This window comes from Muntiacus reevesi, chromosome X, assembly GCF_963930625.1.
Source record: "Muntiacus reevesi chromosome X, mMunRee1.1, whole genome shotgun sequence".
Taxonomy (NCBI): Eukaryota; Metazoa; Chordata; class Mammalia; order Artiodactyla; family Cervidae; genus Muntiacus; species Muntiacus reevesi.
Window position 1 is genome coordinate 44,815,584 of NC_089271.1, and position 62,320 is coordinate 44,877,903.

Here is a 62,320-nt window from a genome sequence, read left to right on the forward strand (position 1 = left end):
AAATTTACTGAGGCTTCATTTGTGGCCCAAGATGTGGTCTATACTGGAGAATGTTCCATGTGCACTTGAGAAGTAAGTGTATTCTTCTGCATTTGGAGGGAAAGTCCTAAAGATATCAGTTAGGTCCATTTGGTCTAATGTTTAATTTAAGGTTTTTGTTTCCTTATTGTTTCTCTGTTTTGATGAGCTGATCTGTCCATTTGTGAAAATGAGGTGTTAAAGTGCCCAACTATTATTGTGCTGTTGTCGATTTCCTCTCTTATGCCTGTTCAGTACAGTTCAGTTGCTCAGTTGTGTCCAGCTGTTTGTGACACCATGGACTGGAGCACACCAGGCTTCCTTGTTCATCACCAATTCTTAGAGCTTGCTCAAACTCATATCCACTGAATCAGTGATGCCATCCAACCACCTCATCCTCTGTCGTCCCCTTCTCTTCCTGCCTTCAATCTTTCTCAGTATCAGTGTCTTTTCCAATGAGTCAGTTCTTTGCATCAGGAGACCAAAGTACAGCTTCAGCATCAGTCCTTCCAATGAATATTTAGGACTGGTTTTCTTTTTTTTTTTTTAATTTATTTTTTTATTTTTCAGTGGGTTTTGTCATACATTGATATGAATCAGTCATAGAGCTACACGAATTCCCTGGTTTTCTTTAGGATGTATTGGTTTGATCTCCTTGCAGTCCAAGGGACTCTTGGGAATCTCTGACACCACAGTTCAAAAGCATCAGTTCTTCAGTGCTCAGCTTTCTTAATATTCCAACTCTTACATCCATACATCACACTTGGAAAAAACATAGTTTGACTAGATGGACCTTTGTTGGGAAAGTAATGTCTCTGCTTTTTAATATGCTGTCTAGGTTGGTCATAGCTTTTCTTCCAAGGAGCAAGTATCTTTTAATTTCATGGCTGCAGTCACCATCTGCAGTGATTTTGAAACCCCCCAAATAAAGTCTGTCACTGTTTCCATCATTTCCCCATCTATTTGCCATGAAGTAATGGGACTGGATGCCATATTATTTTGTTGAATGTTGAGTTTTAAGCCAGTTTTTCCACTCTCCTCTTTCACTTTCATTGACAGGCTCTTTAGTTCCTCTTCACTTTTTGCCATAAGGGTGGTAACATCTGCATATCTGAGGTTATTGATATTTCTCCCAGTAATCTGATTCCAGATTGTGCTTCATCTAGCCCAGCATTTCACATGATGTACTATGTATATAAGTTAAATAAGCAGGGTGACAATATACAGCCTTGATGTACTCATTTCCCAGTTTAGAACCAGTCTGTTATTATATGTCCAGTTCTAACTATTGCTTCTTCACCTTCATACAGATTTATCAGGAGACAGGTAAGGTGGTCTAGTAATCCCATTTCTTGAAGAATATTCCACAGTGATCTACACAGTCAAAGACTTTGGCATAACCAATAAAGCAGAAGTAGATGTTTTTCTCGAATTCTGTCTTTTTCCAACGCAAGTTAGCAATTTGATCCCAGGTTCCTCTGCCTTTTCTAAATCCAGCCCCTCCCACCCCACACCTAGTCAGTCTCTCCCAATAGGAAACTTCCATAAGCCTCTATCCTCATCCATCAGAGGACAGACAGAATGAAAACTAGAATCACAGAAAACTAACCAAACCGTGTCTGCCTTATGTATTTAGATGCTCCTATGTTGGTTGCATAAATATTTATAATTGTTATGTCTTCTTCTTGGATTGATCCCTTGATCATTATGTAGTGTTCTTCTTTGGCTCTTATAATATTCTTTATTTTAAATTTGATTTTTTCTGAAATTACGTTTGCCACTCATTTCACTCAGTAAGAATTGGTTTTCTTTTGGCTTCCATTAGCATGGAATATCTTTGTCCATCCTTTTACTTTCAGTCTATATGTGTCTCTATGTCTGAAGTGGGTCTCCTGTAAGCAGCATATATATGGATCTTGTTTTTGTATCCATTCAGTCACTCTGTATCTTCTGGTTGGTGTATTTAATCCATTTACATTTAATGTAATTATTGATATATTAGACTTCCCTGGTGGCTCAGAAGGTAATTAAATCATCTGCCTACAATGGGGGAGACCCAGGTTCGATCTCTGGGTCAGGAGGATCCCCTGGAGAAGGAAATGGCAACCCACTCCAGTACTCTTTCTGGACAATCTCATGGATGGAAGATCCTGGTAGGCTACAGTTCATGCGGTTGCAAAGAGTCAGACACGACTTCACTTTCACTTTCTTTCATTGATGCATATGTTCTTATTGGCATTTCCTTGATTGTTTTGGGATTGTTTTTGTAGGTCTTTCCTTTCTCTTGTGTTTACTAACTATACAAATCCCTTTAGTATTTGCTGCATGGCTGGTTTGGTGGTGCTGAATTTTCTTAACTTCTCCTTGTCTGCAAAGCTTTTGATTTCTCCGTCAATTTTGAGCAAAATCTTTGCCAGGTATAGTAATCTTGGTTGTAGATTTTTCTTTTCCAGTACTTTAAATATATCCTGCCATTCCCTTCTGGTCTGCTGATTTTCTGCTGAAAGATCTGCTATTAATCATATGGGTTTTCCCTTGTAGGTTACTTGTTGCTTTTCCCTTGCTGCTTTTATATTCTTTCTTTGTGCTTAATCTCTGTTAGCTTGATTAATATGTGTCTTGTTGTGTTTCTTCTTGGGTTTATCCTTAAGGGTCTCTCTGTACTTCTTTGACTTGATTGACTGTGTCCTTTCCCATGTTCAATTTCAATTATATTTTCTTCAGGAATTTTCTCAGTGCCTCTTTTATTTTTTTCCTTCTTCTGGGACCCCTATAAACTCGAATGTTGGTGCATTTAATATTGTCTCAAAGGTCTCTAAGGCTATCCTCAATTCTTTCCCCTTTATTCTGTTCTTCAGCAGTTATTTCCAACATTCTATCCTCCAGCTTACTTATCCGTTTCTCTGGCTCAGTTATTCTGCTATTATAATCCACACAGTCACAGGCTTTAGCAAAGTCAATGAAGCAGATATTCTTACGGAACCCCCTCACTTTCTTCATGTTCCAGTGAATGTTGGCAATTTGATCGCTGGCTCCTCTGCCTCTTTGAAACCTACCTTGTATATCTGGAAGCTACCAGTTCATGTACTACTGAAGCCTAAGTAGAAGGATTTTGAGGATTACCTTGCTGCTGCTGCTGCTGCTGCTAAGTCACTTCAGTCGTGTCCGACTCTGTGCGACCCCACAGTCAGCAGTTCACCAGGCTCCCCTATCCCTGGGATTCTCCAGGCAAGAACACTGGAATGGGTTGCCATTTCCTTCTCCAATGCATGAAAGTGAAAAGTGAAAGTGAAATCACTCAGTCGTGTCTGACTCCCAGCGACCCCATGGACTGCAGCCTACCAGGCTCCTCAGTCCATGGGGTTTTCCAGGCAAGAGTACTGGAGTGGGGTGCCATTGCCTTCTCCAGGATAAACTTGCTAGTGTGTGAAATAATCACAATTGTATGGTAGTTTGAACATTCTTTGGCATTGCCCTTCTTTGGAATTGGGCAAAGACTGGATCTTTTCCAGTCTTGTGGCCACTGCTGTGTTTTCCAATTTTGCTGACATATTTAGTAAAGCACTTTAATAGAATTATCTATTAGGATTTTAAACAATTCAGCTAGAATTCTATCACCTCCATAGCTTTGTTTGTAGTAATGCTTCCTAAGGCCCCCTTGACTTCACAGTCCACAGTGTCTGGCTGTAGGTGAGTGACTACACCATCATGGTTATGTGGGTCATTAAAACCTTTTTTGTATAGTCCTTCTATATGTTTTTGCTACTTAATCTCTTCTGCTTCTGTTACGTTCTTTCCACTTCTGTCTTTTATCATGCCTATCCTTGAATGAAATGTCCCCTTGGTATCTCTAATTTTCTTGATGAGATCTCTAGTCTTTCCTACTCTATTTGCCTCTGTTTCTTTGTATTGTTAATTTAAGAAACCCTTCTCTTTCCTTGCCATTCTCTGGAACTCTGTATTCAGTTGGGTATATGTTTCCCTTTTCCCCTTCCCTTTCACATCTCTTCTTTCCTCAGCTATTTGTAAAGCTTCCTCAGACAACCACTTTGCCTTCTTGTATTTCTTTTTCTTTGGGATGGTTTTGGTCAATGCCTCCTATACAGTTATATGAATCTCCATCCATAGTTCTTCAGGTACTCTGTCTACGAGATCTAATCCCTTAACTTTATTCTTCATTTCTACTGTATAATCATAAGATATTTTATTTAGGTCATATCTGAATGGTTTTCCATACTTTTTGCAATTTCAGACTGAATTTGCAGTAAGGAGCTCATGATCTGGGCCCCAGTCAGCTCCAAGTCTCATTTTTACTGATAGTATAGAACTTCTCCATCTTTGACTGCAAAGAACATAATCAATATGATTTGGTATTGACAATCTGGTGATGTCCATGTGTAAAGTTGTCTCTTGGGTTGTTGGAAAAGGGTGTTTGCTATGATCAGTATGTTCTCTTACCACTGCTGTAGCTCAGCGGTAAAGAATCTGCCTGTCAAGTAGGAGACCTGGGTTCGATCCCTGGTTTGTGAAGATTCCCTGGAGAAGGGAATGGAAACCCACTCCAGTATTCATGCCTGGGAAATCCCATGGACAGAGGAGCCTGGTGGGCTACAACCATGTGTTCGCAAAGAATCAGACACGACTGAGCAATTTAGAACAGCATGTTTTCTTGGCAAAAGTCTGTTAGTCTCTGTGCTGCTTCATTTTCTTAGTAGAAACTTGAATGTTACTCTTTTCTTCCTACTGACTTTCTATTCTTTTCTTCCTCTTGACTTCCTACTTTTGTATTCCAATATCCTATGATGAAAAGGAAATCTTTTTTGGAGTTAGTTCTATAATGCATTGTAGGTCTTAATAGAACAGGTCAACATCAGCTTCTTTTGTATCAGTGGTTGGGGTCTAGCCTTGAATTACTGTGATATTGAATTGTTTGCTTTGGGAATTAACTTAGATCATTCTGTTGCACCCAACTACTTAATTTTGGACTCTTGTTGACTATGAGGGTTACTCAATTTCTTCTAAGGGTATCTTGTCCACAGTAGTAGATATAATAGCCATCTGAATTAAATTATCCCATTCCTGTCAGTTTTAATTCACTGATTCTTAAGATGACAGTTCACTCTTGTCATCTCCTGTTTGACTACATCCATTTTACCTTGATTCATGGACTTAACATTCAAGGTTCCTATGCAATACTGTTCTTTACAGCATTGGATTTTACTTTTACCACCAGATACATACATAACTGTCATTTCCACTTTGGCTCAGCTGCTTCATCCTTTCTGGAACTATTAGTAATTGCCCTTCCCTCTTCTCCAGTACCATACTGGACACTTTCCAACCTGGGGGGCTGATCTTCTGGTGTCATATATTTTTGCCTTTGCATACTATCTATGGGATTCTCCACACAAAACTAGTGGAGTGGTTTTCATTTCCTTCTCCAGTGGACCATATTTTGTCAGAGCTCTTCAATATAATTCATCTGGCCTGGGTTACCCTGTATGGCATGGTTCATAGCTTCATTGTGTTATGTTATATACTATGCAATATATATGAAAGTTCATTCTAATTCCAAGAAATGAAAGAAGGCCTGTGTAGCAAGACTATATTCATTTGGCAAGAAGTGATAACTGCAGATATAAGAAATTTGGACTTTATTCCAAGACTAAAAGGAAGAAACTGAAGGGGGTTGGACAATCAGCGATGAGAGAAGATTTATGCTTGAGTGAGTTAATTTTAGCTGCTTTGTTAAAGTAAATTGGGAGTCAGTGACACAGGTTAAGAATGTATGGTAGGAACCCAGCCTAAGGAAAACTGCATTGACTCAAGAACGTGGCATTAAACATGAAGAAGTGTGGACACTTCCTAGAAATAGTTATAATATTTAAGTAACAGAACACGATGATAGTGAAAGGGAGGGGGAATGGAAAGGAATTCCAGTAATTGTGGTGTACAGATTTTTGGCTTGGTCAACTTGGAGACCTAATGTATATAACAATAAATAAAATTAAAATATTTGAGTAGGACATGTTCATCTTGAATATGCTAAGATTGCAGTATTTGTTTGACATGTAGGCTTGGATAAATGACAGTGGTAAGGCAACACAAAATGTATTCATTCAAGTAATACATTATTCTAAAATAACTAAGTTGGTAAAAAGCTTTAGAATTATAGAAAAATTTAGATATATATTTTAGTTTAGTACAAGTTTAGCACAAATGTATTCTCAATATATATCATAGAATCATTCCATTACATCAGTATTGGCATTTATTCAGGCTCATGTGATAGAGCCTAAGATCTTTGCAGTTAATCTGACAAAGTTAAATGCATTTTGGTTTTAAATTTCTATTCTTTTACTCTTTATATTTGTACATATGATCATATTTATTTGTGAACATTTTTAGACATAAAGAACAAACTACTGACTTCAGGTACTTGTTAAAATCTGTATAGTAACTGACGTTAGAATTGGGAACTATTTTAAAGAATTAATGTATGTTAAAATTTAATGTTGAAAAGTATAAAATATTAAACAGTTATATATTTTAATATATTATTAAATGTTATATTTATAATATAAATATGTATAAATTTATAATATTCATTATAATATACATTTATATGCCAATATATTATATTTACAGTTATACATTATATCAGTTTTATAATACAGTATAACTGTATCATACAGTTATACAGTAAATATCATATGCAAAATAATTTGTTGCACATAAATTGATAAAAACAGAAGTTGATTAAACACTGGGATTTATATGAAATTCAATGAAATTTGATTAATTCAGCAGTCATCTATCTTGGGTAAAATTTAAGATCCTAAACACGTCTACTCTATTCATCTTTAACTGGAGCCTGGGAAAGCCCAGAATGCTACAATCTTCTAACACAAAGGAAATAAGTAATTATTAATCTGAATACTTAAAACAGGCGATCAACCATGTTTCTTTGGTTTATTTCTAAAGCAAACATCCTGAAATAATCCCTAGGATTAAAACAAAATGTAGATTATAGAATAGCCAGGTGTCCTGGCCATATATTCCAAGGTTATCAAGAGTAGTGTGAAAAGTTTTTCTGAAAACGCTTTAGTTAATAATATTTTATGTAATAACTTTATTTCAATATACCACTTAAACTTGTAAATAATTCTCTCTCATTGCATTTATACCAAAAAAATCACAATAAAAAATCCTCTGTTTTAAGAAATCTTCCCATTGTTACACAAAAGAATGATTTCACCAGAATCTTTGTTCATAACTTCAAGACCACATTTTCCTTAAATTTAATGAGGGATATGAAAATTTCAAGTGAAAAGTAACTTATATACATCTTATTAACATTATCTACAGACTGAGAGAAGACATACTTTTCAAATACTATATTGCATAAAAAAGGAAGAAAGGACTAGAAATATGTGTAAAAATATCAATAGTTTATAAAATTATTTCCATAAAATATGAATTGGAATTTTAAATGCATTAACAGACATACTCAGAAAAAATAGGGAAACTGTTTATTGCTATTCAGCACTTAACCAAAACTTTGGGCAAATTTTAACTGAAACACCAAATATCACAATTTCACAAATGATCTTGAAGATCAAATAATGCATCAAATTAATGAATAAAATAATTTTTTAAAAGGTAAAAGAACTGTGAAAAAAAGAGTTAATATTGACATGTGTCAAGACCAAATAATATCCTGCAACTTTACTATATTCATTGATTAGCTCTAGTAATTTTCTGGTAGAGTTTTTTTTTTTCTTTTTCATTTATTTTTATTAGTTGGAGGCTAATTACTTTACAATATTGTAGTGGTTTTTGCCATACATTGACATGAATCAGCCATGGATTTACATGTATTCCCCATCCCGATACCTCCTCCTACCTCCCTCTCTACCCGATCCCTCTGGGTCTAACCAGTGCACCAGGCCCGAACACTTGTCTCATGCTTCCAACCTGGGCTGGTGATCTGTTTCACCCTAGATAATATACATGTTTTGATGCTGTTCTCTCGAAACATCCCACCCTCGCCTTCTCCCAGAGTCCAAAAGTCTGTTCTGTACATCTGTGTCTCTTTTTCTGTTTTGCATATAGGGTTATCATTACCATCTTTCTAAATTCCATATATATGTGTTAGTATACTGTAATGGTCTTTATCTTTCCAGCTTACTTCACTCTGTATAATGGACTCCAGTTTCATCCATCTCATTAGAACTGATTCAAATGAATTCTTTTTAATGGCTGAGTAATATTCCATGGTGTATATGTACCACAGCTTCCTTATCCATTCGTCTGCTGATGGGCATCTAGGTTGCTTCCATATCCTGGTGATTATAAACAGTGCTGCGATGAACATTGGGGTGCACGTGTCTCTTTCAGATCTGGTTTCCTCAGTGTGTATGCCCAGAAGTGGGATTGCTGAGTCATATGGCAGTTCTATTTCCAGTTTTTTAAGAAATCTCCACACTGTTCTCCATAGTGGCTGTACTAGTTTGCATTCCCACCAACAGTGTAAGAGGGTTCCCTTTTCTCCACACCCTCTCCAGCATTTATTGCTTGTAGACTTTTGGATAGCAGCCATCCTGACTGGCGTGTAATGGTACCTTATTGTGGTTTTGGTTTGCATTTCTCTGATAATGAGTGATGTTGAGCATCTTTTCATGTGTTTGTTAGCCATCTGAATGTCTTCTTTGGAGAAACGTCTGTTTAGTTCTTTGGCCCATTTTTTTATTGGGTCATTTATTTTTCTGGAATTGAGCTGCAGGAGTTGCTTGTATAATTTTGAGATTAATCCTTTGTCTGTTGCTTCATTTGCTATTATTTTCTCCCAATCTGAGGGCTGTCTTTTCACCTTGCTTATAGTTTCCTTTGTTGTGCAAAAGCTTTTAAGTTTCATTAGGTCCCATTTGTTTAGTTTTGCTTTTATTTCCAATATTCTGGGAGGTGAGTCATGGAGGATCCTGCTGTGATTTATGTCAGAGAGTGTTTCGCCTATGTTCTGCTCTAGGAGTTTTATAGTTTCTGGTCTTACATTTAGATCTTTAATCCATTTTGAGTTTATTTTTGTGTATGGTGTTAGAAACTGTTCGAGTTTCATTCTTTTACAAGTGGTTGACCAGTTTTCCCAGCACCACTTGTTAAAGAGGTTGTCTTTTTCCATTGTATATCCTTGCCTCCTTTGTCAAAGATGAGGTGTCCATAGGTTCGTGGATTTATCTCTGGACTTTCTATTCTGTTCCATTGATCTATATTTCTGTCTTTGTGCCAGTACCATACAGTCTTGATGACTGTGGCTTTGTAGTATAGTCTGAAGTCAGGCAGGTTGATTCCTCCAGTTCCACTCTTCTTTCTCAAGATTGCTTTGGCTATTTGAGGTTTTTTATATTTCCATTCAAATTGTGGAATTGTTTGTTCTAGTTCTGTTAAAAAAACTTTCTAACACCATACACAAAATAAACTCAAAATGGATTAAAGATCTAAATGTAAGACCAGAAACTATAAAACTCCTAGAGCAGAACATAGGCGAAACACTCTCTGACATAAATCACTGCAGGATCCTCCATGACCCACCTCCCAGAATATTGGAAATAAAAGCAAAACTAAACAAATGGGACCTAATGAAACTTAAAAGCTTTTGCACAACAAAGGAAACTATAAGCAAGGTGAAAAGACAGCCCTCAGATTGGGAGAAAATAATAGCAAATGAAGCAACAGACAAAGGATTAATCTCAAAATTATACAAGCAACTCCTGCAGCTCAATTCCAGAAAAATAAATGACCCAATCAAAAAATGGGCCAAAGAACTAAACAGACATTTCTCCAAAGAAGACATTCAGATGGCTAACAAACACATGAAAAGATGCTCAACATCACTCATTATCAGAGAAATGCAAACCAAAACCACAATAAGGTACCATTACACGCCAGTCAGGATGGCTGCTATCCAAAAGTCTACAAGCAATAAATGCTGGAGAGGGTGTGGAGAAAAGGGAACCCTCTTACACTGTTGGTGGGAATGCAAACTAGTACAGCCGCTATGGAGAACAGTGTGGAGATTTCTTAAAAAACTGGAAATAGAACTGCCATATGACCCAGCAATCCCACTTCTGGGCATACACACTGAGGAAACCAGATCTGAAAGAGACATGTGCACCCCAATGTTTTTCGCAGCACTGTTTATAATCGCCAGGACATGGAAGCAACCTAGATGCCCATCAGCAGGCGAATGGATAAGGAAGCTGTGGTACATATACACCATGGAATATTACTCAGCCATTAAAAAGAATTCATTTGAATCAGTTCTAATGAGATGGATGAAACTGGAGCCCATTATACAGAGTGAAGTAAGCTGGAAAGATAAAGACCATTACAGTATACTAACACATATATATGGAATTTAGAAAGATGGTAATGATAACCCTATATGCAAAACAGAAAAAGAGACACAGATGTACAGAACAGACTTTTGGACTCTGGGAGAAGGCGAGGGTGGGATGTTTCGAGAGAACAGCATCAAAACATGTATATTATCTAGGGTGAAACAGATCACCAGCCCAGGTTGGAAGCATGAGACAAGTGTTCGGGCCTGGTGCACTGGGAAGACCCAGAGGGATCAGGTAGAGAGGGAGGTGGGAGGAGGTATCGGGATGGGGAATACATGTAAATCCATGGCTGATTCATGTCAATGTATGGCAAAAACCACTACAATATTGTAAAGTAATTAGCCTCCAACTAATAAAAATAAATGAAAGAAAAAGACCAAATAATATATTGTAATAGGAGAAAAAAAGACTTTAGAGTCATTCAGACTCATGCAAATCTGTACACAGAAATCTATATGTATGCATACACATGTGTACATATAGGGCTTCTCTTGTGGCTCAGCTGGTAAAGAATCCACCTACAATTTCGGAGACTTGAGTTCAATCCTTAGGTTCAGAAGATTTCTTGGAGAAGGAAATGGGAGCCCACTCCTGTACTCTTGCCTGGGAAATCCCATGGACAGAGGAACCTGGTGGGCCATAGTCCATGGGGTTGCAAAGAGTCGGACATGACTGAAGCAACTGAACACGCATGCAGTAATTGACAAAATGAACACTGCATAACAATGATGTCAGGATAGTGTTTTTAATAAATAAGTCGAATAAACTAGATAACCAAATGGAAAAAAATTAATTTTTTGCAGGTTATCTTATGCCATTTTTGAAAATTAATTCCAGGTAGAATATGGTTAGAAATGTGAAAAGAAAAATGCGACAGAATTTTTCATAATCTTGGGATACGCAACAGTGTTTTTAAAGACAAAAAGCAGAAATCAAAAAGAAAAACATTGTAAAAATGACCTATATTATAATTAAAACTTCTCTTCATCTAGAGATATAATTTAAAAGAGGAAAAAGAGGATACTATCTTTCCCATATAACCAACCAATAAGTGCTCTTGTCCTGCATATATAAAGAAATTCTAAAAATCAGTAGTAAAAAAAAGTCAAAACACTCAATTAAATAAGCACAAGAACAAGAAGAGAACAGGCACTTTCAAAAGAAGATACCCAAGTATCCAATAAAATATTTCAAGTTCATTAGTCATCAGAGAAATGCAAGTTTAAAAACAAAATGGTAGGTGGCTTCAAGATGGCAGAGGAATAAGACAGGGAGACCAACTTCTCTCCCACAAATACATCAAAAGATCATCTCTATGTGGAACAACTCCCACAGAACAACCTCTGAATCCTGGCAGGGGACCACAGACATGCAGAAAGGCAAACCAATCTCCTTGGAATGAGGTAGAACAAAAGATAAAGACAAAAAAGGGAGACAAAGTATTTCAAAACAGGGATCATTGTCTTTGGGGTGGGGAGCCCTGAAGGAGAAGAAACTTCCAAACAAAAGGAAACCCCCTCACAGGTGGGGTCAGGAGGGAGCTTAGGAACATGAGAGGGAAGCATAATGAGACAAAATGGAGAAAATTCAACACAGAGATCTTGTCAAATAGCAATTTCCAGCTGAGAAGCAGCACACATGCTTGTGTCTACCTGCAGCAAATGGAGACGGTGCAGAGTTTTGGGCTGCAGGGGTCAGTCCTCAGAGACAGGACTGGGGTTGAATGTCATGAAGCTACTCTGAGGGGGTTAATGTTACACAGCACAGGCAGAACAGGGAAAACCCTGTTACCTCCAGAGAAATAAAAGTTTACTCCCATGGGACGGCTCTAATGCCACACTCTAACTCCTGATGTGCTCATAGAACAAAGGACTGTGTGGGCAAGCCAGCTATAGTCTTTGGCTCCAGAGGAAGAGAAGGAGGTGCATAACTGCCAGAGGTGGGAGGCAAGGGGCTGCTACAGTCAAGGCCCCAGACATCACATCTACTGCCAAGACATGAGCAGTTTCATGCTGCTACCCATAGCTTCCTGGGATCCTGAGCAGGTTGAATCTGCCAAGGGTGTCACAACACGAGACAAACACCCCTGAGGAAGTATGTGGCCAATCTAAGACTGTGGCAACACCTCTGCATGGCCCAGCTGGAAGCTCAAGTGGCTTGGTTTTGTCAAGAGTTCCACAAACCAGGACAAATTACCCTGGGAGGTGCATGGCACACCTCAGGCTGTGGCAATCCCCTTATGTGATCCAGGCTTAGTGAGTGCTCTCCACTGGCCAGCAGCATTTGTATTATCCCTCTTTCTTCACAGCAAAACTGAGCAAGGGAGCCTAAATAAGCAGGCACTTTCATCCCCCTCCCCCACCCTGTCAGGTTGGAGATCAGACACTGGAGAGAGACTTGCAAGGAGAGGCAGGTAAAAATCAAAGTGCAAGCTTGAGCAAAAGAAAGAAGGGGGAACCACCCCAGAAGTTGCAGGTGCAGCAGATCAAAATCCCACAATTAATCTGAGACTGTGCACTTTAGTGGAAACTGTAGACTTTGAGAACAACTATAAGCTGGAGCAAATGCAGATCCAAGTCTAAACTAACACCACATTGCCCACAACAGTTCCAGAGACCTTTGTAGATATCCTGGAGGACTTTCTGATAGGCAAATTGACTGAAAGAGGAAAATGGAGGAGCCACACGTACATTCCTCTCACTACCACCTTAATACTTCCTGTCCCCCAAATTTTCTTCCTTTTATTTTTCTTAATTTTACTTTTAAAAAAATCCCCCTTTTTCATACTATACTAGTCATTTTAATTAATTAATTTAAATTGGAGGCTAATTACTTTATAATATCCTGGTGGGTTTTGCCATACATAGATATGAATCAGTAATGGATGTACATGTGTTCCCCCATCCTGAACTCCCTTCCCACCTCCTTCCCCACTCATCCCTCTGGGTTGTCCCAGAGCACTGGTTTAGAGTGCCATGCTTCATACATTGAACTTGCCCTGGTCATTTATTTAACATATGTTAATATACATGTTTCAATGTTATTCTGTCAAGTCATCCTACCCTCTCCTCCAACATAGACCAAAAGTCTTTCCTTTATATCTGTGTATCTTTTGCTGTCATGCATATAGGATCATCATTACTATCTTTCTAAATTCCATATATATGCATTGATATACTATATTGGTGTTTCTCTTTCTGACTTACTTCACTCTGTATAATAAGCTCCAGTTTCATTCATCTCATTAGAACTAAATCAAATGCATTCCTTTTTGTAGTTGAGCAATATTCCATTGTGTATAGTACAACAAATTCCTTATACATTCTTCTCCCGATGGACATCTAGGTTTCTTCTATGACCTAGCTATTATAAACAGTGCTGTGAAGAACATTGGGGTACATGTGTCTCTTTCAGTTCTGGTTTTCCTCAGTGTGTATGTCCAGCAGTGGAATTGCTGGGTCATATGGCAGTTCAATTTCCAGTTTTTAAAAGAATCTCCACACTGTGGCTGTATTGATTTGCATTCCCACCAACAATATAAGAGGGTTCCCTTTTCTCCACACCCTTTCCAACATATATTGTTTGTAGACTTTTTGATGGCAGCCATCTGACTGGCGTGAGATGGTACCTCATTGTGGTTTTGATATGCATTTCTCTAATAATGAGTATGCCAGAGCCTTTGACTGTGTAGATCACAATCAACTGTGGAAAATTCTTCAGGAAATGGGAATACCAGACCACCTGACCTGCCTCTTAAGAAACCTGTATGCAGGTCAGGAAGCAACAGTTAAAACTGGACATGGAACAACAGACTGGTTCCAAATAGGAAAAGGAGTACGTCAAGGCTGTATATTGTCATCCTGCTTATTTAACTTATATACAGAGTACATCATGAGAAATGCTGGTCTGAAGAAGCACAAGCTGAAATCAAGTTTGCTGGGAGAAATATCAATAACCTCAGATATGCAGATGGCACCACCCTTATGGCAGAAAGTGAAGAAGAACTAAAAACCCTCTTGATGAAAGTGAAAGAGGAGAGTGAAAAGGTTGGCTTAAAGCTCAACATTCAGAAAAGCTCAATATTCAGATCATGGCATCTGGTGATGGGGAAACAGTGAAAACAGTGTCAGACTTTATTTTTTTGAGCTCCAAAATCACTGCAGATCGTGACTGCAGCCATGAAATTAAAAGATGCTTACTCCTTGGAAGGAAAGTTATGACCAACCTAGATAGCATATTAAAACGCAGAGACAATACTTTGCCAACAAAGGTCCGTCTAGTCAAGGCTATGTTTTTTCCAGTGGTCATATATGGATGTGAGAATTGGATTGTGAAGAAAGCTGAGTTCCGAAGAACTGATGCTTTTGAATTGTGGTGTTGGAGAAGACTCTTGAGAGTCCCTTGGACTACAAGAAGATCCAACCAGTCCATTCTAAAGGAGATCAGTCCTGGGTGTTCATTGGAAAGACCGATGCTGAAGCTGAAACTCCAGTACTTTGGCCACCTCATGCGACGAGTTGAGTCATTGGAAAAGACCCTGATGCTGGGAGGGATTGGGGGCAGGAGGAGAAGGGGACGACAGGCAATGAGATGGCTGGATGGCATCACCGACTCGTTGGACATGAGTTTGGGTGGACTCCGGAAGTTGGTGATGGACAGGGAGGCCTGGCATGCTGTGGTTCATGGGGTTGCAAAGAGTCAGACACGACTGAGTGACTGATCTGAACTGAACTGATTCATATAACTGATTCATATAACTGTGAAATCCCCTCACATCTCCTTCCATCATCCCACCCCTCTAAGTTGATACAGATCCCCTGTTTGACTTTCTTGAGTCATACAGCAAATCCCTGTTGGCTGTCTATTTTACATATGGTAATGTAAATTTTCATATTATTCTTCCCATACATCTCACCCTCTCCTCCCTTCTCCCCATATCTATAAGTCTATTCTCTATGTCTTTTTCCCCATTGTTGCCCTGTAAATAAATTTTTCAGTACCATTTTTCTAGATACTATATATTTGTTTTAGAATACAGTATTTATCTTTCTATTTCTGACTTACTTCACTCTGTACAATAGGTTCTAGGTTCATCCACCTCAACAGAACTGACTCAAATGCATTTGTTTTTATGGCTGAGTAATATTCCATTGTGTACATATATCAAAACGTCTTTATCCACTCATCTGTCAATGGTCATATAGGTTTCTTCCGTATCCTAGCTATTTTAAATAGTGCTACAATGAACAATGTGATACATCTGTCTCAATTTTGGTTTCCTCGGGGTACATGCCTAGGAGTGGGATTGCTGGGTTATATAGTAGTTTTATTCTTAGTTTTTTAAGTAATCTCTATACCATCTTCCATAGTCACTGTATCAATTTACATTCCCACAAACAGTGCAAGTGTGTTCCCTTTTCTCCACAACTTCTGCAGCATTTATTGCTTGCAGACATTTTGATGAATGCCATTCTGAATGGTGTGAGGTGATATCTCATTGTAGTTTTTATTTGCATTTCTCTAATAATGAGCAATGTTGAGCATGTTTTCATATGTTTGTTAGTCATCTGAATGTCTTCTTTGGAAATATGTCTGTTTAGGTCTTTTTCCCAATTTTTGATTGGGCTTTTTTTTTTTTTTTTTTTTTTTCCTGGTATTGTGTTGTATGAGCTGCTTGTATATTTTGGAAATTAAACCTTTGTCAGTTGTTTCATTTGCTATTATTTTCTCCCATTCTGAAAGTTTTCTTTTCACCTTGCTCATAGTTTCCTTTGCTGTGCAAAAGATAAGTATAATCAAGTCCCACTTCTTTTTATTTCCGTTAGTTTAGGAGGTTCGTCAGAGAGGATCTTTCTTTGATTTATGTCATAGAGTGTTTTGCCATTGTTTTCCTCTAAGACTTATAGTTTCTGATATTTCATTTAAGTCTTTAATCCATTTTGAGTTTATCTTTGTGTATGGTGTTAGTAAGTTCTAGTTTTATTCCTTTACATGTAGCTGTCCAGTTTTCCCAGCACCATTTATGGAAGAGGCTACCTTTGCCCCATTGTATATTCTTGCTTCCTTTGTCAAAAATAAGGTACCCATAGGTGCATGGGTTTATTTCTGGGCTTTCTATCATATTCCATTGGTCTATATTTCTGTTTTTGTGCCAGTACTATACTGTCTTGATGACTGTAGTTTTGTAGTATAATCTGAAGTCAGGAAGCTTTATTCCTCCAGGTCTATTCTTGTTTCTTAAGACTGCTTTGGCTATTTGGGGACTTTTGTGCCTTTAAATTTATTTTTTTATCACCAAGATCAACAAAATTTATTAATGATAACTGACATTGACCAAATTCTTACTATATGTTTTCTAAGGCTGTCCTCATTTTATTTTCATTTTTTAAATTTATTGTCAATGTATGGCAAAACCACTACAATATTGTAAATAGTCTCCAATTAAAATAAATAAATAAATTGATCTTTCAATTTATTAATATGTTGTAGCACATTGATTTATTTGAGTATATTGAAAACTCCTTGCATCCCTGGAATAAAGCCAACTTGAACATAGTGTATGAGCTTTTTGATGTGTTGCTGAATTCTGTTTGCTAAAATTTTGTTGAGGATTTTTGCATCTATGTTCATCAATGATATTGGCCTGTAGTTTTCTTTTATTTGTCTTATCTTTGGTTTTGGTATCAGGGTGATGGTGATCTTGCTGAACGAGTGTGGAAGGGTTCTTTCCTCGACAATTTTTTCAGAGTTTCAGAAGGATAGCTATGAGCTCTTCTCTAAATGTTTGATACAATTCTCCTGTGAAGCCATCTTCACAGGGTGTGGGGTTTTGTTTTTTGGGAGATTTTTTAGCACAGCTTCGATTTCAGTGCTTGTAACTGGGTTGTTCATAATTTCTATTTCTTCCTTCTATTTCTTCCTAAATCCCAGTCTTGGAAGATTGAACTTTTCTAGCAATCTGTCCATTTCTTCCAGGTTATATATTTTATTGCCATATAGTTGTTCATAATAATCTCTCATAATCCTTTGTATTTCTGCATTGTCTGTTGTAATATCTCCTTTTTCATCTCTAATTTTGTTGATTTGGTTCTTCTTTCTTTTTTTCTTGATAAGTCTGGTTAAAGGTTTGTTCATTTTGTTTATCATGTCAAAGAATCTGCTTTTAGTTTTATTAATCTTTACTAGTGTTTCTTTCATGTCTTTTTCATTTATTTCCACTCAGATCTTTATGATTTCTTTCCTTCTACTAATTTTAAGTTTTTTGTTGTTGTTGTTCTTCTTTTTCCAGTTGCCTTAGGTGTAAAATTAGGTTGTCTATTCGATGTTTTTCTTGTTTCTTGAGGTAGGATTGTATTGCAAAAAATTCCCTCTTAGAACTGCTTTTGCAGCATCCCATAGGTTTTGAGTTGTCGTGTTCTCATTTTCATTTGTTTCTAGAATTTTTTTTATTTCCCTTTTGATTTTTTCAGTAATCTGTTGGTTATTTAGAAACGTGCTGTTTAATCTCTATATGTTTGTGTTTCTTACAGTTTTTTTCCCCGTAATCGATATCTAATTTCATAGTGTTGTGATCAGAGAAGATCCTTGATATGATTTCAATTGTCTTAATTTCACTGAGGCTTGATTTGTGACCCAAGATGTGGTCTATGCTGGAGAATGTTCCATGTGCACTTGAGAAGAAGGTGTATTCTGCATTTGGGTGGAATGCCCTGAAGGTATCAATGAGATCCATCTCATCTAATGTATCATGTAAGACTTGTGTTTCCTTATTAATTTTATGTTTTGGTGATCTCTCCATTGGTGTGAGTGGTGCTACTGTCAATTCCTCCTTTTATATCTGTTAGTGTTTGTCTTATGTACTGAGGTGCTTGCTCCTATGTTGGGTGCATAGATATTTACAATTGTTATGTCTTCCTCTTTGATTGATCCCTTGGTCATTATGTAGTGTCCTTCCTTATCTAGTGTAATCTTCTTTAATTTAATGTCTATTTTGTCTGATATGAGGATTGCTACTCCAGCTTTCCCTTGCTTCCCATTTTTATGGACTATATTTTTCCATCCCCTCACTTTTAGTCTATATGTGTCTTGAGGTCTGAAGTGGGTTTCTTGTAGCCAGCATATGTATGGGTCTTGTTTTTGTATCCATTCAGCAAGTCTGTGTCTTTTGGTTGGAGCGGTTAATCCATTTACATTTAAAGTAATTATTGATATATATTTTCATATTGCCATTTTCTAATTCTTTGGGGTTGATTTTGTAGATCTTTTTTCTCCTATTGTATTTCTTGACTATAGAAGTCCATTTAACACTTGTTGTAAGGCTGATTTGGTGGTACTGAATTCTCTTAAAATTTCCTTGTCTGAAAAACTTTTTATTTCTCCATCAGTTTTGAATGAGATCCATGCCGGGTAAAGTAATATTGGTTTTAGATTTTTTCCTTTCAGGACTTTAATTATATCCTGTCATTCCCTTCTGGCCTGAGGAGTTTGTGCTGAAAGATCAGCTGTTAAGTGTATGGGGTTTCCTTTGTATGTTACTTTTTGATCCTCCCTTGTTGCTTGTAATAATATTTCTTTGTGTTTAGTCTTTGTTAGTTTTTTCTTAGTCTTTTTAAAAAATTATTTTAATTGGAGGCTAATTTCTTTACAATATTGTGGTGGGATTTGCAATAAGTTCACATGAATCAGCCATGGGTATACAGGTGTTCCCCATCCTGACCCTCCCTCCCCCCACCCCCATCTCATCCCTCAGGGTCATCCCAGTGTACCAGCCCTGAGCACCCTGTCTCATGCATCGAACCTGGACTGGCAATCTATTTCACATATGATAATATACATGTGTCAATGCTATTCTCTCATATCATCCCACCCTTGTTTTTTCCCACAGAGTCCAAAAGTCTGTGTTTACATCTCTGTCTCTTTTGCTGTCTTGCATATAGGGTCATCATTACCATGTTTCTAAATTCCATATATATGTGTCAATATACTGTATTGGTGTTTTTCTTTCTGATTTACTTGACTCTGTATAATAGGCTCCAGTTTCATCCATCTCATTAGCACTGATTCAAATGCATTCTTTTTAATATCTGAGTAATATTCCATTGTGTATATGTACCACAGTTTTCTTATCCATTCGTCTGCCTATGGACATCTAGGTTGCTTCCATGTCCTGGCTATTGTAAAGAGTGCTGCGATGAACACCGCTTTTTGGTATTTGCTATCAATTCCCTACCTTTAAGAATCCAATCTTCAGTACCCATTTTTACTTAGGAGTGTGATTACTGGCTTGACTGCTCTCTCCCCTTTTGACTCTCCTTTTTCTACCCCAGGTCATCTCTATCTCCTCCCTCCACCTTCTCTTTTCTACTTAGCTCTGTACATCTCTTTCAGTGTTCCAGGCTTTGGAGAACACTTAGTGAACTGATCACAGGCTAGACTGGTCTTTCTCCATTTGACTCCCCTTCCTCTCCTCTAGGTCACCTCTAACTCTTTCCACCCTCTTCTCTTCTCTATGGGACTCTGTGAATATCTCTGAGTGTTCCAGACTGTGGAGGACAAATAAGGAATTGATTGATGGCTAGATGGCTCTCTCCCCTTTTGGTTCCCCTTCTTCTCCTCCTGGTCACATCTATCTAATCTATCTACCTCTTCCCTCTTGTCTTCTTCATGCAACTCTCTGAACCTCTCTGGGTGTCCCACATTGTGGAGAATCTTTTCACCATTAACCTGGGTGTTTTATCATCAGTGCTGTACAGATGGAGAAGTCTTGAGGCTACTGTAAGAATAAGACTTAAAGCCAGAGGCAGGAGGCTTAAATCCAAAACTTGAGAACACCAGAAAACTCCTGACTCCAGGGAACATTAATCGACAAGAGCTCATCCAAAAGCCTCCATACCTACACCGACACCAAGTTCCACCCAAGAGCCAACAAGTTTCAGAGAAAGATATACCAAGCGAATTCTCCAACAATGCAGGAACATAACCATAAACACAAAAATACAAGCAGCTAAAAGTCACACCAAAGCCATAGACACCTCAAAACTCATTATTGGACACTTCATTGCACTTCAGAGAGAAGAGATCCAGCTCCACCCAATGGAACATTGACACAAGTTTCCCTAACCAGAAACCTTGACAAGCCACCCGTCCAACCCCACACACAGGGAAGAACCTCCACAATAGAGAGGAACTGCAAAATTCCAGCATACAGAAAGTCCACCCCAAAGACAGCAATCTAAACAACACGAAAAGGCAGATAAAAACTCAGCAGGTAAAGAAACATGATAAAAGCCCACCAAACCAAACAAAAGAGGAGGAGATAGGGAGTATACCTGAAAAATAATTCAGAATAATGATAGTGAAAATGATCCAAAATCTTGAAAACAAAATGGAGTTACAAATAAATAGTCTGGAGACAAGGGCTGAAAAGATGCAAGAAAAGATTAACAAGGTCCTAGAAGAAATAAAAAAGAGTCAATCAATAATGAATAATGCCATAACTGAGATCAGAGCACTCTGGAGGAAACCAACAATAGATAACTGAGGCAGAAGATAGAATAAGTGAGGTAGAAGATAAAATGTTGGGAAAAAATAAAGCAGAGAGGAAAAAAGAAAAAAAGAATTAAAAGAAATGAGGACAACCTCAGAGACCTTTGGGACAATGTTAAATGCCCCAACGCTCGAATCACAGGGGTCCCAGAAGAAGACAAAAGGAAAGGCCATGAGAAAATATTTGAGGAGAGAATAGTTGAAAACTTCCCTAAAATGGGGAATGAAATAGTCACCCAAGTCCAAGAAACCAAGAGAGTCCCAAACAGGATAAACCCAAGGTGAAACACCCCATGACATATATTAATCAAATTAACAAAAATCAAACACAAAGAAAAAATATTAAAAGCAGCAAGGGAAAAACAACAAATAACCCACAAGGGGATCTCCATAAGGATAACAGTTGATCTTTCAATAGAAACTCTTCAAGCCAGTAGGGAATGGCAGGACATACTTAAAGTGATGGAAAAGAAAAACCTACAACTGAGATTACTGTACCCAGCAAGGATCTCATTCAAATATGAAGGAGAAATCAAAAGCTTTACAGACAAGCAAAAGCTCAGAGAATTCAGAACCAGCAAACCAGCTCTTCAACAAATGCTAAAGGATCTTCTCTAGACAGGAAACACAGAAAAAGTTTATAAACTCGAACCCAAAACAACAAAGTAAATGGCAACAGGATCATACTTTGCAATGTTACCTTAAATGTAAATGGTTTGAATGCCCTAACCGAAAGACAAAGACTGGCTGAATGCATACAAAAACAAGACCCCATATATGCTGTCTACAAGAGACCCACCTTAAAACTAGGGACACATGCCGACTGAAAATGAAGGACTGGAAAAAGATATTTCACACAAATGGAGACCAAAAGAAAGCAAGAGTAGCAATACTTATATCAGATAAACAGACTTTGAAATGAAGGCCATGAAAAGAGAAAAAGAAGGACACTACATAATGATCAAAGGATCAATCCAAGAAGAAGATATAGCAATTATAAATATATACGCACCCAACATAGGAGCACCACAGTATGTAAGGCTAATGCTAACAACTATGAAAGGCGAAATTAACAGCAACACAATAATAGTGGGAGACTTTTATACCCCACTCACACCTACGGATAGATCAACTAAACAGAAAATTAGCAAGGAAACACAAATATTAAATGATACAATAGACCAGTTAGACCTAATTGATATCTCTAGTACATTTCACCCTAAAACAATGAATTTCACCTTTTCTCAAGTGCACGTGAAACATTCTTCAGCATAGATCACATCCTGGGCCATAAATCTAGCCTTGGTAAATTAAAAAAAAAAAAAAAAAAAGAAATCATCACAAGCTTGTTTATGATCACAATGTGGTAAGATTAGATGTCAACTACAGGAAAAAAAAAACTTTTAAAAATACAAAATATGGAGGCTAAACAACACACTTCTGATTAACCAACGAATCACAGAATAAATAAAAAGAGAAACCAAAATATGCATAGAAACGAATGAAAATGAAAACACAACCATCCAAAACCTATGGGATTCAGTAAAAGCAGTGATAAGGGGAACGTTCCTAGCAATACAAGTCTACCTCAAGAAACAGGAGAGAAATCAAATAAATAACCTAACTCTACACTTAAAGCAACTTGAAAAAGAAGAAATGAAGCACCCAAGGGTTAGTAGAAGGAAGTAAATCTTAAAAATTAGGGCAGAAATATATGCAAAATAAAAAAAAAGGAGACCATAGCAGGCATCAACAAAGCTAAAAGCTGGTTCTTTGAGAAGATAAAAAGACAAACCATTAGACAGACTCATCAAGAAAAAAAGGGAGAAGAGTCAAATAAAAAAAATTAGAAGTGAAAATGGAGAAATCACAACAGACAACACAGAAATACAAAGGATCATAAGAGACCACTATCAGCAACTATATGCCAATAAAACGGGCAACTTGGAAGCAATGGACAAATTCTTAGAAAAGCAAAACATCCCAAAACTGAACCAGGAAGAAAGAGAAAATCTTAACAGATCTATCACAAGCACAGAATTAGAAACTAATCAGAAATCTTCCAACAAACAAAAGCCCAGGAACAGATGGCTTCACAGCTGAATTCTACCCAAAATTTAGAGAAGAGCTAACACCTATCTTACCCAAACTCTTCCAGAAAATTGCAGAGGAGGATAAACTTTCAAATTCATTCGATGAGGACACCATCACCCTAATATCAAAACCAGACAAAGAGTCCACAAAAAGAGAAAACTACAGGCCAATATCACTGATGAAAGTAGATGCAAAAATCCTGAACAAAAGTCTAGCAAACAGAAGCCAACAACATATCAACAAGATCATACATCATGACCAAGTGGGTTTCATCCCAGGGATACAAGGATTCTTTGATATTTGCAAATCAATCAGTGTGATACACCACATTAACACATTAAAAAATAAAAACCATATGATTATCTCAATGGATGCAGAGAAAACCTTTGACAAAATTCAACATCCATTTATGATTAAAAAAAAAAAACCCTCCAGAAAGTAGGCATAGAAGGAACATATCTCAACATGATAAAAGCTATATGTGACAAGCCCACAGCAAACATTATGTTCAGTGGTGAAAAATTGAAAGCATTTCCCCTAAAGTCAGGAAGAAGACAAGGAGGCCCAATTTCACCACTACTATTCAACATAGTTTTGGAAGTTTTAACCACAGCAAATAGAGAAGAAAAAGAAATCAAAGAATCCAGATTGGAAAAAAAGAAGTAAAACTCTCCCTTTTTGCAGATGACATGATCCTCTACATAGAAAACCCTAAAGACTCCACCAGAAAATTATTAGAGCTAATCAATGAATATAGTAATGTTTTAGGATATAAAATTAACACCCATAAATCCCTGGTATTCCTATACACTAACAATGAGAAAACAGAAAGTGAAATTAAGGAAACAATTCCATTTAGCATTGCAATATGGATGTATTTAAATAACCATTTAAAAGAATAAAATACTTAGGAATAAATCTACCTAAAGAAAAAAAAAGACCTATATATAGAAAACTATAAAACACTGATCAAAGAAATCAAAGAGGACACAAATAGGTGGAGAAATATACTGTGTTCATGGATTGGAAGAATCAATATAGTGAAAATTAGTGTGCTACCCAAAGCAATCTATAGATTCCATGCAATCCCCATCAAGCTACCAATGGTATTTTTCACAGAACTAGAACAAATAATTTCACAATTTGTATGGAATTACAAAAAGCCTCAATTAGCCAAGCAATCTTGAGAAATAAGAAAGAAGAATGGAACTGGAGGTATCAACCTGCCTGACTTCAGGTCATCAAGACATCAAGACATCAAGACAGTATGGTACTGGCACAAAGAGAGAAATATAGATCAAGGGAACAAAATAGAAAGCCCAGAGATATATCCACACACCTATGAACACCTTATCTTTGACAAAGGAGGCAAGAGTATACAGTCATGAAAAGACAATCTCTTTAACAAGTGGTGCTGGGGAAACTGGTCAACCACTTATAAAAAGAATGAAACTAGAACACTTTCTAACACCATACACAAAAGAAACTCAAATGGATTAAAGATTTAAATATAAGACCAGTACCTATAAAATTCCTAGAGGAAAACATAGGCAAAACACTCTGTTGTAAGCCATCGCAGGATCCTCTATGATCCACCTCCCAGGGTAATGGAAATAAAAGCAAAAATAAACAAATGGGACCTAATTAAACTTAAAAGCTTTTGCACAATGAAGGAAATTATAAGCAAGGTGAAAAGATAGCCTTCAGAATGAGAAAATACTAGCAAATGAAGTGACTGACAAAGAACTAATCTCAAAAATATACAAGCAATTCCTGCAGCTCAATTCCAGAAAAAAATTAGTGACCCAATTAAAAAATGGGCCAAAGAACTCTACAGACATTCCTCAAAAGAAGACATACAGATGGCTAACAAACACATGGAAAGATGGTCAACGTTACTCATTATCAGAGAATTGGAAATCAAAACCACAATGAGGTACCATCTCACACTGGTCAGAATGACTGCTATCCAAAAGTCTACAAATAATAAATGCTGGAGAGGGTACAGAGAAAAAGGAACCCTCTTACACTGTTGGTGGAAATGCAAACTAATACAGGCACTATGGTGAACAGTGTGGAGATTACTTAAAAACCTGGAAATAGAACTGCCATACGACCCAGCAATCCCACTGCTGGGCATACACACTGAGGAAACCAGAATTGAAAGAGACACGGGTACCCCACTGTTGTCTTTGTTAGTTTGATTAATATGTGTCTTGGCATGTTTCTCTTTGGGTTTATCCTATATGGGACTCTGTGCCTCTTGGACTTGGATGGCTATTTCCTTTTCCATGTTAGGGAAATTTTCAACTATAATCTCTTCAAAAATTTTCTCATACCCTTTCTTTCACTCTTCTTCTTATGGGACCCCTATAATTTGACTTTTTTGTGCATTTTATATGGTCCCAGAGGTCTCTGAGACTTTCCTTAGCTCTTTCATTCTTTTTACCTTTTACTGCTCTTCAGAAGTTATTTCCACCATTTAATCTTCCAGCTCACTGATTCGTTCTTCTGCTTCAGATATTCTGGTATTGATTCCTTCTAGAGTATGTTTAATTTCAGTAATTGTGTTGTTTGTCTCTGTATGATTATTCTTTAATTCTTCTATGTCTTTATTAATTGATTCTTGAATTTTCTCCATTTTGTTTTCAAGGTTTTTGATCGTCTTTATTATCATTACTCTGTATTCTTTTTCAGGTAATTTTCCTATTTCCTCATCATTTATATGGACTTCTGTGTTTCTAGTTTACTCCTTTATTTGTGCAGTGTTTCTCTGCCTTTTCATTTTTTTTTTTAAAGTAGTTGTGTTTGTGGTCTCCTTTTCCCAGACTTCAAGGAAAGTTGGATTCTTTCCTTGAAGAAGGTTGAATTCTCTCTTCATTTTGGTTTCTGCCCTTCTAAGTTTGGTCCATTGGTTTGTGTGAGCTTAGTATAGCATGAGACTTGTGCTGAGTTTTTGGTTGGTTGGTTGTTTTTCCTCTGATTTGTAATGCTGAGTGAGGTGGTACTCTAGTCTGCTGATTGGGTTTTTATTTTTGTTTTGCTTGTTGTTTAGATGAGTCATCCTTCACAGGGTGTTACTGATTGTTGGGTGATGCTGGGTCTTGTATTCAAGTGGTTTCCTTTGTGTGAGCTCTCACTATTTGATACTCCCTTGGGTTAATTTTCTGGTAGTGTAGGGTCTTGGAGTCAGTGCTCCACTCCAAAGTCTCAGGGTTTGATCTCTGGTCAGGAACAAATATTCCACAAGTGGTTTGTTATGGCATTAAGGGAGAGTAAAACAAATATCCAGAAATGAGAAACCAGAGATGAACCTCAAACCAATGGCAGTTACAAAATCAGGCAAATAATAATTAAAATAATGGAATATACACATATACATACACACCCATGAGCAAAGTGAAAACAGTTCAACAAAAGTGAAGTATAGTAGATTAATTAGGCAAACAAATGAAATAAAAAAGATTATATTTACCAGTTGAGAACAAAACTAACTTAAGCACAAACTGGAAAGCAAAATTAAAGCAAGGTGCCAAGTAGGGAATAAAGCAATGAAAACAAAACTAACAAATACTTTGAGAGGAAAGGAAAGAAAGAAAAGGAAGAAAGAATAGATCTGCAAATATAAATATAGGTAGATAAAGAAGATTTATATACATTAAAGATAAACTTCAAGGAGAAAAGAACAGTTGCAAAGGCAAATGAAGGAAGAAATGTAGGAAAAAATATAATAGGTTTAAAACAATTAAAAATTAAAATCATAAAACAGAGAAAAGAGGTAAAAACAGAAGAAAGGAAAAAAAAGGGGGGGGGGGCGGAGAAAACCCTACGGAACCGCAAAAGGCCAATATAGAGGCAGAGGTTTATGACAACTATGAGAAGTGTGACTGAATATACACATATACATATACACACATAGGCAAAATCAAAACAGTCCAACAAAAATAAAGTATGATAGTTTGACCCAGCAAACAAAGGAAACCAAAAATTATATCTACCAGAACAAAGCTAATTAAAGCACAAACTGGAAAACAAAACTAAAGCAAGTTGCCAATTGGGGAATAAGCAATGAAAATAAAACTAACAAATATGTTGAGACTAAAGGAGACAAAGAAAAGAAAGAAAGAATAGATATGCAAAGCTAAATAGAAGTAGATAAAGGCAATGGCACCCCACTCCAGTACTCTTGTCTGGAAAATCCCATGGATGGAGGAGCCTGGGGGGCTGCAGTCCATGGGGTTGTGAAGGATCGGACACGATTGAGTGACTTCACTTTCACTTTTCCCTTTCACGCATTGGAGAAGGAAATGGCAACCCACTCCAGTGTTCTTGCCTGGAGAATCCCAGGGATGGGGGAGCCTGGTGGGCTGCTGTCTATGGGGTTGTACAGAATCAGACATGACTGAAGTGACTTAGCAGCAGCAGCAGCAGCAGCAAAGCAGATTTATATATATTACAGATGAACTGCAAGGGGAAAAATAGGAAAAACAGAGGAATACATGTAGAAAAAGTAATAATAGGTTTAAAAAATTTAAAAAGGGGAAAAAAAAAAAGCAGAAAACTCCACAGAACTGCAAAAGCCCAACGTAGAGGCAGAGGTTTATGACAACAGTAAAAAATGTGACTGAGGGTTAAAAAAAAAAAAAAGCTCAAAAGCTTAATTGGTTTTCTAAGTGCCAATAAAATCAACAACTACATCAGAGGGGGAAAAAGGGGAGGGGGAGATAAACATCCTAAAGAATCTACAGAACAAATAAAAAATAATAATACTAAATGCCTTTCTTGTGTCACTGCTGTCAGAGTCCTTTCCCGTGCTGGGAATCACAGTCCACCTTACCTCTTTAGAACACCATACAACACGTGCTAATCTCTGGACCTGCTTTGGGGGCAGCTCAGATTCTAATCTGGTCCTACTCCTGTGTGTTCTTGCCTCCAATGTTCACAGCTGTCAGAGCTAGTGCATTTTCTTTTGTGGGAGCTCTCCATGTCGTTTTATATATTCCATAGACACAGAGTCTGCCTAGTTGATCATGTGGGTTTAATCTGCCACTTGTACAGCTGGTTTGAAGGTTTTGGGTCTTCTTCCTTAGTCACACTGCCCCTGGGTTTCAATTGTGGTTTTATTTCCACCTCTGCATGTGGGTCGTCCACTGGGATTTAGCTCCTGAGGCTGCCCTGGAGGGCTTGGGTTTACCCTTGTGAGGGCCAGGTGTAAAGGTGGTGCAGCTGCTTGGGTCGCAGGGGTTCTGGCAGCACCATGTATTGTGAGGGGTTGACATCTATGGCAGCAGGAAATATAGTGCTGTAGAAGGCTATGGCAATCTGTATTGGCCAATACACTCCAGTGTTCTTGCCTGGAGAAACCCCTCTCTGACAGATAAGTATGGCAGGCCACAGTCTACAGGGTCACAATGAGTTGGACTGGACCAAAGCGACCATGTGCACATAAACACAAGACTTTTTTGTTTGTTTGTTTTTTGCCTGTGGCAGCTCTGCCCCAGTGAGAGTTGAGCATGAAGGTGGTGCAGCTGCTTGGCTTGCGGGGACCCTGGTGGAGCCAGCTGTGCAGGGACACAGACTACTTCCACAGCAGGAGTTATGGCCCTATCAGAGTCTTTTTTACAGCCTCTTGTAGCTGGCAATCAGAAGGCCTCTTTGGCCAGTCTTTCTCCATAGCTCCACCATTCAGGCACTTAGAGGGATCCCTTGCCTGGGGTCATTCTCTGTTGTTCCGCGGGTCAGGCACATAGAGGGGCCCCCTAACTGGGGTCCTACTCTGTAGATCAGTGCACCAGGCACTTAAAGTGGCACCCTGGATGGGGTCCTACTCTGTAGTTTAGTGCATCATGTGTTTGATGGGCCAGCCTCTCTATCTTTCAACTGCAATGCTGGAGTGTGGGGAGAAAGAGGCTATGGTGATGACTGCTGCTGACGCTGCTAAGACACTTTAGTCAAGCCCGACTCTGTGCGACCCCATAGATGGCAGCTCACCAGGCTCCCCCATCCCTGGGATTCTCCAGTCAAGAAAACTGGAGTGGGTTGCCATTTCCTTCTCCAATGCACGAAAGTGAAAAGTGAAAGTGAAGTCGCTCAATCATGTCCGACTCTTAGTGACCTCATGGACTGAAGCCTACCAGGCTCCTCCATCCATGGGATTTTTCCAGGCAAAAGAGTACTGGAGTGGGGTGCCATTGCCTTCTCCAATGGTGATGGCTCCACCCCCTATGTGTGATTCAGCACTATCGCCTTGCTTCCAAGGCTGCTGCAACAGCTTTCCTTCACAGGCATTTTGCACCACAATCTCCTTCACATATCCTCGATCCATCTCTCCACAGTCAACAGCAGCACTTGCCCTTGGATTGCTCCACAATCCCTAAACTCCAGCTCCCAGGTTCTGCCTCTTTCAGGAGACTCATGTTCCTGCCTGGCGTATGTATGGCTGTGGCAAGGACTGTCTGATTCTCATTCCATTTAGGCTGCCACAGATCAGCTGTTTTACTCTCAGCCTTAAATGTTTCTCCTCTGACCCAGTAATTGCCCCAGTGTGGGGATCAGATCCCTGCTTCAGTTCCCCCACCTGCAGAGGGCAGGTCCAGTACTACTAGCACTCCTGTTTCTCCCCCTAGTTCCTTAGTCCTACTGAGTTTTGCACAGTTCTATATATTCTTCTCCACTTGTCAAGTACTCCTGTCTGCTCTCAGCTGGTGTTTTGCATACACTTCTGTGTCTGAAGGTGTATTCCTGATGTATCCATGGAGAGAGATGTACTCCATGTCCGCCTACTCCTCCACCACCTTGTTTTTCCTACTTTTTATAGTTTTTATCCTGTAGTTGATATCTAAACTTACCATATTATAATAAGAAAATATGCTTGAAATGATTTCAATTTTTAAAAATTTACCAAGGCTAGTTTTGTGGCCCAGAATGCGATCTATCCTTGAGAATGTTTCTATTGAAAGTTTCTATTGAAACATCAGCTGTTATCCTTATGGGGATCCCCTTGTGTGTTATTTGTTGTTTTTCATTTACTGCTTTTGATTAATATGTGCCTTGGGGTGTTTCACCTTGGGTTTATCCTGTTTGGGAATCTTTGCAATTCTTGGACTTGGGTGGCTATTTCCTTCCCCAGTTTAGGGAATTTTTCAAGTATTATCTCAAGTATTTTCTCATGCCCTTTCTTTTTGTCTTCTTCTGGGACACCTACAGTTCAAATGTTGGAGCATTTAACTTTGTTCCAGAGGTCACTCAGTTGTCTTCATTTCTTTTTATTCTTTTTTTTCTTTTTCCTTCTCTGCTTCATTTATTTCCACCATCCTATCATCCACCTCACTAATCCTCTCTTCTGCCTCAGTTATTCTACTGTTAGTTCCCTCCAGAATGTTTTTAATTTCAGTTTTTGCATTGATCATTATTGATTGATTCATCTTTATTTCTTCTGGTTTTTGTTAAGGAGTTTTGCATCATCTCAATCCTTGGCTCTAGTCTATTTGTCTATAACTCCATTTGGTTTCAAGATTTTGGATCATCTTTACTATCATTATTCTGAATTCTTTATCATGTAGACTCCCTATCTCCTTCTATTTTATTTAGTTTTGCGGGTTTTTATCATGTTCCTTCACCTGTTGAATATGTCCCTGCCTTTTCATTTTGTTTATATTGCTGTGTTTGGGGTAACCTTTCTGTAGGATGGAAGTTTGTGGGTCCTCTTAATTGTGGAGTCTGATCCCTGTGCCTGGGGTTGGACCAGTGGCTTGTCAAGGTTTCCTGGTTGGGGGAGCTTGCGTCTGTGTTCTGGTGGGTGGAAGTAGGTCTCTTCTCCCTAGAATGCAATGAAGTGTCCAATAGTGAGCTCTGGGGTGTCTATGGGTTTGGTATGGCTTTGGGCAGGTTGTCTTTTAATGTTCAGGGTTATGTTCCTGTTTTGCTGGATAAATATCATGGTGTGTCTTGCACTGTAACTTGTTGGATCTTGGGTAGCAGCTGGTTTCAGTGTAGGTATGAAGACTTTTGCATGGGCTCTGGTTTATTAATGTAAACTGGAGTAAGGAGATCTCTGATGTTCTAAAGTTCTTAAGTTGAGCCTCCTGCCTCTGGGTTTTGGTCAAGGCTTCTCCATCCATACAGCACAGAAGATAAAACCCATAGGTTTATGGTGAAAGAACTCTCCACATCCAGAAAGACCCAGAAAGATTCCGAGAGTTATATAGAGGAGAGGGAGGAGGGAGATGGAGGTGGTGAGGAGGAGAAAAGAAAGTGTCAAAGGGGGAGAGAGCAATCAAGCCAGTAATCAAATCCTTGTGTTTTCCACAGCCAGTAACAACCAGAGAAATTCACAGACTTATATAGAGAAAAGAAGTGGGAGCAAAGAGATAGAGGTGACCCAGAGGAGAAAAGGGGGAGTGAGCAGTCAAACCAGTAATCAAATCCTTAAGTGAAAATGCATACTGAAATTTAGTCCTCACAATACAAAGCTGATAACAAATATCAAAAAGCAAAGATTAAAAACCTAGAATAGAGGTTAGATTCTCAGAAGTACAATACAAAAAATACAAATCAAAATTGATCATGAAAATTAATATATATATTAACTATATATATAAAGAATTAATAAATAATACAATAATATATTATATTATATATTATATATATTTATTATATATATAATATATAATTTATATATATTAATTTTCATGATCAATTATATATTATATTATATATAAATATTTATATATATTTATATACATATTTATATATATTTTTTTTTATATATTTATATTTATATATTATATATACAATATAAAATATTATATATATTATAATATGATATATTATATTATATATTGTATTTAATATATAACATAATATATATAATTATATATATATATAATATAATTATACATATATAATTTGTTTTAAAGTAGTAGGTTTTAGAAAGGTAAAACCTGGCTACAAAAATGAAAATTAAGGGAATAATAAAGAACTAATTTAAAAAAAAATAAAAAGTGATAATAGTAAAAATTTATCTAGGAATTTCTCTGGGGCTGTTGTGGGCAGTGTGGGGTCAGTTCAGTGTCAGATAGTTCCTTGTTACAGTTTGTATTTGTTGTCAAGGTCTATCGTTCACCCTCTAATGCACAGTCTTAGCATTAACTGCAGAGTTTTAATCTGTTGCACCTGTCACTTCTGGGGCGGTTCCCCTTTCTTTGTTTATTTTGGCTTCCTCTGTTTAAAAATCTCTTCAGGGCAAAGGTGGCCACTTATTTAGGCTCACTTTTCAGTTGTTCTGTGGGGAGAAAGGGGCACTGCAAATAAATGCTGCTGGCATGTGTGGGAAGTGCTCGAAGTGGATGGACTACACTGAGTTTGCCACAGCCCAAGGCAGTGTGTACTTCCTGGGTCCACCCTGCTCAGGCTCCAGGGTGCTCTGCAAGGGCACAGATCCAGATAGGCTGTGCGTTTTTTGTCCTTCCCATGTCCAAGCCACTCAAGCGACTAGGTGCTTGGCGAGCATACTATTCTAGGTAGGCCGTGCATCTTATGCACCTCCTCAGTCCTGGCTGCTTAGTTTCCCATGTGCACAGTGAGGGTACAGTCCCAGGTGTGCTGTATGTCTCCTCTGGAGAGCTGATCTCAGGCTATGACAGTCATGGCAGATATGAACCATCCAGGATCCCAGGGAGATGTCATTAATCACTGACAGCCTGTTCACAGTTTGATGGAAGAAGTGGTCTCTGGGGCCAAGACTGTAGCAGCCCTGGCACTGGCTGTTGCACACCTGCCTCCAGGGAGGGAGGGCCCTAAACAGCAGCTGGCTTACTCTCCTTTGGTATTTGCTAGGGCACAATTCTTTGTTCTCTGAAAGGTCCTTTTTTTTTTTTTTTTTTGGTCTCTCTGATGATCTTACGGTTTGGGTTGCTATGTCATATTAGCTCCCTCAGATTGTCCTCAGGGCATTCAAGTACAATCCTTACCCTAAAGACCAATGATGCAGCTCATGCTTCACTGCCTAGCCTCCATTTTCTGGCAGACACCATCACATGAGCTGCTTCTCTGCGAGTATTTACAATTAGGCACATAATCTGTGGGTTTTCTTTTTTTTCCCCCCAGTTATGTTGCCTTCTGAGATACCAAAGCTCCTCACTGACATACCTGTGAGAGGGTTTCCTATTGTGTGTAAACTTCTCCTCCTTCACGACTTCCTCCCCAGGACAGGTCTCCATCCCTAAATCGTTTGTCTCTGTTTTTGTCTTTTATATTTTGTCCCACCTCCTTTGAAAGAGATTGTGCTGTTTTTCTGGGTGCCTGGTATCCTCCACTAGCATTCAGAAGTTGTTCTGTGGAAGTTGCTCAACATTTAAATGATCTTTTCATGAATTTTTTTCTGGGAGAAAGTAGTCTCCCCGTCACATTCCTCTGCCATCTTGGCACCCAAAATAATATGGTGCTTTATGATTCATTTAATTTTTATAACCTACTTTTACCTTTTGTAAGAAGTGAAAAACACTTTTTAAAAAATAAATTCCTTATTTTTTATGCTTATGTTTGATATTTTTATGATTTTCTACTTTTTTTAGAATCTAATTTTATTCTAGCTTTTTAATTTTTGCTTTTTGATATTTTGTTATTAATTTTGCATCTTTGAGAGTCTAGTTTTTAGTTCCCACATCCACTTAGTAGTTTGATTATCCCCTTTCAGTGCTCTTTTCCCTTTTGACTCTCCCCTTTATCCTTTTATACCACCTTCTTCTCCTTTCTCACACTTCTGTTCTTTATATAAATCTGTCAAACTCTTTAGGTGTTCCTGGCTGTTCTCATTAAGCCAGGGGTTTTGTTGTCAATTGTGCTGTGTGGCCTGAGAAATCATGATGCTACTGTAAGAGGTTAGATTTGAACCCCAGAGGGAGGAGCCTAAACTGCAGGACTTTGGAACATCAGACAACTCCCGACTCGATGGAAAATTAATAGACAAGAGCCCACCCAAAGGCCTCTATATCTACACTGAGACCAAGCTCCACCCAAGCACCAGCAAGCAGGACCTCCACCCCCCCACCCCAAGCCAATCCCTCAGCAAAACAGGAACACAACACTGCACATTAGCAGACAGGCAGCCCAAAACCATACCAAACCCATAGACACCTCAAGACACTAGTGGACACAGCACTGCCATTCAGAGAGATGAAATCCAGCTCCATCCAACGGAACACAGGCACACATCCCCAGTCAAGCAAACTACACAATACACTGGTCCAACCCCACCTATGGGGGGCAGAATCCACAATTAAGAGGAATTACAAGCTTGACAGCACAGGAGCAGTAGCCGAGAGGAACTACCCCACCCTGGAGGTCAGGGGCCCCACCCGAGAGGAGTTACCCCACCTCCAAGGAGCAGTTGCTGCAGGGGCGCAGGAGGGCCAAGAGGAGCTACTCCACATTCAAGGTCAGGAGGGGTGGCCGTGAGAAGATACCCCTCATCCAAGGTTAGGAGCAGCAGCTGCGCTTTGCTGCAGCAGCCGTGAAGAGATACTCCACGTCCAAGGTAAGAGAAACCCAAGTAAGACGGTAGGTGTTGCAAGAGGGCATCAGAGGGCAGACACACTAAAACCATAATCACAGAAAACTAGCCAACTTGATCACAGGACCACAGTCTTGTCTAACTCAATGAAACTAAGCCATACCATGTGGAGCCACCCAAGACGGTCGGATCATGGTGGAGAGGTCTGACAGAATGTGGTCCACTGGAGAAGGGAATGGCAAACCACTTGAGTATTCTTGCCTTGAGAGCCCCATGAACAGTTTGAGAAGGCAAAATGATACAATACTGAAAGAGAAACTCCCCAGGTCGTTAGGTGCCCAATATGCTACTGGAGATCAGTGGAGAAATAACTCCAGAGAGAATGAAAGGACGGAGCCAAAGCAAAAACAATGCCCAGTTGTGGATGGGATTGGTGATAGAAGCAAGGACCGATGCTGTAAAGAGCAATATTGCATAGGAACCTGGAATGTTAAGTCCATGAATCAAGGCAAATTGGAAGTGGTCAAACACGAGATGGCAAGAGTGAATGTCAACATTCTAGGAATCAGCGAACTAAAATGGACTGGAATGGGTGAATTTAACTCAGATGACCATTATATCTACTACTGTGGGCAGGAATCCCTTAGAAGAAATGGAGCAGCCATCATAGTCAACAAGAGTCTGAAATGCAGTACTTGGATGCAATCTCAAAAACGACAGAATGATCTCTGTTCATTTCCAAGGCAAACCATTCAATATCATGGTAATCCAAGCCTATGTTCCAACCAGTAATGCTGAAGAAGTTGAAGTTGAATGGTTCTATGAAAACTTACAAGACCTTTTAGAACTAACACCCAAAAAACATGTTCTTTTCATTATAGGGAACTGGAATGCAAAGGTAGGAAGTCAAGAAACACCTGGAGTAACAGGCAAATGTGGCCTTGGAGTATGGAATGAAGCAGGGCAAAGGCTAATAGAGTTTTGCCAAGAGAACGCACTGGTCATAGCAAACACCCTCTTCCAACAACACGAGAAGACTCTACACATGGACATCACCAGATGGTCAACACCAAAATCAGATGGATTATATTCTTTGCAGCCAAAGATGGAGAAGCTCTATACAGTTAGCAAAAGCAAGTCTGGGAGCTGACTGTGGCTCAGATCATGAACTCCTTACTGCCAAATTCAGACATAAACTGAAGAGAGTAGGGATAACCACGAGACCATTCAGGTATGACCTAAATCAAATCCCTTATGAATATACAGTGGAAGTGAGAAATAGATTTAAGGGACTAGATCTGATAGAGAGCCTGATGAACTATGGACGGAAGTTCATGACATTGTACAGGAGACAGGGATCAAGACCATACCCATGGAAAAGAAATGCAAAAGGGCAAAATGGTTGTCTGAGGAGGCCTTACAAATAGCTGCGAAACGAAGAGAAACTAAAAGCAAAGGAGAAAAGGAAAGATATTCCTATTTGAATGTATAGTTCCAAAGAATATCCAGGAGAGATAAGAAAGCCTTCCTCAGTAATCAATGCAAAGAAACAGAGGAAAACAACAGAATGGGAAAGACTAGAGATCTTTCAAGAAAATTAGATATACCAAGGGAACATTTCATGCAAAAAATGGGCTCGATAAAGCACAGAAATGGTATGGACCTAACAGAAGCAGAAGATATTAAGAAGAGGTGGCAAGAATACACAGAAGAATTGTACAGAAAAGATCTTCATGACCCAGATAATCGCAATGGTGTGATCACTCACCTAGAGTCAGACATCCTGGAATGTGAAGTCAAGTGTGCCTTAGAAAATATCACTACGAACAAAGCTAGTGGAGGTGATGGGATTCCAGTTGAGCTATTTCAAATCCTGAAAGATGATGCTGTGAAAGCACTGCACTGAACATGCCAGCAAATTTGGAAAACTCAGGAGTGGCCACAGAACTGGAAAAGGTCAACTTTCATTCCAATCCCTAAGAAAGGGAATGCCAAAGAATGCTCAAACTACCGCACAATTGCACTCATCTCACACGCTAGTAAATTAATGCTCAAAATTCTCCAATTCAGGCTTCAGCAATACATGAACCATGAACTTCCAGATGGTCAAGCTGGTTTTAGAAAAGGCAGAGGAACCAGAGATCAAATTGCCAATATCTGCTGGATCATCGAGAAAGCAAGAGAGTTCCAGAAAAACATCTATTTCTGCTTTATTGACTACACCAAAGCCTTCGACTGTGTATCACAAGAAACTGGAAAATTCTGAAGGAGATGGGAATACCAGACCACCTGACCTGCCTCTTGAGAAACCTATATGCAGGTCAGGAAGCAAAAGTTAGAACTGGACATGGAACAACAGACTGGTTCCAAATAGGAAAAGGAGTACGTCAAGGCTGTATATTGTCACCCTGCTTATTTAACTTCTATGCAGAGTACATCATGAGAAACGCTGTGCTGGAAGAAGCACAAGCTGGAATCAAGATTGCCGGGAGAAATATCAATAACCTCAGTTATGCAGATGACACCACCCTTATGGCAGAAAGTGAAGAGGAACTAAAAAGCCTCTTGATGAAAGTGAAAGAGGAGAGTGAAAAAGTTGGGTTAAAGCTCAACATTCAGAAAACTAAGATCATGGCATCTGGTCCCATCACTTCATGGCAAATAGATGGGGAAACAGTGGAAACAGTGTCAGACTTTATTTTTGGGGGCTCCAAAATCACTGCAGACTGTGACTGCAGCCATGAAATTTAAAGATGCTTACTCCTTGGAAGGAAAGTTATGACCAATCTAGATAGCATATTTAAAAGCAGAGACATTACTTTGTCAACAAAAGTCCGTCTGGTCAAGGCTATGGTTTTTCCAGTGGTCATGTATGGATGTGAGAGTTGGACTGTGAAGAAAGTTGAGGGCCGAAAAATTGACGCTTACGAACTGTGGTGTTGGAGAAGACTCTTTGGACTGCAAGAAGATCCAACCAGTCCATCCTGAAGGAGATAAGTCCTAGGTGTTCATTGGAAGGACTGATGCTGAAGCTGAATCTCCAATACTTTGGCCACCTCATGCGACGAGTTGAGTCATTGGAAAAGACCCTGATGCTGGAAGGGGTTGGGGGCAGGAGGAGAAGGGGATGACAGAGGGTGAGACGGCTGGATGGCATCACCGACTTGATGGACATGGGTTTGAGTAAACTCCGGGAGTTTGTGATGGACAGGGAGGCCTGGCGTGCTGCGATTCATGGGGTCGCAAAGAGTCGGACACGACTGAGTGACTGAACTGAACTGAACTGAAACCTCAGAAAGGAGACCCCCAAACACAGTAACCTAAACAAAATGAAAAGATAGAGAACTATGTAGCAGGTGAACGAACAAGGTAAAAACTCCCCAAACCCAACAAATGAGGAGGAAATAAAGAGTCTATCTTGAGGAGAATTTATAATAATAATAATAATAGTAAAGATGATAAAAAATCTTGAAAACAAAATGGAGGCATGGGAAATATACTGGAGGCATGGATTGAAAAAAGTAAGAAATGTTTAAAAATGACCTAAAAGAATTAAACAATCAACAATACAATCAGTTCCATTCAGTTGCTCAGTCGTGTCCGACTCTTTGCAACCCAATGGACTGCAGCATGCCAGGCCTTCCTGTCCATCACTAACTCCCAGAGTTTACTCAAACTCATGCCCATTGAGCCGGTGATGCCATCCAACCATCTCATCCTCTGTTGTCCCCTTCTCCTCCTGCCTTCAATATTTCCCAGCATCAGGATCTTTTCAAATGAGTCAGCTCTTTGAATCTGGTGGCCAAAGTATTGGAGTTTCAGCCTCAACATCATTCCTTCCAATGAATATTCAAGACTTATTTCCTTTAGGATGGACTGGTTGGATCTCCTTGCAGTCCAGGGGATTCTCAAGAGTCTTCTCCAACACCACAGTTTCAGAGCATCGATTCTTCGATGCTCAGGTTTCTTTATAGTCCAACTCTCACATCCATACATGACTACTAGAAAAACAAACAAACAAACAAACATACCTTTGGCTCAACAGACCTTTGTTAGTAATGTAAAGTAATGTCACTGCTTTTTAATATGCTGTCTAGGTTGGTCATAACTTTTCTTCCAAGGCTTAAGTATCTTTTAATTTCATGGCTACAGTCACCATCTGCAGTGAAATAACTGACAAAGAATTAATCTCCAAAATATATGTGGCTCATACAACTCAATACCAGAAAAACCAAACAACCCAATCAAAAAGTGGGCAAAAGACCTAAACACACATTTCTCCAAAGAAGACATACAGATCACTAGTAATCACATGAAAAGATGCTCAACATCATTCATTATTAGAGAAATTCAAATCAAAACTACAATTAGATACCACCACACACTGGTCAGAATGACCATCATCAAAAAAGCCACAAAAAATAAATGCTAAAGAAGGTGTGGAGAAAAGGGAACCCTCTTGCAGTATGGTGATTCCTTAAATAACTAGGAATAAAACTACCATATGACCCAGTAATCGCACTACTAGGCATATACCCTGAGGAAACAAAATTGAAAAACACATACCCCAGTGTTCACTGCAGCACTATGTACAATAATGAGGACTTGGAAGTAACCTAGATGTCCACTGACAGATGAACTGAATGGATAAAGAAGCTGCGTTACATGTACACAATGGAATATTACCCAGCTATAAAAAAGAATGCATTTGAGTCAGTTCTAATGAGGTGGATGAACCAAAAAGAATGAAAATTAGTTGACAATCTGGGACAATGTAGGTAAAGCAAATTTACCATTAAATACAGCCTAATTCCTAATTCATGCTCCTTCTTTGATTTTTCACTATTTTTCTTCCACTCTTTTTAAGGTTATCTCTTTACTGTATAAAGCAATTATAAAATGGAAAAACAATGATAGGGGTTCTCATGACTACATTCTTATGCCACCACTTGCCTCTCAATTTTCTCTAGTGACAGATGTAACTCTGGCTACGGAGCAACAAGCCAATCTCACAAAGATCCAGTCATGTTGGACTTTGATGATTCTACTACTAGCCTGTTCCAACTGAGACAAATGCAGGTAAAACTCACTTCAGAAAATAAAATTTTCATGAAGAATTGCTCAAATTCATAGTAACAATTCATCAAATTGTGGCAGAGTCTGTGATAATACTTAAATCATTTTACCCTAAATATATAATAGAATAACTACTAAACCTTAAGCACAGTAGTAGAAAAGATACTCAATGCACAGCAGAGATTGAATAACTCATTTTGATGTGGAGTAGTCTGGAGAGGTAATGCTACATCCAGATTGGTGCTTTCCAATAGAAACTTAATAAGAATAATATATGTAGCTTTTAATTTTTAAAACATTTTAATTGCTATAATGCATAATTTAAAATTTCCCATGCCCACATTTTTAAAAGTAAAAAATGATTAGGATTAATTTTACTGTTATATTACTTTAAGCAAATATATTTAAAATATAATGTTCTCACCCCTCAAAAATGAATAAATATGTAACTTGATGGATGTACTAAGTAACTAGACCCTAGGAATAGGGTCTAGTTAGTTAACACCTCTCACAATGTATACAAATATCAAACCACCACAATGTACATTTTAAATATTTTACAATTTTATTGTCAATTATACCTCAATAAAACTGAAAAATATTCAAATGTTATTCAATGTGCAATCAATAAAAAATACTATGAAACATTTTTGTGTACTAAGCCTTCAAACTTATGTTTGTATTTTACAGTACATCTCAATTTGGATGTTAAAATTTCAATAATTAAAATGAAATTTAATCCTACTAAAACAGTAAAGTTGTGTTTAACAGAAAATATTTTAAACTGTTTCAGATTCAATTTTAATTAATTTAATTAAAAATTCAGTCTTATATTCTTAATAGGCCCATTTCAAATTCTCAATAGCCATGTAAACTAAATAGTAACCATGTTGTTCAGTGTCTCACTCAAGACAAGGTGAAGAGGCCTCTCATAATTGAAAGGGAAATAAAAGGATCAGAACTGTATAGGTAGTTCTAAGAATGCCTGAGGGAACTAAGAAAGAGGAAGTGGCCCTCAGTTGCTGTTTAGAAAGCACGTAAAGCACAATATGGATAATTTATGCAGGAATAACAATTATTTAAAAATTATCATTTAGCTAAACACCATCTTAACACACTCATTTCCAAAAAAGACTTTCTTACTTACTTCACTATTAAGTGAAAATGATTATTACAGTCCCCAAGGAAACTTGAGTTATTTCTAATTTTCTATGATGCTAGCTATCTCCCTAATGTCTGTTCCTTCTTGTCATTTCTCACTGACAACATCTAGTCCAGGGTTCATGTGTCATCATAGAACACCTGCACTGTTGCAAAAGCTTTCTCACTGGTTTTCTATTCAGTCTCTACCATCTAATTCAGGCTTCCCAGGGGTCACTAGTGATAAAGAACCCACCTGCCAATGCAGGAGGCATAAGAGATGTGGGTTCGATCCCTGGTTCGGTAAGGTCCCCTGGAGGAGGGTATGGCAACCCACTCCAGTATTCTTGCCTGGAAAATTCCATGGACAGAGGAGCCTGGTGGGCTCCAGATCATAGGGTCACACAGAGTTGGACATAACTAAAGCAACTTAGCATGCACACATGCACCATCTAATCCATATTGTACACTTCCATTATATTAATGCTCTAAGATATCATTTTCATGATCTGACTCCTGTATTTAAACATGTTCACTGGCTCTCATCTGTGTTCAGAATAAACTCATTACTCTTACTGCTTTTCTTTTTTCACCTGCCAGTCATTTTGGTACCAAATTAAATTTTCCTGTTTCTCTTCTCCATTTAATCTCTTTTCTGTCTCCCATAAACTGTAATCTTCACAAACGTCAGAGTTGAATATTACTCTTCTCATAGAGCCCTTAATATGTTACATTGTATTTTGCACAATGATGCTTAATAAGTATTTATTAACTTGGAATAAATACAGTGGTACCTCCAGTTAATATATTGCCTTCTTATATGCTTCCTGGATAAGAACATGAAGAGACAAATAAATTTCATAATTTACCCACAATTAACTCCTGCTATTCAGCATTGTGTTATATTTATTACATTACTTGGTAAAAATGCCAAGGCCAGTATATTTTTAACATGATCAATAGAGTACCCAGAAATAAACCTGTTTTAAGCCATTATATTATTATGCTTCTAACTGGAAAATTTTTTAATAAACCAAATGGAGGAGAAGCAGAAAGGAAATAGGATTAAATTGTGTACAATTATTTAAAAGGAGTGATGGCAATTTTAAACCATCAACAGAAATTCAACTTCATACCTTTAAAGTATAAAAAGGTCCACCATTTTTTTAGAAAATGGAGTTGAAAGGGAATTATTTGAACGAATTTGTTCAATGAAATCCTGTGAACCCATGAGGAAAGTTAACATCTGTCCTTTGAAAATTCAATGAGTAGGAAAAAGTATAATGATTTTTTTATTGGATGGAACTTGGTTTAAGGAATTCAAAAAAAGCAATCACAGTATAAATTCTCTTCATGTGTAAGTAATTTATTTGATGTTTGTTATTTGTGTGTTCATTCCAATCCTCGACACACGTTAACTGCCAGATATGCAATATAGTGGTCAATTTAAGAGTCCTTAATGAATTACAATATTTTTAAATGTGCTTTATGAATACAAATATTTCTAAAGCAAAGAGAGAAAACACTGAGTAGACACAATGAAATTCTGAGCACTTTTCTGATTTACAAAAGTATGTCTACTTTTTATCACTAAATGAATAAAACCACTTTAAAAATATATTTATGTGGATGTGTGTGTATACCCCCTTACACACAGTACATAAACATTTCAAAGTGACAATTTTTGGGTGCACTTCCAAAGCGCTACAATAAATGTCATCCATGGACATTCACATGCAAACAATACTGGGCTAGTACACTACAGCAAATAAAGAGTTTTAACTGAATTCCTTGGCAAAAACTTCTTAAAAATGGAAATAATGAAACAGAAATTCATTTCTTGTCTGCACAATATAGAAAATAATGTCTTATATCATCTGAGTCATATATATACACACAGGATTATTTAAGCTCAGAAAATAACTTCTTACTATGCACACAACTGCAGTGTACACTCAGCAAATGTTATCAATAGAAGAAAATGTCTATGAGGAGATCTGAGGAATAGTGGCAAGAAGAGATCTATCCATTAAAAAATAAAAAGTAAGGCATGGCAAGGGCTGGGATGCACTTACAAGGACGGGGCAGAAAGTAAACAGAAAGTAACATAAACCAATTAAAGTGGAAAATAGCAGCTAGTTATGACACAGTAATAAATCATGAAACTTGGAGGAGTGGGAAGGGAGAGGTGAAAAGAATTTATCTTCTTTGTTTTAGGCTATATATAGAACTGTCAGTCACTAGCCAAAGTTCATTTGGAATGTGCATTTGCTAAAACGCCATGAGTCACAGCAGACTGTGTCAAAACCACCACATGGGGTTGCTCTGAACAACAGTTGTGAAGATATTCCACAAAATTCAAAATGCCACACTCATGTAAGACAGACATTTTACACAATATTCAGCTTCAACCTTTCCTTTCAACTCTGGGAAAATGCAATGAGCTCTTCAAACCACAGAGAGGAGGAAACTTTCTCTGCTCCATTATCAATTTCATGCACAAGTGATTTTGCAGTTTCAGCAAAGTCTAACTCTGAAAGACAGCAAAGATGGTGACAGATTGGTCTAATGAATAGGGATGCAGATATACCTGTGAGTAATATTTCCACTTCTGGCATTAGCCACAGAAATTCCTGGAGGGGAGGAAATAAAATAGTGGAGGGAATAAAGAGATTTCCCCATCTTGCTTCACCCTAACTCTCACAAACCTTATTGTCTATACAGGAACAGGATCAAATTATCCCAATTTCTTCTTTATAGTTAGGAGGATTGAGAGGGTGAGAGGACTGTATAAATTCAACAAGATAAGCCAAAGCATGTAATATTTTTCCTTACCTATTAAAAACTGGAAAGAATTAAAAGTCCCAGCTGTGTTAGCTATGTATGTGCATTGCTATGATCATTTGACAGCTAGGAACCTGAAGCTTAGTGAAACTAATTTATTCAAGGCCACTTATTCAACATGAATCTGACCCTGGTTCTGTTTCATGTCAGGCTTCCCTAGTGGCTCAGATGGTAAAGAAACTGCCTGCAATACAGGAGACCCAGGTTTGAGACCGGGGTCAGGAAAATAACCTGGAGAAGGGAATGGCTACCCACTCCAGTATTCTTGCCATGGAAAATCCCATGGACAGAGGAGCCTGGCGGGCTATAGTCCATGAGGTCACAGAGTCGGACACAAATGAGTAACTAAGCAAGCACATGCTGTTTCATGTCAAAGTCCTGACTGGCAATTTCTATAAAAACAAACCTTCTCATCATCAAAGGAGACGAGGAAGATAAATGGTAAGCAGAGTCAACACATTTTTTGTTACCTTTTTCTCCTTGTTAGTTCTATCTTCAAGAAAATATTTTGTCATTGAATATATTTCTAATGAATTTTTATATATGCCCTCAGCAGCATTTCTTCCTCCACTAATAGTAACTCTACAAGAACAATTCATGCTATCAGAAGCAAAGGTAATTATGAATTAATGCACTGATCACTGGCAGCTGCAAATATCCAAGAGAAAACCAGACATTTTGTGCCACATGTTAAAAGAACACAACACATGAAAAATTCATGGCCCCCAAATCATATTTCCATTCTGACCAAGTCTCTAGATCCAAACACCGAATTAAGGAAATAGAGTGTAGAGGAATGTGACACCACATGGATATAATCACAAAGACTTAAGACTGTGACAAGCTCTACATGTGAAATATCCTTTCTTCAATGAATTAAATGCAAAGAGACAACAGGGTAACATACAGATTAAAAAGACACTTAAGAGGCTTACTCGGATTCTAACTGTTTAAATGTTAACAACAAATAGCACTTATGAGACAATTATAAGTTGGAATGCTGACAGTATCAAGGAATTACTGCTAACTTTAAGTATGATAATGGAATTAAAGATTTTTCCAAAAGAGCCCATGCTTTTCAGAACTATATATTGCATATTTATGGTTGAAATTATGTGATACCTTGTATTTATTTCAAAATAATACTGGAAGAGGGTATGAATGGAGATTAGATAAACAAGAATATTCATGAATTGATAATAGCTGAAATTGGGTCTCATGTACATGAATGTTCATCATATTATGTGTATATTATGCATGTTTGAAAAAAGCACATGCAACATCACTGAAAAAATGTTCTAATTTTTTTTTAAGGAAAGAAGCATATTATCAAGGAATCATAGAGTTGAAAAGACCTTAGAAACAATCTATTCAAACCACTTCATCTTATAAATAAGGAAATTAAGGCTCAGATAGGATAAGTGACTTGTTCAAGGTCACAAAACCCGCAAGTTCCAGACTCAAGATCAGGATTTAAATCTCCAAACTTGTAGCCCAGGGCTCTGTTCTTCTTCAGACCTATAAGAAATGACTGTATTTAAGCATTCAGTCCAGAATATTCTCAAAATTGAGAGTCATCAATAAAAGTAAGCCATGTGGCAAGGAATGAACAGAGTTTAGTTCATACCAAAAATGAGCTGCCAGTCACTGTGATAAGATCTGTTTCTTTCTGAGACCCATGGTTTCCTGCTGGATTGGAGAATCCAAACTGGGTTTCTTCCTCCTGTGCAAAGAAGTCAGAGTCAGGATGTACATTCCATTCTGTTTTGGTTGGTGGCAGTAGTTCTGAGACACTGTTTTCACAAAGGGTGCTTGAAGGAGTCAGAGCATCTGTGTCTACTGTTAGCTTACTACTAGGGGTCAAAGCTTGGGGCTCTTGACTCGAGTTTTTCACAGCCAAAGAGCTCAGAGATGCCAACGGCCCCGCACTTAGACTTGAGACATCATCCATATCTAAGGGACCCTGCTGAAAACCTGCTGCTGTCGTTCCAAAGAAGAGTGAGGTATCCAAACTTTGAGGAAGGTCACTGGTGGCCATCAAGGCCTGAGGGTCCACCGCCTGCCCTAAGGAATTATTATTATTAGCAGGGAGGTTTCCTGCCAGAGTTGAGTTCACAGAAGCCACATCAATAGTCAAGATCCCAGAGTTCACCAATGCCGTGTCCAGTACTGCAGCAGAACTATTACCAGGCACATCAGAGAAGAGAGACACAAGCTCAGCATCACTGAGGTCACTCTGCCCCTGGCTCGTAAGTTCACTGCTGGGTGTAAGAGAATTTGCAGCTTCCAGCTGAGCTAAGAGATCCTGGCGCAGGTTGTGCCTTTTGGCCATGTGGGTCTTCATGCTGTGCTTGGACGTGAAGAGTTTATTACAAGTGGCGACTGGGCACCGGCTTTTCCAAGTGTCCACATCCTGCAAGTGTTTCTTCGAGTGAATGTAGAGACTACTGCGAGCAGAGAACCTGGCACAGCAACCTTCCACCGGGCACACAAAAGGCTTCGTGCCCAGGTGGGTTATGCTGTGGCCTTTCAGATGTTCAGCCCTTGTGAAAGATTTCCCACAGCCTTCCACGGGGCACATGAACCTCCGGTCATCGTCGTGCTTCCGTTTGTGCCTTAGGAGTTTGGACATGCTAGTGAAGTTCCAGCCACAGCCCTCAAAGTCACAAAGGAACGGTCTCTCACCAGTGTGGCTCCGAAGGTGAATTTTCAGCCTACAAGCCTTGTCATACTGCTTACTGCAGCCGGGAAAGGAACAGGAAAAGAGTTCCTGTTCCCTGAAGTGGGCGCGGTTATGGGAAAACAGGGCACTCACTGTGATAAATGTCTTCTTGCAGCTGGAAAACGCACACTGGTAGGGCCTCTCAGGCTCGAAGTGGCTGCGCTGGTGGGCGCTGAGTTTGGCCTGCGTGGGGAAGGTCTCCTCACACACCTCACATTTGAATGAGTTCTCCTGCTCGTGGCCCTTCATGTGTGCTTTGAGGTTATACACGGTGGTGAAGCTCTTGCCACAGCCCTCTGCTGGGCAGCCAAAGGGCCTCAGTTTGTCGTGTGACTGCAGGTGCCTCTTTAGCTTGTAGGAGGTGGTGAAGGTCCACCCGCAACCACCCAGGGGGCACTTGAAGGGCCGCTGGCCCTGGCTGCTGCTGTGTGTCAGCAGGTGCACCTTCAGCTGGTGCTTCTTGGCAAAGGTTTGTCCGCACTGCACCTCAGGACACAGGTACAGCAACACGCCCTGACCAGGGCCTGGCGGCCCGCGGGGGCTCTCAAGAGCAGCCGGGCCCTCCGCCTCCTCCTCAGGGGCTGGGGCAGGCGCAGGTTCTGCCCGCTCCGCCAGCAGGAGGTCGGGCGGCAGCTCCGGACAGTCTCCAGGCTGCGGGGCGTGCGGGATCCCAGCTTGCGGGGCTATCAGACCCCCGGGCTGCGGTGGGGGCGTGGCTAGAGTGAGGACGCCGTTCTCCAAGCGCAACAGCAGGTTTTGGTTGTGAATGGTGACAGTGCCTGCGAAGGCCGCGGCAGGGCCCAGGCCTGGAGCGGGGATCGGGGCCAGGGCCGGGACTGGAGCGGGGATAGCCGACAGGCAGCTGGGGCCCAGCGCAGGACGGCCCTCAGGGTTCGCGCCGCTTTCGCCCCCCAGGAGCCTTGGGCCCAGCCCGGCCTCCTCCCTCCACACGGGCCCTGTGGCCTGGCCAGCGCCCGCGGTATCTACGTCTCCACCCACCGGGTCCAGCAGCACCAGGAAGAAGTCATCGCCGCCGCCGCCGCCGCCGCCGCTGCCACAGCCGCTAGCGTGATCTGGCCTCAGCGCCAACGGGCTCGGGCCCGGGCCTGGGCACGAAGAAGCCGCGCTGGCCTCCTCACGCCGCCGCCCGGGCCCGCCATCTTGGGGGCCCCGGAGCAGCAGGAGGCGGCGCGCCGGGGCCTGACCGGCCCGCAGGTCAGGACCTTCGCGGATCCGGCCGCCGCCTTCGGGGCTGCCAGCCCCTCCGCCTTGTCGCATCCCGCGAGCCGGGAGCATCCTCGGGATTTCCGTCTCTGCGTCCGTGAAGCTCCACTGGAACCAGATCCGCGGAGGAGGCGCGATCCCGCCCCCTGCCGCGGGCCCGAACACGTTCTTGAAAGAGGAGAAAAAAAAAAAAAAAATGTGCACTGCGCAGAAACTGGCCCTATCAGATATTAAAACGTGTTTAACGCCACCGTGATTTAAATATTCTTGTACAGGGTCTCTAGAAAAGAATAGAACGCCCAGGGGCAGAGCCTCCTATACCTATATAAGTTCCACTGTTAATATTAGTAGGAAATCAAGGAGGTCTTCAGAGATACAAGGGAAACGGCAATTCACTTCAGTAAAAAGTGCTGGAATGAATACCTTAGGTATCTATCTACTAAATGGCAACAGAAACCGGAACCTCACGGTATGTACCAAAATAAACACACACACCCCAGTCCCTCCCAGTGCTAAGCATGGCAGTTAGCACTTACCATGTGTTAAACACTGTGTATTGGATGGCTGGATGGCTGGATTGATAGGTGACAGAAAATTCCTGAGAGAATACACTATGGAAGAGGATGTCTTTTTAAAAATTTTCCTGGAGACTTCCATATTCAGAACTGTCTTGAGCAATGTCCTCAAGAAAATTTATCCCATAGTTAATTTTTTCGTCCTGCTGGTGCAGAGACTAGAATGAGTAAGAGGTGGGGTCAAAACAGATTAGCACTGTTGAGCCTAGAAATGCAAGGCCTGGAGGATGAAGTAATTTATATTGAAATCTGGAAGACACAACCTACTCCTGGGTTCTCACTATAAGGTGCACAACCTAAACCAACTCTTTGCTCTTCCAGCTTTGAGTACACCACGGTAAATTTCATGTCCAATCTCACAGCATGATGAGGACATTCCTCAGCTTACTCCCAATTCTCCAGCACGTGGAGGTCTCTGGATAGCAGTACTGGTGAAATGTGGTAAGGTTAAACCCTAAGTTACTGTAGTGGACTCTCCTGAGAAAAAGGCGCAGATGCCTTTTGCCTGCCCAGGAGCCTTGGTGTGCCTGCTTACATTTAAGTGTGGTGGCCTAGTCTCACTGTAATGGATTTGGCCTGTGATGCCTAATGATCTTATTAATGTTGATGATGATCCTCCAATTTGTTAGTCATCAATGAGTTGGGAATTGATATAGGGTGAATTATCAGGCAAGAGAAAGGTTTCAAGTGCTGACTAGATTATGGGTCACCTATAGTTTAAATAGGCTTCCCTGGTGGTTTAGTGGTAAAGAATCATCCTACCAATGCAGTAGATGCAGGTCCATCCCTGGGTCGATAAGATTCCCTGGAGGAGGAAATGGCAACCCTCTTCAGTAGTCTTACCAGAGAAATCCCATGGACAGAGGAGCCTGGCCAGCTCTAGTCCATGGGGTCCCAAAAGAGTCAGATGTCTTTAGTGACTAAATGAAAGTTTAAATAATCCTTTTTTTTGCCTCTTCTAATGATAATGAACACTTGCTGCTCTCTTGATTAAAAGATCAAGTTTTTGGTCCATACCTGTTCAAACCTCATCAAAATTTCTACATCACACATTTTTCTTTCTTATGTTTTTGGAGAAAGCATTTATTTTTTCAAATCTAAGGCACAGAGACGTGCATATAACGTAGCTGCCAGGTTTAGATAATGCCAGGGAAACCCCTTGTAAAAGCAAACACACATAACCAGGACCAAGGTCAAGAAATAGAACATTCCCAGCCTTCCAGAATACAGCCACTGGTATTCCTCCCAATCACAACCCACACCCTCCCCTATGGATATAGTCGTTATCTTAACTTTATGATAATCATTTCTAAAATGCTTTTTTAAAAACATGACTTTACAACTTTTGTATGCATTCCTAAGCAATACAGTTTATTTGAAGTTGTGTCAATGGAATCATACTGCATGCTCCCTTTTATGGCATGCTTCTTTCATTCTATATCATATTTATTTGAGAGATTCATCCATCTTGTGCCTAGTAGCCTTAGACCTTTTGTCTCCATCATTGACTAGCATTCCAACGCATGATTTTAGCAAAGTAATTGTGATATGATTGTATCATTCTACACTGGATGAATACTGGGGCTGTTTTTAGCTTTTAATCATGAACAATGGTGCAATGAACATTCTTGGGCATTTTTCATGGAACCCATGTTTAAAAGTCTCTTGGGTATACAGGCAAGAACAGAATCACTGGCCCATAGTGTATACATATCTTCAGCTTTTCCACATGGTGCCAAATTGTTTTCTGTAGTGGTTGTACCAACTTATAGTCCCAGCAGCAACATAGAGTGTTCCTCTGCCTGCACATCTTCATCTACACCAAGTATTGCCGATATTTAATTTACTTGTTTTCCTCTACTATTAAGTTTTTACACATTCTCATGTTTACGAACATTTTGGACATTCTCTCCTATGAGAAGCCTATTCATGTTCAACTCTTTCATCATTTTTCTATTCTATTTCCCATCTTGTTTTTACTGATACAGTGAGTTATTTATGTGTTTTAAATACCAATCCATCAGTGGTTATGTGTGGCTAAAATAATCTTTCACTTTGTTGTTTGCATTTTCTTTTCTGTGCTGTGCTTTGTGAACAGACTTTAATTAAGGCATGCTTAATTATATAACATAATGATAGCATAGTCAAAATTTATCATTCTTTTCCTTATGGCTAGTGCTTTTCTGTTTCAAAAAATCTGTCCCTGCCCTGGGGCCATGAAAGTATTCTCTATATTGTCTTCTGAAATATTTATGGTTTTGCCTCTCACAGTTAGGTCAAAATCCACCTACAAGTGATGTTTGTGTATAGTGTTGAGTAGGGTTTCTTTCTTTCTTTTTTAATGTGGATATCTGATTGTCTCAGTGAACCACTTATTGAAAAGTCTGCCTTTTTCTGACTGATTTGCAGTGCCGCATGTATCATAAATCAAACATCTACCTATGTATGGGCTAGTTTGTGTACTCTCCATTAAGTACCGTGGCTCTATTTATCTGTCTACTTAAAATACTACAAATTCATCCCTACCATTCTACAGCCAATTCTGATATTTGGATAAGGCCACTCAACTCTACCTTGTTCTTCAAGAATGCCTAGGTTATTTTTTGCCTCTCTTGAATCCTTTTCAAATATCAATTCATCGGAAAAAATTCAACCAAAATCCCATTTAGGGTTCTAATTGGGACTGCATTGCACTTTTAGATTTGATTTCTTGTCTATAATATAGAATGCTATTGAATGGATATGGTGTGCCTTTCCTTTTAATAAAAACTTCATTAATATGTCCCAATAATATTTCATTTTCTTCCCATAAGAGAGCATTTTATCCTAGGCACTTCATATTTTACAAATACTGCCTTTGAAAATTTCATTTTGTGAATGTGTTGCTGGTAAATAGAATAAAACTGACTTCTGTATGTTAATATTTTATCCTATAAATAGCCACCTAAACTCTTTTATTGATTCTACCAATTTGTCTGTAAATACCTGTAGAATTTAGTGTACAGAATCATATCATCTGCAAATAATGCCCATTTCACATCTTCCTTTCCAAGCACTTTATTCCTTCTTTTGCCACCTACTATACTTTCTGGGTGATAGTGGACATTCTTACTTGATGAAACTCTCAAAAGAAAGCTTTCAGTAATTCCAAGAATTATGTTTGCTGTAGGTGTTGTGTTCTGTAGCAATCTGGATCCAATCAGGAGATGGAAAATAGACAGTGGACAGGAGAAATTTAACATAAAATTAAACATAATATTTAAACATAAAGAATTATTAAATATGACACATGTAGAATATATAGGATATAGGAAAACTCTATATGGTATCCTGGGTTTGAGAAGCATGCCCAAAGAAAGACAAACTTGGAATGGGGATTCCTCCCCAAGGCTAGAGATCACACCTCATTGGAGAAGGTGTAGCAGACCCTACTGGATGGCAGAGAAGTTTGCTAATTTACCAATGCCAGAGCCAGTGTGTGGAACCAGAGCTAGTCTACAGTGGCAGAGTAAACAGGAAGATATCCTCTGGAGCACATCAGTGTGGGAAAGCCACAGCTTGTGGCCAGCATGTGGACATGTAGTAGGAACAAGGGACCTGTTGGAGTTGGAGGCCTGGAACTAGCAATGTCCTATACATAGGATCAGGAGGGCCTCAATGTTATGAGGGCTGCAGCCTTGGGATAAGTACAGGAAATAAACCTAGTGGTGGGTAAAGTGAGGAATGAGTGCAATCAGGTAGGGAGAATCAGTGGGTAGGTGGCTTGGAGCACAAGATATCTCTATGAAGAGGCCCACAGAAAGCTAATGACCAGGCCACACTATTTCTGCACAATCAATGAGGGCAGTTTTTCTGGGCCCATGCTTGGAGCAGAACATCTAGGCTATCGTTACACTCACACTTCTGACAGGCAGAAGTCACAAGAGAGCTACTTCCTCCTTCAATGTCCATCCAGTGTTTTCTAATTGAGAAAACAGAACATCATGATCACTCTGAAGGAGAGATTCTTATAGTAATCTATCCATTATCAGAGAACTTATCTTAAAGGGTGAAATTAGAACAGGGAGGCAATACATTAATAATTGGCTTCATATCCTTTATCAGTTTAGGGGAGTCCCTTCTATTGTTACTTTGCTACATGAATCATAGGCATCCTGTTGTTCTCCAGTCACTAAGTCATGTCCGACTTTGCACACCCATAGACTGTAGTTCACCAGGCTTCCCTGTCCTTCACCATCTCCCGGAGTTTGCTCAAATTCATGTCTATTGAGTCAGTGATGCTATCTAACTGTCTTATCCTCTGTGGCCCCCTTCTCCTCCTGCCCTCAATCTTTCCCAGCATCAGTCTTTTCCAGTGAGTCAGCTCTTCGCATCAGGTGGCCAAAGTATTAGAACTTCAGCCTGAGCATCAGTCCTTCCAATGAATATTCAGGGATGGTTTCCTTTCATTTCTTGCATCTTCTCAATCCTTGTCTCTCTGCTATATATCTATAGCTCCATTTTGTTTTCAACATTTTGAATCATCTTTACTATCATTATTCTGAATTATTTTTCAAGTAGTCTCCCTGTTTCCTCCTATTTTGTTAGGTTAAGTGGGTTTTTATCATGTTGCTTCACCTTCAAAATAATTCTCTGCCTTTTTGTTTTGTTTACATTGCTGTATTTGGGGTGCCCTTTCTGAATGCTGAAAGTTCATGGTTCCTCTTAGTTGTAGAGTCTACTCCATTTGGTGGGGTTGAACTAATGGCTTGTCACAGTTTCCTGGTTGGGGGAGCTTGTGTCTGTGTTATGGTGGGTAGAGCTGGATCTCTTTCCTCTGGAGTACAATAAACTGTCCAGTAGTGAGTTTTGGGTTATCTATGAGTTTGACATGGCTTTCAGCAGCCAGTCATTTAATTTTCAGAGTTGTGTTTCTATTTTGCTGGAAAATTAGCATGGTTTTTCTCGTACTGGAACTTGTTGACTCTTGGGTGGAGCTTGGTTTCAGCATAGGTATGGAGACTTCAGGTGAGCTATTGTCTATTCACTGGAATCAGGAGTTCTCTGATGTTCTAAAGTTCTGGAGTAGGCCTCCTACCTCTCGCTTTCAGTCCTTCACTTACGGTACCTTTAAGACTTCTCCATCCATACAGCACAAAAGATAAAACCCCTAGGTTAATGGTGAAAGCATGCTCCACAGTCAAGAACACCCAGAAAAATTCACAGTTATATTGAGAAGACAAGAGGGAGGAGGGATATACAGAGGTGATCAGGAGGAGAAAAGGGAAAGTCCAAAGGGGAGAGAGCAATCTAGCCCTTATTCAAATCCCCAAGTGATCTCCACAGCCCAGGACACCCAGAGAGATTCACAGAGTTATGAGTGAAAATGGAGGAAGAGGATAGTGGTGACATGGAGGAGAAAGGGAGTGTCAAAAGGGGAGAGAGAAATCAAGCCATTAATTAAATCCCTAAGTGAAAATGGATACTGAAGATTAGATTCTTAAATGTACAGAATAGATAACAAATAACATAAAGCAAGATTTAAAACCTAGAATAGAGGTTAGATTCTCAAAACTACAAGACAAACTTGATCACAAAGATTAAAATGATATATATGGAATTTGTTTTAAAAAATAGTTTTTTAAAGGTAGTAATAGGCCATAAAAATGAAAGTTAAAGGAGTAATAAGAACAATTTTTTAAAAGATTAAAAAGTGATAAAGTAAAAATATATCAAGGGATTTCTCTGTATCTGTTGTGCATAGTATGGGGTCAGTTCAATTTAAGCTAGTCCCTTGTTCCAGCTTGTAGTTGTTCTCAAGGTGTATAGTTAACATTCAAATGCACGGTCTCAGCATTAACTGCAGGGTTTTAATTTGTTGTACCTGTCACTACCAGAGTGGTTCCCTCTTATTTGTTTATTTTTGGCTTCCTCTGTTTGCAAGTATCTTCCTTGTCTAATTTCTGCCCTGACACGTGGAGGAAAAGGTTGCCACTTATTTAGGCTCACCTGTTCAGTTGTGCTCTAGGGAGGGAGGAACACTGCAAACAAATACCTCTGGAGTGTGTGGGGAATGCTCACAGTGGATGGACCACACTGGGTTTGCCACAGCCCAAGGTGACATGTACTTTCCAGGTCCATACTGCTCAGGTTCCAGGGTGTTCTGCAAGGGCACTGTCCCAAGTGAGCCTTGCGTTTTGTGCACATCCCAGGTCTAAGCCACTCAGGTTCTCTGGTGCTCCACTCCACAAGGATGCAGACAGAGATGGGCTATGCACTTTGTGCCTTTCCCTAGTCAAATCAGCTCAAGCCACTGGGTGCTTTGTGAGCACACTGTCCCAGGGGCCCATGGATCTTATGCACCTCCCAGTCCCAGTTATTAAATGGTCCCAGTTATTAAGTTATTAAATGCTTAATTTCCCAGGTATGCTGTGAGGGCACAGGACAGGTGTGCCACATCTCCTCTGGGGAACTGATCTCAGGCTGTGACACTCCTGGCAGATGTGAACTGTCCATAATCCTAGGAAGATGTGGTTAACAACTGGCAGTCTGCTCACAGTTCGGTGTAATATGCGGCCTCTGGGGTCGAGACTGAAGCAGCCCCTTGCTTTATGGCTCTAGCTGTCACACACCTGCCTCTCTGTCTCCAGGCAGTGAGGGTCCTATAAGACAGCTGGCTTGCTCTTCTTTGGTATTTGCTCAATCATTTGTTCTGTGAGCACACCAGGCGTCACTGTAGAGATTTAAAGCTTTTTGTGGGAACATTGTTGTTGTTGTTTTGGTCTTTCTGGAAATCCCACGGTTTGGGTTGCAGTCTGACATTAGCTCCCTCAGATTGTCTTCAGAGCATTCAGGGATGGACCTTACTCTAAGTATCCTCAGTGCAGCCCATGCCTCCCTTCCCAGCCCCCACTTGCTGCTGCTGGATGCAAGGTTATGTGCTACATCTCTGATAGTAATTGCAGTTAGGCATGCATTGTGTGTGTGTGTGTGTGTGTGTGTGTGTGTGTGTGTGTGTGTGTGTGTGTGTGTGTGTGTGTGTGTGTATGTGTGTGTGTTTCTCCTGGTGATGTTGCCCTTTGAGATTCCAAAGCTCCCCACACAGACACAACTATGAAAGGGTTTCTTACTGTATGGAAGATCTGTATGGACAGGTCTCCATCCCTAAACATTTGTCTCTGTTTTCATCATTTACATTTTGTACTACCTTCTCTCTAAGAGATTGGACTGCCTTTCTGGGTTCCTGGTATCCTCCAACAGTGTTCAGAATTTGTTTTGTGGAAGTTGCTCAACATTCATAAGATCTTTTGATGAATTCGTGTGGGAGAAAGTGGTCTTCCTATCCTATTCCTCCACCATCTTGGGACTGTCCCCTCAAAAATAACCATTTTCAACAACACAAGAGACAACTTTACACATAGACATCACCAAAGGGTCAATACAAAAATCAAATTGGTTACATTCTTTGTAGCCAAAATGGAGAAGCTGTATACAGTCCATGAAAACAAGACCTGGAGCTGACTCTGGCTAAGATCATCAGCTTCTCATAGGAAAATTCAGGCTTAAACTAAATAAAGTAGGGAAAACCACTAAGCTATCCAGGTACCACTGAAATCAAATCTCCTAAGAATATGCAGTGGAGGTAACCAATAGGTATCAGGGATTAGATCTAGTTAGCAGTGTTCCTGAAGAAATATGGACAGAGGTCCATAATAATGTACATGAGGCAGTGAACAAAACAATTCCAAAGAAAAAGAAAAACAAGAAGCAAAATGGTTTTCTCAGGAGGCTTTAAAAATAACTGAAGAAAGATGAGAGATGAAAAGCAAGGGATTGAGGGAAATGTACATCCAACTAAACAAAGAGTTCCAAAGAAGAGCACAAAGAGACAAGAATGCCTTCTTCAATGAACAGTGCATAAAACTAGAAGAAAACAGCAGAAAGGGAAACACTGTAGATCTCTTTAGGAAAATTATAAATATCAAGGGAACGTTTCACCCCAAGATGGTCACAAGTAAAGATAGAGACCAAGTAGACACTGAAGAGTTCATGAAGTGATGGACAGAATACATGGAAGAACTGTATGAGAAGATCCTAATGAACTGGATTTTTATGATGGTGTGGACGTTCATTCAGAGCCAGACATTTTGGAGTGTGAAATCAAGAGGGCCTTAGGAATCACTGCTGTTATTAAAGTTAGTGGATGTGACACAATACCAGTAGAACTAATCAAAACCCTAGAGGATGTTATCATCATGGTGTTGCATTCAACATGTCAGCAAATCTGGAAGATAAAGCAGTGGCCACAGGAGTGGAAAATGTCAATCGTTATCCCAATTCCCAAGAAGGGTAGTACTAAAGTATGTGCTAACCATCAGGCAATTGCACTCATCTCCCACATAATAAGGTCATGCTTAAAAACTTGGATGCTAGTCTTCAGCATTATACAAACCAAGAATTTCCAGATGTCCAAGATGGATTTAGAAAAGGAAGAGGCAGCAGAGATCAAATTGACAACCTTTGCCGGATCATAGATAAAGAAAGGGCATTGCAAAAGAACATCTAATTCTGTTTCATCGACTATGCTAAAGCCTTTGCCTGTGTGGATCATAACAAACTGTGGAACGCTCTTAAAAAGAAGGGAATAACAGACCATCTTACCTATGCCCTGAGAAACTTGTATGTGGGTCAAGAAGGGACTATGGGACAACAGATTGGCTCAAGATTGAGAAAGGTGTACAGCATGTCTGTCTGCAGTCACCTTGTATGTTTAACCTGTATGCCGAACACATCATGAAAAGTGCCACGCTGGATGATTTACAAGCTGGAATCAAGATAGGCAGGAAAAACATCAACAAACAGAAATATGCACATGACACAGTCTAATGGCAGAAACCTAAGAGGAACAAAAGAGCCTCTTGATGAGGGTGAAGGAGGAGAGTGAAAGAGCCAGCTTAAAACTAAATATTAAAAAAATAGAAAAACAATAAGATTATGGCCTCTGGCTCCATTACTCAATGGAAAAAAAAAGGGTAAAAAGGTGAGTGTAATGACAGATTTCCTTTTCTGGGTCTCTAGGATCACTGTGGATATTGATGGAAGCCATGAAATCAGATGATTGTTTCTTGGTAGGAAAGCTATGACAAACCTAGACAGTGTATTGAAAAGCAGAGACATTACTCTGCCAACAATGATCTGCATAATCAAGGCTATGATCTTCCTACAGGTTATGTAAAGTTGTGAGAGATGGACTGTAAAAAGGCAGAGCACTGAAAAACTGACACCTTGAACTGGGGTGCTGGACAAGACTCCTGAAAGGCCCTTGGACTTCGAGGAGATCAAACCAGTCAATCTTTAGGGAGATGAAACCTGAATACTCATTGGAAGGACTGATATGAAAGCTGAAGTGCCAGTATTTTGGTCCTTTGATGCCAACAGCCGATGCTGTGCTGGGATAGATTGAGGGCAGAAGGAGACAAGAGCATCAGAGGATGAGATGGCTGGGTGGCATCACCGATGCAATGGAAATGTACTTGGTCAAACTCTATAGATGTTGAGGAATGGGGAAGCCTGGTGTGCCACAGTCCATGGGGATGCAAAGAATCGGAGGTGACTGGGTGACTGAACAACAGCAGTGACAGTGAGATATAGAAATGTTATTTTTATACAGCTCCACCTCCTCTTCTGCTTCTTTTGTGTCACCTTTGCTCTCCATCAAAACCTGTACTTCTTTATAGTATGCTTAGCCTTGAACTTCCACAGTCTCCATTCCAAATAAAGTTAGTCTCTTCTGGGAGAGCTACAGACCTCTGTTCTTAGGGCCTACCTCTCACCCTCTGCAGAATCACTGTGCTACTTCTCTAGAGATGGGAAAATAACTTTTATTCTTGCAGTGCCATTCCTATACAAGCAAGACTCTAGGCTGAGGGACAGGAGGGGATGTGGCATCACCGGTCTTCTTCATTTTTCTCTCCCAGTATGGAGTCTCTGCCCTACAGAGAACCTGGGGAAAAAGATTATTGAAACCTAGTATCCTTAGATTACTATGCCTGAGATAGAATATCTGTACTATGGATGTAAGCTGGTGGAGGAAGGGAATCTTTGATCTCTCTTGCCTGTAAATACCTTCTGTTTAGAACTGGCAAGGATTAAAGCGTGATTAATGTCTTAAAACTTTGGGGAAAAAAAGCAAGTATTGTGTAATTAGCTATACCAACCTGAAATAGAGTTTCTGTTGCATTGATCTGGGAAAGTTGGGAGATGGGGAATAGGGCACGGTTCAACTGCCATAGACTCTAGCTGATCTTACCAAGTTTTACTATATTTTCTTGAATAAATGTTTCCCCAGAGCCTTCCCTGGTGTTGCTATGGTTAGGAATCTGCCTACCAATGCAGGGCACACATGTTCGACCTCTGGTCCTGCTCTAGGAAGATCCCACATGCCAGGAAGCAACTAAGACTGAGTACCACAACTTCTGAGGCCTTGCTCTAGAGCCAGCATACTGCCACTACTGAAGCCTGCAGGCCTAAAGCCAGTGTTCTGCAACAAGAGAAGCCACCGCAATGAGAAGCAAGCACCACATCAAAGAGTACACCCTGTTCGCTGCAACTACACAAAGACCCAGAGTAACAACAAAGACACAGAGCAACAAACTTAAAAAATTAAATAAAAATAAATTATTAAAAAAAAGTTTCTCCTTGTGCTTTAGACTTTGAAGCTATTTCTAGATATATTAAATGTCTGCTTGCTTGTTTTAATTTACCAGTTACTGTTGTTTTGCTTATAGAGCAGATCCTTGGAGCTTCTCATGAAGTCACAATTCTAGAAGTTATCTTTATTTTTATTTTATTTTATTTTTTAATGTGGAAAGGTTTTGTGTTTTTTTTTTTTTTTAATTTTTTTATTAGTTGGAGGCTAATTACTTCACAACATTTCAGTTGGTTTTGTCATACATTGACATGAATCAGCCATGGAGTTACACGTATTCCCCATCCCGATCCCCCCTCCCACCTCCCTCTCCACCCGATTCCTCTGGGTCTTCCTAGTGCACCAGGCCCGAGCACTTGTCTCATGCATCCCACCTGGGCTGGTGATCTGTTTCACACTAGATAATATACATGCTGTTCTTTCAAAACATCCACCCTCACCTTCTCCCACAGAGTGCAAAAGTCTGTTCTGTACTTTTGTGTCTCTTTTTCTTTTTTGCATATAGGGTTATCGTTACCATCTTTCTAAATTCCATATATATGTGTTAGTATGCTGTAATGTTCTTTATCTTTCTGGCTTACTTCACTCTGTATAATGGGCTCCAGTTTCATCCATCTCATTAGAACTGATTCAAATGAATTCTTTTTAACGGCTGAGTAATATTCCATGGTGTATATGTACCACAGCTTCCTTATCCATTCATCTGCTGATGGACATCTAGGTTGCTTCCATGTCCTGGCTATTATAAACAGTGCTGCGATGAACATTGGGGTGCACGTGTCTCTTTCAGATCTGGTTTCCTCGGTGTGTATGCCCAGAAGTGGGATTGCTGGGTCATATGGCAGTTCTATTTCCAGTTTTTTAAGAAATCTCCACACTGTTTTCCATAATGGCTGTACTAGTTTGCATTCCCACCAACAGTGTAAGAGGGTTCCCTTTTCTCCACACCCTCTCCAGCATTTATTGTTTGTAGACTTTTGGATAGCAGCCATCCTGACTGGCGTGTAATGGTACCTCATTGTGGTTTTGGTTTGCATTTCTCTGATAATGAGTGATGTTGAGCATCTTTTCATGTGTTTGTTAGCCATCTGTATGTCTTCTTTGGAGAAATGTCTGTTTAGTTCTTTGGTCCATTTTTTGATTGAGTCATTTATTTTTCTGGAATTGAGCTTCAGGAGTTGCTTGTATATTTTTGAGATTAATCCTTTGTCTGTTTCTTCATTTGCCATTATTTTCTCCCAATCTGAGGGTTGTCTTTTCACCTTGCTTATAGTTTCCTTTGTTGTGCAAAAGCTTGTAAGTTTCATTAGGTCCCATTTGTTTAGTTTTGCTTTTAATTCCAGTATCTTTAAAGTAACTTATTTTTAGAGTGATGAACCTAGGGCTGTTCTGAGCATGAAAATAATAATGAGATCCCATTCTAGTTTTAATACCTTAAATGTATTATTGTAAAGTAATTAGCCTCCAACTAATAAAAATAAATGGAAAAAATAAAATAAATGTATTATTTAACCTAAGTTTTTCCTCACTTATAATATGGGTGATTTGTATACCTCTCTCATAGATGTGGTGAGGATTGAATGTCTATGAAGATAGTGTTATATAAAGCACCTAGAATAGAAGTTATCTCCTGGTAGTCATTTAAGAAATATCACTTCTCTCCCCTTACAGCAAATTACTGTCTCAGGCTGTATAGCTATTTTTGTTACCATCATGGTGTCTGGAATATGGTTTATGTGTGCAATAAATGTTGAACTGGATTTAAGGATGGACAGATGACTGGGTGTATGGGTGGGTGGTAAGTGATTTCTAAGGTTCTAATTATTCATTAACCAATATTAAAAACCAGAGGTGATGTTCTAAATATTTTTATGTTACATCCTGAGCAGAATAGAATTGCATCCTGAGCATCAATTAGAATTGATGTTGGATCTCAAGAATGTCTACAGAATACACAGAATATAGTAATAATAAAGTATGGGTTCCCTGCTTCAAAAAGATTCAAAATTTCAAGATGATGACAGCAGGTCATTAAACCAAGGTTGAGGCCATTCCAAGCATCCAAGAATATGGCCCTGTGTAATTGCACAGAACACATACCCATCAAGTCCATCCTCACTCACTTTTGCCCATGAGTAGTATCCTAGGGAACTCCTCCTGCTATTCCTTAGTTGCTCTGAGAATCTAAGGGAAGGAGTTCAAATTCAGGGGCTACGGCAGCCTTACATGAAAGAAGACAGATGGCCAAGAGGTGGAACACGGCTTAAGGCATTGTGTATATACCAAGCATTTGGGAAATATTCATTTACCTTAAAGCTCTATCATAATGCAAAACAAATTTTAAAAAGTGGGATTAAAAAATTCAATTTTAGAAAAGTTAGGATCACATTACCTAAAGTTTAATAAACCTATACAGTTAGGGTGTCAAGAGTTCCAGAGGTCCTTTGGCAAGTTCCAACTCTGTAGATTTGGTGCCACAATCAGACATAGCCAGTTTATTGGCACAATTCTGGTAGGGACTTCTAAGTTTATGGCAGGGAGTCCATACATCTTTGGTTTAACACACTTGTTATGCATGTTCTGAACTGGAGAATAGAAATACTAGGGCCCAAAGACCCATTCAGCCTTCAAGTATGGGGTTGCCTACCATTTCCCTGTCTATGGGGACATCTCTGTGTTCTAATTTTCTTATATGATTTTGTTTTAAATTTGTCTTTCTAAATATTTCATAATATCAAAGTGGTAAACAATTAGCATAGTGATTAGATAAACACACTTTATATATCTAAGCTCTCAATAAGTCAAATGTTGATATCATACAATGCTCTAGTGAGTGAAAGTTGGTCATCAATAAAAGTCTCAGTGCAAATAATGGAGCTAGTCTTTTAAAGTCATGTTTTTAAAGTTGTCTCACATTCTGGAGACAGAAGAAATGAATTTTTCCTTAGGTTTCATTTTTTTTTTCTTTTTAGGAATGAAGTTTTAAGGCATCTTCTGCATATCAATAACCTCAGATATGCAGATGACACCACCCTTATGGCAGAAAGTGAAGAGGAACTAAGCAGCCTCTTGATGAAAGTGAAAGAGGAGAGTGAAAAAGTTGGCTTAAAGCTCAACATTCAGAAAACTAAGATCATGGCATCTGGTCCCATCACCTCATGGGAAATAGATGGGGAGACAGTGGAAACAGTGTCAGACTTTATTTTTTGGGCTCCAAAATCACTGCAGATGGTGACTGCAGCCATGAAATTAAAAGACACTTACTCCTTGGAAAGAAAGTGATGGCCAACCTAGATAGCATATTAAAAAGCAGAGACATTACTTTGCCAACAAAGTAATCTGGTCAAGGCTATGGTTTTTCCAGTGGTCATGAATGGATGTGAGAGTTGGACTGTGAAGAAAGCTGAGCACCGAAAAATTGATGCTTTTGAACTATGGTGTTGGAGAAGACTCTTGAGAGTCCCTTGGACTGCAAGGAGA

The 62,320-nt window shown here is 39.4% G+C and overlaps 1 protein-coding gene across 1 annotated transcript; it reads right to left on the reverse strand.

The window, feature by feature from the left end:
- Positions 1–40,235: 40,235 nt before the first annotated feature.
- Positions 40,236–47,713, reverse strand: LOC136153288 (zinc finger X-linked protein ZXDB-like). Its single transcript, XM_065914940.1, has one exon. The coding sequence runs from the start codon at positions 47,648–47,650 to the stop codon at positions 45,254–45,256; it is 2,397 nt and encodes a 798-aa protein (XP_065771012.1). The 5' UTR covers positions 47,651–47,713; the 3' UTR covers positions 40,236–45,253.
- Positions 47,714–62,320: the final 14,607 nt, after the last annotated feature.

Excerpts from the sequence above, each read along its gene's own strand:
- LOC136153288 (XM_065914940.1), bottom strand. The coding sequence starts at position 47,650 with ATGCTCCCGGCTCGCGGGATGCGACAAGGCGGAGGGGCTGGCAGCCCC.